The sequence below is a fragment of the Mesoplodon mirus genome (assembly GCF_964341445.2).
Source record: "Mesoplodon mirus genome assembly, chromosome: 1".
Taxonomy (NCBI): Eukaryota; Metazoa; Chordata; class Mammalia; order Artiodactyla; family Ziphiidae; genus Mesoplodon; species Mesoplodon mirus.
This window is the reverse complement of record NC_138976.1, coordinates 32,925,923-32,998,011: the sequence shown is the minus strand read 5'-3', so window position 1 is coordinate 32,998,011 and position 72,089 is coordinate 32,925,923. Positions and strand designations below refer to the sequence as shown.

Genomic DNA, 72,089 nt, shown 5'->3' with positions numbered 1-72,089 from the left:
TCCCTAATCCATGGTTCTAGAACCCCGAGTTCCTCCACAGTGAACTTGGCCACCATGGGGGTTTTCAGGACCTTGGTCTGCCAGCATTGCATGGGCCACTGCAATGCTTTACTCCCGGGGGTGAGGGAGCCCATCATCCCTCTTCCCTCCTGCAGCAGCTGTACACACCGAGCAGAGAGGCCAGGTCTTTGCCCTCAAAGACTCATTTGCCAAGGCAGCCTCTTCACGGGTGACATGGGGATGTGGCAGGAGGTGAACTACTGCCGACACCTCCCATTCCATCACTCCCCCTAACCTCACCCGCAAAGCTGTTCAGCCCTCATCCCTGATGGCCATCAGGAGGGGGAAGGGGTGACCCCTGGCCCATCCCAGCCCCAGCCTCTCTGGAGGGCCCCAGGTGGCTGCTTCTGGCTGACAGCACAGTTGGGGGGCCTGGGGTGGGGGGTGTAGGGGGGAAGAGGAGGGGTCTCCTGCAAGCTGGGCCAGAACCCACCAATCAGACCCTGTTTCTGCAGCTGAGTCTCTCGTGGAGCTCATTTGCATCATTTAGTTCAATATTTACCGAGCCAACCTCATTTTCTGGGCCGTCTCCGTGGCCGACAGCTGGGAAGGCTGCAATTACGGCATTACACGCACGCAGGGAAGCCACCGCGAGCGCACACGGAGACGCAGCTTCCAAACAAACGCAGCCCTGGGGAGCCCCCGCCTCGTCTACCCCAGATCTCTGCAGCTGGAATTCTGCCTGGGCCACATCTGCAAGCCGGCTACACCCGGACACAGCCGACAACCACAGCGACAATGGCAACAGAAACGATAACGGTGACTTTTTATTAAACTAATCCTAATAACTGACCGTGGCTGGGGCTTAGGTGCAGGCCCTGGGCTAAATTCCCTCCTTGGAACTTCTCACTGAATCCTCACAGCAGACCTGGGAGGCAGTTAATCAGTGAGGACTGTTTCAGGCCATCGTTCAGAGAGAATGAGACTTTGTTAGCCCAGGAGGAGCCCCGGCTTCAGGCACAGCTGGGCTCAACATGAGAAAGACATCATCAAGACTCAGTTTTTCTCCAAGTAACTGCTGACCTCACTCAAGTAGGCTCCCGGCTGCGGCAACTCCAGCCCTACCCTTACCCAGGTCTAGGGGGTTCGAAGTCTGAGCCCATCCGCCAGGGTCCTGAGACTCACTTGGACTGGACAGGCAGGGAAATTTACTTTTCAAGGGAAGCCCTCCGTGGAGCAAGGGGAGGAAGGGGAAGACAGGGAAGGATCTGGGGCAGACAGGCAAAGGACTGGCACACTGGCCCACAGCTCACTGAACCTTCCCTGGAATGCGGGTTCCTTCAGGGCAGGGACCCATCATGTTTACTCCCCAGTGCCTAGAAGCGTCTAGACGTGAGAGGCTTTCAGTAAATATCAACTGATTGAGGCTGATTCCTGCTTCTTGAGGGACTGGAACATATCTGAGGGTTAGTTTCGACAGCCACTGTGTGGATAAAAATAGCCATTCAAGTTGGATTGTGATTATTAAGTGAGAAAATGTAAGTAAACATGCCTAAAAATACAGACAACACATAGGGGCTCCACAGAGGATTGCAGACTTCACAAACTCATCCGTTTTCCAGTTGTACCTGGCCATGGTAATCTGACCCAGGTGGACAACGATTTCCTATAGACTACTTGTGTCTCCTGATACAATAAAGTAGCTTTAAAAAATAATAGCACTAGGGTTGGGGGGGGGAGAGAGAAACAGGTGAGGGAGATTAAGAGGCACAAACTTTCAGTTACAAAATAAATGAGTCACAAGGATGAAATGTAGGGAATATAGTCAATAATTCATTATGTAATATCTTTGTATGGTGACAGATGGTAACTAGACTTATGGTGATCATTTTGAAATGTACAGACATATCGAATCACTATGTTGTGTACCAGGAACTAACATACTGTTGTAGGTCAATGATACTTCAAAAACAACAAAGAAACTCATATAAAAAGAGATCAGGGTTTCCCTGGTGGCCCAGTGGTTGAGAGTCTGCCTGCCGATGCAGGGGACACGGGTTTGTGCCCTGGTCCGGGAAGATCCCACATGCCGCGGAGCGGCTGGGCCCGTGAGCCATGGCCGCTGGGCCTGCACGTCCGGGGCCTGTGCTCTGCAACGGGAGAGGCCACAACAGTGAGAGGCCCACGTACCACAAAAAAAAAAAAAAAAAAAAAAAAAGAGATCAGATTTGTGGTTACCACAGGCTGGGGTGGGTGGGAGGATTGGATGAAGGCAGTGAAAATGTACAAACTTCCAGTTATAAGATAAATAAGTACTAGAGATGTAGTGTATAGCATGATAAATACAATGAACACTGCTGTATGTTATACATGAAAGTTGCTAAGACAGTAAATCCTAAGAGTTCTCACCACAAAGAAAAACATTTTTTCTGTCTTTAATTTTATATCTGTATGCGATGACGATCACTAAACTTACTGTGATAATCATTTCATACGCGTGTAAGTCAAATCACCATGCTGTACACCTTAAACTTGTAAGTGCTATATGTCATTTATGTCAATAAAACTGAAAGAAAAAATAATAGCACTAATCATTTTTTGGCATGCTTTGCCATTTACAACGCACCTTTACAATAATGATCTCATTTGATTCTCTCTAAACATCCATGTGAATTAGACGATAACAACTAATGTTTGTTGCCAGTTTATCCATGCCAGGCATGGTTCTAGATGCTGTGCATTTATTAATTCCCTTCATCTTCATAAAAGCCCTATAAAGTGGATGTTATCTCCCCATGTCACAGGTGAGGAAAGTGAGGGCGAGAGACGTTAAGTAACATGACAGTGGTCACACAGCCAATAAGCAGCAGAGACCCAAATCACCTGTCTTCAGCCCACCATCTTTAACCACTAAGCAAGATGCTGTTTTAGTGAGTTCCATGAGAAAACTGGACCTGGAATAATGCAAAGTCCTCACAAGTAGTAAGCAGCAAAGCTGGGAAGAGAGTGCAATAATCTGTATTTTCCCCACTTCCCAGCCAGTAAAGCTCAGTCTCTTTCATTCCATAGTATAAAGGCAGTGTGCTCAGAGCGCCAGTTTTCAGTAGGGAGCTGCCAGGGGCTCCGGACCCAGAGCGGACACACAGCAGGCACCTAGGAGGTCTGTGAGGTAGCTGAGTGCTGTGGGGATGAGAACAGGGATCCCCTACTTAACTCCTCTTTGCTTCACTCCAGACCTCAGAGCCAGTGAGCCAGGGGGGTGGGCGGGTGAGAGAGGCAGAGGTGAGCTGGCTGGGAGCTCCGGGAGGGCAGTGCCAAGCCCCCAGCAGCTCTGGGCGCCCTGGTACAGCCCCCACCTCCACACACACCGGAGAGCACCAGGAAACGTCGGAAGGGCCAAAGCAAAACAAGCACATCACCGAGCTGGGCCCGGCGGGAGTTTTCTCCACATGCCAGCAGAGAAGAGACACTCACAAAGAAAGCAGTGAGCTAGTCAGCATGCCACATTCTGGGGCTGCCCCCACCACACACACACACCTGGGGCAGCGAGCGACACCTGAACGGTTTACGGCCACAAAACTTCTGTGGGAACAGCAGGCAGTAGGGCAGACAGGTCAAAAGTTTACACCTAAGAGTTCAAATCTCAGGGATGCGAAATGCAAGGTGGTATCTTAGATTTGATCTTGGAACAGTAAAAGGATATTAGTGGAAATGCACATCAAGCCAGTGATTTTGTCAACAGTAAAGTGCTAATTTCTCCGCTGTGACAAACGTACCATGGTTGTGTAAGATGATAACATCAGGGAACACTGCGAGAAGGTATACAGGAGCTCTCTGCATTATCGTTTTCTGAAAATTTTAAATTACTCCAAAAAAGTTTTATTAAACGTTTAAAAAAATTCTCCGGAGGGACTCTCAACTCCATTGCATGCTATGCAACCTTGACTAAATCATTTACGCTTTTCGTGCCTCAGTTTCTTCATCTGAGCACAGAAACATGAGGATAATGATGGTCCCTGCCTTAGAGTATAAAGGGCACTTAGCCTCATCCGGCTCCGTAAATACTCAATAAACATGGGCTATTATTACATCCACACAGTCTGCCTTCACACACAAACTATCAATACGTTCCCGGGTTGTGGAAGACATGGGGACCGCTCCCAGATGCCCCTTCGTGGAAGGACTTGCTGCCGAGCTGCAGAGAGCAGCCCTTCCTGGGGCAGCCACACCTGTTGACGGACTGATGGGGGAGGGGAGGGCGGCACAAAGGCCCAGCCACTTCAGCCAGATGTGTGACAGCTCTGCCCAGCAAGGCTGGCTCCAGGTCTCCCCACGGACTGGCCGAGGCTTTGTCAGGCCTGCATCGCAGTTGCCTCCCTCCTCGGTCCAGTTAGGTGCTGGTCCCCAACAAACCTCTTGCCCCCTGAACTCCACTGCAGTTTTTGCTTCCCGAGAAACTTACCTGCGGCAGCTGGTTCTGGGAGTGGTCCAAGAAAGCAGGTGGTTAGACGGTGCTTGGGACTGCATCACTCCCCTCTCAGCTGACAAGGAGGACCCCATCCCTGGTGCCAGGTGAAGCACAGGCAGGCCCGAGCACAAGGTTGACGAATGGATGGTGTACCTGTGGGTGTAGTGTGCAGGCAGGCCATGAGTGTACTGGACATCTGAGAGTCACGGTGGGGTGGGGAGTCATAGTAACCCTAAAGATACCAGTATTAAATGGCCATGGCTAAGTACTATTGATACTCCCACTGAAAGATAATGCACAGCTGAGGCCTAGTGGCAGCCAGTGGAAAGCCAGGGATGGAAGCCACAAGGCCTCTTTAATTGAATACTAGGAAACCTTCATCTTCTATCCAGGGCAAGCCCACAAGCCCAAGACGTAATAGTCTGAGTGGCTGAACTTCAAAGACAGTTAACAGCCTACCAGGGCAAGCCCAGTGAGGGCAAGGTAAAGTCCTGGGATCCCGACCAATGGGACAGGGACATCTGGGGAGAGGCCACTGAATGTGTCAGTTCCCCAGACTCCACTGAACCCTCCGAGCCGGAAGCCTGGTGCAGTCCGCCCCTCCCCCCCAAGACGGTACAGAGGCCCCTTCCTACAAGGCAACATACGTTCCTCAGAACCCACCTCTGCCCGTCTGGAATCTCCTTTAAGAAATCCTTACCTAAGGCTTCCCTGGTGGCGCAGTGGTTGAGAGTCCACCTGCCGATGCAGGGGACACAGGTTCGTGCCCCGGTCCGGGAAGAGCCCACATGCCGCGGAGCGGCTGCGCCCGTGAGCCGTGGCCGCTGAGCCTGCGCGTCCGGAGCCTGTGCTCCGCAACGGGAGAGGCCACAGCAGTGAGAGGCCCGCGTATCGGAAAAAATAAAAAATAAAAAAAATCCTTACCTTCCCTGAGGTTAAAATGACGCTCATATTCCTTTTATTAGTGTTTGTTTTCTCCCCAGCATCCAAAATCTTTTTCATAACAAGGCAGGATGTGGGGTTAGTTTCTGTAGCCTTGGCTGGCACGTTGGCCTCCAGGCGGGCCTTCTTGAACTCCTGGCTGTGCGGGTTCCCGGGCCTTGCTCAAAGGCCTGTGCACCTCTCGTCCCCTGCGAGGACCAGAGAGCGGGACGGGCCGCACCCCGGGGGAGCGCGGCGCCAGCGGGGGGCGGTAAGGACGGCGCTCCTGCCCATTCTCATCCCGGGGGTGCGGCTCCGGCGCGGCTGCCCCCGCGCGGCGCAGACCTTTAGCGTGGGCGCCTCCGGACACGCCCAGCCTCCTTTATAGCTCCGCAACCACAGCTGTTTGTATTTCCGGCCCGCGAAGTTCATCTTCCAGATCATCCAGGGCAGGGACAGAGGCGGCGAGGCGGTGCGACTCACGCACAACCTCTTTAGCACAAACTGGTTGAAGGTGGAGTTGTTTCCTCCGGGCCAGAAACCGTGCAGCTCTACGAACAGCCTCTGTAGATGTCCTGGCTCCTGGGCTCCGTGCACCGAAAGTTTTGGTCCTCCTTGTGGTGGATATCGACTCCCGTGATGGCGCCTTCTGCTCAGACAAGTCCCTAAAATGTCCTTTTATTTGTTTTCATTTTTCCCTTTCACATTTAGGTCTTAATCAACCAAAGATAACTGAAGACCCGCATACATATGACTTTATTTTTGTCCAGATAGAAGCCAGTCTCCCCAGCAGCATTTACTAAATATTCCATCCTTTGTCCACTGATACTTGGTGTTAACTTCCCTCGCATATGAGGCTCTCCTATATTCCTAGATCTGCTTCAGGATTTCCGGCTTTCTTCCGTTTGCTTTGTCCTGTGCTGCTTCTTGGGATATGGCTTTGTAATGCATCTTAATCACTGGTAAGTGAGGTAGGTGTAAACAAGAATTATTATCATTACAGATGAGGGCACTCAGGCTCGGAATACTGGAGTGAGTTGGCCAAGATCACAGGGCTAATAAGTGGCCACATCAGGATTCAAACCCACGTCTGCATTATTTCAAAGACTGGGATCTTTCCACTCCACAAGGCTGTCCTCAGAGTTGTCTCTTTCCTAGGGAGCAGAAGGGGTTGGTTGCGATGGTAGTTTGAGTGCATTGGCGTCATGCTCCCTGCCTCAAAGGAGGTCATGTTCCGTCCCAGAAGCAACTGACATTTCCTTTGGCTCCTGGAACCAGAGAGAAGCCACATTATCTGCCACTGTTGTCTTCCCTTGGGAGCACCCAGCAGGGCCAAGAGGACCAGTCCCGAGCTCAGGACCCAGAGAAACAGCCTCCACTTTAGTGGGCAGTGGGCTTCCTGCTTCCTGGACTGTGGCTGTAAGGAAGGGCTGAGAAGCCATAGAATTGTCTTCATTTCTTTGAAAATAAATCTGACCACATCTGTCTCCTCTGCTAAAAACAAAATAAACAAATGACACTACCCCCCGGCCCCCAGCAAGAAAAAACAAAACCTACAGTGGTTCCCCAAGGAAGCAATAGGGTACAGACTTGTTTTTTTCTTTTTGTGTTTCTTTTTAGCCAATGACCCTATTTTTTCCTATAACAACAATCTACAGAAGCCTCAAATGTAAAACATTAAAGTGTAGCTTTAGAGGCAGGTGGTCTGTTCAGCCTCCTCTTGTGCCTGGCATACAGTAGGTGCTCAGTAAATACTGATGGCTGCAGGGGCCTCTGGCTGAAGAATCCACATGGTTAAGAGAGGGCCATCGCTCCAGCTGGAGAGTGGCACATGGACGGGTCAGGACCAGACAGCAGGGAGCAGGGAGCTTCTGGTGGTGTCAGCCTGGGATGTCTCCCTCACAGCCCCTTGGAGAAGTCTCTGTGTGGATAGGTTTTGAAGGAGAATAGGCTGATTCTCCTAAAGGGAGGGTCTTCTCCACCCCAACCCTGCTTCATGTACAGTAATATAAATCTGAAGGAGAAAAAAACCCCATTTGACTCCAAATCCTAAGACCTTTCCCTGCACTGCTCCCTCCGGGTGTGCCATAGGAGGGCAAAGGTACAAGAGCATGTCAGATGAAGAAAATCCCACCGTCTCCCCAGCTCCCATGCTCGTACAGACAGAAAATCGCATAAAGGGGGACATGGGGGTGGCTTGGAGACAGGTCCCCATCCTCCCTGGGCTGTGTTCTAGTTATGTCACCCTCTCTGAGCCTCAGCTTCTCATCTGCATGGCAGGGTTAAATGAGTCAATGTAGCTTAGTGCCCACAGTCCTGTAGGTTTAGTTCCCTTCCTTCCTTTCCCCTGCACAGAGCACCGCAGCATTCCTCTGGGCAACAGAGGGCCAGTGTGGGCTGGCTTTTCTAGACCAGCATTTTCCCCCTTCTCCTCTGAGCCAGACTCCCCACAGGTGCCTTCAACTCTTCCACGATGCAGAGATGCTGGTTCCCCCTCACGGGCCCATCTCTTCCCCATCCTGTGCTCCCACCTAAAACACTGCTGGCTCTCCCTCACCACAAGGGGGCGTATCAGGGCATGGTGGAGAGCATTTTCCATTATTTCCATTCCCCTTCCCAACCTGTTCCGTCAGGCCCTGGCATTTCCCCATCACTCAGTTGGGCTTTGCATTTTACTTTCCCTCTCCAGTGCCAGACCAGCCTCCCTTCCACCCCAAACCTGTAGCCAGGGCTTCAAAGCACAATTCCTTCCAGTTCCCTTGTTAGCTGTGAGTGCCGAGCTCCTACTGCTGCTGATTGATATGGCAAGTTTTGTTTTTGGCTTTGACATGTCCATAAAACAAATGTGCACATACACAATTATGGTCAGATATGCAGTCAGTGCACCACATGTTCAGAGAGCAGAACAAGTGAGCAGTCCTCTGCTGGCTCCTGGGCAGGAAAGCCTTCCCAGTGCATGTAACACTGAAGTGGGTTTTAAAGGTGGAGTAGGAGTTCAGATGAGAAGAGAGGAATATGGGAGAATTTCTAGGCAGAGTGACCGGCACGTGTAAGTGTGTACAGCTGTGGAAAGGCCTGGGTCATGGAGTCGTGTGGTATGGGGTGGAGAGGGAGGGAGATGGGCTGAAGGCATACATTGAAGCAAGCCTGTAAAGGGCGCTGAAAGCCAAAGAGAGAAGGAGTTCGGAGTTCATTACCCTGAAAGCAGGAATGGAGGGCATTATGGCAGAGGGGCACCAAACGTGCTCCAGGTGTCAAGTTCCCAACCATATCTGCAGCAGACAGGAGGAAACCTTTCACCAGCAACCCAGTGACCATCCCAAGTAGTGTTTTTGGGGTCACTTAACAAGTCTAAGGTGGAAAAACCATCAGTTCTCAAACTTTCCAGTTTTAGGACCTCGTCTCCCTCTTAAAAATTGAGAAACCCAAGAGGTTTTGTTCATGTGGGTTGCATCTATCAATATTTACTTGATTAGAAATTGAGGAATTTAAAAAGTTAATTCATTTGAAATAAACCTAGTGTATGTTGAAGTGTTTTTTAATCTTTATGAAAAATAATTATTGTTAAAGGAATTAATGACAGGAATGGTGTTGTATTTGATTTTTGCAAATCTCTGTTATCTGGCTTCATAGAAGACAGCTGGATTTCCACATCTGCTCCTTCATTCCATCTGTTGTGATATCACATGCCATGCAGCCTCTGGGAAACTCCACTATACACCTATGAGAGACTGGGAGTGCAAACAGCAAGCAGAGTCAGTGTTATTATGAAAATAGTTCTTATCTCCTAGACCCTTCCTGCAAGTGGTCTTCAAGTCACATTTTAAGAACTGCTAGGCAAATCATCAGAGGAGCAAACAGCTGTCAGAACAGCAAGGAGGGACTTTTAAAAAAAATCACAGGAAGGAAAAAGACTTAATTCAGGGGATATGAAGAGGCAGGGATGAAAGCAAGGCAATGTCACCTAGGGCGACACAGGTTTGTCTCCTGGCTCTGCCACTAAGTAACTGTGTAGCTTTGGCATGACTGACCTCAGTTAACCCATCTGTAAAATGGCAATAATGCTAGTATAAGTAAAGCATGCAGCACAGGGTGAGACATTTGGACTTCTAAAGGTTAGCTCCCTCCTCTTGGGCCAAAAGAGGACTTTGTGAAAACAGCTTTGGTTCAGTAGCTAAGAGATACATGTAAGTGTGGGATAGGCTGTTTTTGCTTCTGTAACATGGGTCAGATGTGAACCCCAAATGCACGGGCACCTTGAAAACTTTGGTACTATTAGCACAGCTGCTCAATCCAAGGCCACAGTGTAATGTGGCTGTCAAACCAGCAAGCTCAAGTTCAGGTTGCATTAATGGAAACACCATGCACACAAGGGAGGTGAGAGCTCCTCTAGTATTGGGTTGGCCAAAAAGTTCTTTTGGTTAGTGAATATGTTGTTCAGCAAAGTTCTTCGTGAAAATGAAAAATGTCTTTTATTTTTACTTAAAACTGAATGAACTCTTTGGCCAGCCCAATACTTTGCACAGCTCAGACCCTCCCTCAAGTATTGTGTGCATCAGGATGGGCAAAGCACTCTGTGTAGCTCATTCCAATTGAGGGATTTTTTTTCAGCAGGGAGAAGACTTGGCCAGAGGAGGGGAGGCGGTCAGGGAGACACAATCACTCTTCTAAAAGACCTGAGAGGTTGGCACACTGGCTCAGGGTGACCCCCAGAAATGAATTAGGCCCTGAGGATGGCCTATCTGGACAGGCAGAGGGGAGAGGGGAGCTTGACAATCCCTAGAGTGTAGGAAGTCTGAGCTGGCAGTAGTGAGGGCCACATCACTAGACGTTTTCAAGTGGAGGCTGGAGATGAGGCATGAAAGAGGCCCTGTGCTTGGTCACTGGGTGGCACCCATAGGCCCTTCCCAGTCTGAGTTCCTGTGCCTCTGGCACCTCGGAGACTGTCAGAGGAAATCCAAAGGGAACACTGAGAGTCCCTAGGGGTGGGTGAAAGGGGCAGTGGGCATTCCGCCAGGCACTTTTGCTGGGTTCTCTGCCAAATTTGACCCAGAGATGAAATGTAGCTGCTAACTCCTTGGCCTAGAAATGGACAGGAGAAAATTCAGCATTGCTCAGAAAGTTCGTAGACATTAAAGCTTTCTGTGCCTGAAATGCCAATGTTTGCACCGTGCTGCCCTGCTGAGAGGAAAGCCCCCCAGCCCCTTGGGAATGTGAGGTGCCAACAGTGAAGGAGGGAGGACCAAGGCACCCAGAGATCAAAGAGGCGCACTCAGCACCATTGAAAATAACTCAGTCACTCTCTCAGTCCTTTAGGGGCCAAGGCTCATCATTGCAGAAAGGCAGAGAACTTCTCCCAGCCTTCAGGACAGGCAGTCTGCAGCCACATTAAAGTCTTGGCCTTGGGAAAGGCGTTCACCAATCCACTCTCTAATTTGACCCCTACTAGCAAGCTGTGAGGCTGGCTCTGCTTTACAGATGAGGAAATCAGGACACATGGCCGAAGTCACACAGCTGGCATGGGGTGTGAAGACAGAAATCCAGGCCTGAGTCCAAACCCTGACCCCCAAGACTCTCTGACCTGGCCCCAGCGTGGGATTCTTGGGACTGCAGCTGTTGCTCCGCTCTCCATTTAAGTCTCAGATGTAGGCCCATTTGGAATTTGTCAACAGAATCCCACTGTCCCTACAACCAGCCAGCTCACTGTATTATGTGTCAGGTCTTCAGAATCTGGTGCCAAGGTCCCTGGGCTGAGGAAAGAAAAACAGAGCAGGCTTTGGAACTCTGTTCATTGTCCCTCAGCTTCTTAGTCGGCTTTTAGAACTGAAGGGATGGCAGACAGGGTAAGGAGAGCCTGGAGCCCTAGTAAAGATGACAAAGGTTGTCCCAACTATTTGTTCGTTGCCTGTTTATCCATCCAAAACTAACCAGGCATCTCCGCCCTTCACTTGTTCTGGGGTACAGAGATTAAAGGCACAGGCATTGCCTTTATTCTTTTTTTGGTTTGTTTTTTGTTTTTTTTTTTGCAGTACGCGGGCCTCTCACTGCTGTGGCCTCTCCCATTGCGGAGCACAGGCTCCGGATGCGCAGGCTCAGCAGCCATGGCTCACGGGCCCAGCCGCCCCGTGGCATGTGGGATCTTCCCGGACCGGGACATGAACCCGTGTCCCCTGAACCGGCAGGCAGACTCTCAACCACTGCGCCACCAGGGAAGCCCAGGAATTGCCTTTAAAGAGCTTGTCAGGTGTCCTCTCATCCACTGTACAGTTTAATGGGAGACACAAATAGACCCTCTCAATTCAGGGTTTTCGCTTTTATGGTAGATATGTACATACAAGTGGCTGAGGGAATAGAGAAGAGAGGTCTCTGGCCCAAATTGGAGGGCAAAGGGGGTCGTGGGCAAGCTTCCTGAAAGAGGTGTCTTGTATGGTTTTGAACAGAGGAATCAGCAAGATAAAAGCAGTAGGAACAATTCCAAACCAAGTGCCAGCCTGGCTTTAGGCAACTGCTCATTAGTTGCTGAATGCATGAATCAGGGTAGTAGCATGTGCCAAGACAGAGACACCAGAGAGCACAATCCTTGGGGGGGAACCATGACTAGTCTGGCATGTGGGCTGCACTCCTGTCCGTTAGTCTGCTCCTCCTGCAGTCTCCCTGACCACCACTAGCACCTGAAACACACTCAGGCAGCTGAGTGCCTACGAAGATTGGTTACACACAGGGGAGACGACAAAGAAGTAAACACATTGAGCATAATGGGAGCTAAGTCTCTCACTGTCCAAGAGAGGAGTTATAAATAATGAAAGGGAGAAGCTAGAATGAACCCTGTGGTGCTGGACTAGAATTAAAGGTACCAGTGTGACTGGTCAGAATGGCCATCATCAAGTCTACAAATAATAAATGCTGGAGGGGGTGTGGAAAAAAGGGAACCTTCCTACACTGCTGGTGGGAAAGTAAATTGGTGCAGCCACTATGGAAAACTGTATGGAGGTTCCTTAAAAAACTAAAAACAGAGTTGCCGTATGATCCAGCAATCCCACTTCTGGGCATATAACTGGAGAAAACTCTAATTCAAAAAGATACATTGGGGCTTCCCTGGTGGCGCAGTGGTTGAGAGCCTGCCTGCCAATGCAGGGGACACGGGTTTGAGCCCTGGTCTGGGAGGATCCCACATGCCACGGAGCAACTGGGCCTGTGAGCCACAACTACTGAGCCTGCGCGTCTGGAGCCTGTGCTCCGCAACAAGAGAGGCTGCAACAGTGAGAGGCCCGCGCACCGCGATGAAGAGTGGCCCCCGCTCACCGCAACTAGAGAAAGCCCTTGCACAGAAACAAAGACCCAACACAGCCAAAAATAAATAAATAAATAAGTAAAATTTTTAAAAGATACATGCACCCCAATGTTCATAGCAGCACTATCTACAATAGCAAAACATGGAAGCAACCTAAATGTCCATCAACAGAAGAATGGATAAAGATGTGGTACCATGTATACAATGGAATATTACTCAGCCATAAAAAATGAAATAATGCCATTTGCAGCAACATGGATGGACTTAGAGATGCTATTATATACAGTAGTTTGGAAAGAAATAGAATGGAAAAAAATACAAAAATATATATATATAAAATATATTACATATATATAAAACTGAGTCACTTTGCTGTACACCAGAAACACAACATTGTAAATCAACTATACTTCAATAAAATAAATAAAGGGAGATGACAACTTGTTAGGAAAAAAAGGTGCCAGTGTGAACTGAGGTGTTCAATCCCCATATGTAGATACAGGAATACAGATGTAACGTTTGTGTATTTATTTTCTATGCATCTACTGAAATCTTGGGAGCACTGAGACTCCAGTAGCAATGAGCACACCTAGAACAAAGTTTTGGTTTCTAAATACAATCTACTTGAAGGGGAACAGAGCTCGTTGGAGAAATGGTGAATTCCAGGGCTGGTGCATAGAAAGTACAAGAGCCTGAAATATATTATTGTGCCAGAAAATAAGGAAGTAATCAAAAGAGATAAAGACATGCCAAACACATAAGTTAGCTTTAAGAACTAGAACAATGGGACAATTTGAGTGTCAATATAATGAGTTATAAAAATGCATGACTTGAGTCTAGTCATGAGGAAACACCAAACATAAATTGAGGGATGTGGTATAAAACAAGTGCCCTGTAATCTTAAAAAAAAAAAAGAGTTAAGCTCATAAAGATCAAGGAAGGACTGAGAAACAGTACAGATTGAAGGAGACCAACATTTAATGCAGTGTATTATTCTGGATTGAAGTCTTCTGCTATGGAGGACATTACTAGGACAACTGCAAAACTTAAATGGGTTTGGGGAAGTAGGGGGTGGGGGTAATTGGGAGCTTTTTGTGCTGTTCCCACAACTTTTCTGGAAGTCTGAAATTGTGTAAGGATGAAAAAATTAAGGCTTTTTGCAAAATGCAAACATGGTATAAAAATTATAACATCAAAATTTAAGATACAAAAATATTTTACAATTAAAGTAACAATTTGTGAAAAGATTTCCCTCTCCTTCATAATTTCCTTAGAAGTGGAGATAATATAAAAATTAGCTTAAATGATGTCAAACAAGCAGAAGCAGGCCTGTCAAAAAAGAAATCTGAAAATGAAACAAAAAAAAACCCACAAAATGCCCCCACCGAAAAATAGACTAAAATGCTAAAAAGTTGCAAAAAAAAAAAAAAAATCAACTCCAGGGTTCATAAAATCACCCAAAAATCAAAAATCAAAAATTCTAACCTCAAGCTGTTCTCAGGCATAGCTCTACCAGTCCCATTCATTCTCATCTAATTTTTAACCGATTTTGAGATAATTTATCACATTCTTCTAATCTGCTATTGTTGGCAAATAAAACCCAGCTGGCTTCTATGATTTACAATTTAGGACTTTGTTATAGAGATGGAAGCTGTTAATAACAAAACTGAGGATCCATATCAAATATCCTTTGAGCCTTAAGGTGGCAATTCAACAAGCAGTAACCAATCCTGGCAGACACATATGCTTGAAGTGTGGAAGGCCATGGACAGGAAGCCCATCTACAGCTAGTACAAGTGAAGGATAGAGGTGCCCAACATTTTCATCACAGAAAACCTAATAGTTAAAACATTGGAGAAAAAGGGTGAGGCTGCTCGGGGCGAGGGTTGGAGGCCAGCTTCCCCAGGCACCCTGAAGACCACCTCACGGTCTGGAGAGGAATACTATCTACAAACAACTATAACTCATTCTGAGCCAGGTGAGAAGGGAGGATCAGTAAGAATGGAAAATACGTTTTGAGTGAGACATGAGGCAGAAGTCTGGGATGAAGATTTTCGAATCTGTGCTCCTAGAAGACAAGTTATGCTGCTGCACCTGTTGAAGGATCCATTACTATTCAAACGGTCTCTGAGATAGTATATCAAGCTCAAAGGCAGAGACTGTTGCCATTCACTTTGGAATCCACAGCACCACACGTGACGCAAATCTGTCATCGCTGACGTTTCTTTGGTCCTCGCCTCCTCTCCACAGTGCAAACCCTGCTTGTGGGGCCACTTTCCATGTCAACTATACCATGACAGGGAAGGCCTTTTATAACCGATTTGTCACTAGCAGTGTCCCTGTGGTTCCCCAACCTTTAGTGCACAGCGCTGTATCTCTTGCCTACCAAGTCCAAGTCTTCTCCTGCCTCCTTGTCACTGCTCCTCCCATCCCCAAACTATCCACACACAGTTCTGGAAACTAGTCTTGTCACCCAACAGTTCCAACTGCTATATCCCTCCCTCCAAGGTTCCATCTACTCTCTTCCAGCTGTGGTTAAGATCCTTGTTCGAATTGCCACAACTCTGATCCCGGAGCGCAGGGATTCCCACATGCATTCGTTTGACTTTTCTGTTCTGGCTGATTCATAGTGATATGCCAGGTGCTTCTGACAGCACTTAGTGCTGAATTTAGTTATCTTACTAAAGAGAAAGACATAGCATAGGAACAGCAAAGAATAATTTTAGACACCGCATACATGCCAAACGAGCACACCAGGCACACGATGCGCTCCTCCCTTTGATAATGAATATATGGGGGTGATACCACCCCTCTGGAAAGAACCCACGAAGGTCACAAGCAAAGCAAACTGAAGCTAAGACCTCAAGAGGCCAAGAATGTCAAATAGAGGGGGGGAAAGCATCATAATTTAACACATGATGGACCTGGTTGCAATTTTTTTTTTTTTTGCGGTACGCGGGCCTCTCACTGCTGTGGCCTCTCCCGTTGCGGAGCACAGGCTCTGGACGCACAGCCTCAGCGGCCATGGCTCACGGGCCCAGCCGCTCCGTGGCATGTGGGATCCTCCCAGACCGGGGCACGAACCTGTGTCCCCCGCATCGGCAAGCGGACTCTCAACCACTGCGCCACCAGGGAAGCCCCTTGGTTGCAATTTAAAACAGGGGTGGCAAACTTTTTCTGTAAAGGGCCAGATAATAATTATTTAGGTTTTGCTGGTCATAGTCTTTGTTGCAACTATTCAACAGCAAACCTCTTTAGCACAAAGGTAGCTGCTTATAGACAATATGTAAATAAATGAGCATGCCTGCGTTTCAATAAAACTATTGATAGACACTGGAATTTGAATCAATTTTCACGTCATAAAATCCTTTTTGTAAAAACAACAAAAACAAAAAACATTAAAAAATGTAAAGGCCATTCTTAGCTCGTGGCTCATACAACAGACAGTGAGCCAGATTTGGCTCATGGGGCTGCAGTTTGCCAGCCCCTGGCTTAGAACAAAGTGGAACAAAATGGACACTGGGACGTCAATTGGAAGGACACATTGTACCTGAGATGCACAGCTAGGGAACTCACCAGAACACAGGCGTGGTCAGGAAAGACTCCCCGAAACTGCTTACTTTTGGTTGAGTATTTTGTAGCTATCTTAGGCTGGCTGATAGAAGAAAAGAAGGATGGAAAAGGGGGAACTCACTGAAATCTCTAAAAGCTCTCATGAACTTTGACTACATTCTATCAAGTATCCCATCTCTGTGTTGATATTTCAGCTGAGAACACAAACAGGAGACCCAATAAAATCGACCTAGTGCCTGGCCTCCTACACACTATGTTCACCAATTACTGAAGAAAACAGAAGGATCAGTGATAGAGGCACCGTCAACTTCCAATCTCAGATTCCATATGGTAAAATCATTTAAAAAATGAGAAATGCCATGTTGGATATATTGAAAATATTTTATAATTAATTCTCTAGAATCCTAGCCACCTAGTACAGGAAAAAATTGTATGGTGGAACACTTCAGTATTTTTTTTTTTAATAAATTTATTTATTTATTTATTTTTGGCTGTGTTGGGTCTTCGTTTCTGTGCGAGGGCTTTCTCTAGTTGTGGCAAGCGGGGGCCATTCTTCATCACGGTGCGCGGGCCTCTCACTGTTGCGGCCTCTCTTGTTGAGGAGCACAGGCTCCAGACGCGCAGGCTCAGTAGTTGTGGCTCACGGGCCTAGTTGCTCCGCGGCATGTGGGATCTTCCCAGACCAGGGCTCGAACCCGTGTCCCCTGCATTAGCAGGCAGATTCTCAACCACTGCGCCACCAGGGAAGCCCCACTTCGGTATTTTTAAACAATGTAAAGACATATTTGACTAGGGGATGGCAATAAGAATTGAACAAATATAAACCTAAGCTTCCTCATTTTCCACAGAGCAACACAACAATAAATATATTTCAGGAAACAGATGACAGAATACCTCAAATGCAAAATTCCAAAGTCATGTAGTCACTTAGATTAACCAAAACTGTTTGTAAATTAAAAGGTCACAAAAAGCCTATTTCTTTCATAGCGTCATGGGTGATTCTTTAAGCAGATAAACAAAGTACTGTAAAGAATGGTCAAAACTTGGCTTGAACTGTCTTCTGGTAATTATTAATCCCACTATTTGTAGTTTTGTTGTCCAAGGACAAAAGCTCCATGTGATCGATCACCTTCTGCTGTCACTTTCCAGAGAAAAGAGAGGCTGCTGCTGGTTGTTTTTTCCCTTTTCCAGCTTTCACTATGCTCTAGGCAATTAGTGGCAGATAAAATATCGTTAAAATATCCCATTTTCTCACCAGAACTGCCACCCCTCTTCCAACTCATTGTTCTGCCTTGAAAGATGAACATATTTAGAAATCCTCATTTTATTCTGAGACATTTCTGCATAATCCATTATAAAACATACAGGTAATACAAAGTCCAAAGGTCCTGTTGTGTTTATGGAATAAACACGTGAAGATTAAACTACATGATAACACCATGGGGAGAAATCATGGTTTCATTTATTTTCATGAGATAGTTCATGAGTGCATGACGTAAAAGCTTAAAAGTCGTCACCAAACTGTGCTAAGTATTATTAAGAGATTATGCAGGAAGAAATCTGTGCAAATTCATCTTCTTCACTCAGTATCAGATAGTAGGAAAAAAAAAAACATTTCTTAGTTTTTTTTTATATTCAGGAAAACAGATTTGAAAAACTGAGTAAGTAGACACCTGCTCCCTCTTTATGATCAAATAACAATGACAATGAAGGAGATTCCAAAGAAAAAAGCTGAGATGAAAAAAATCCAGATAAAAGCCAACACTGCTATTAAGATTTTTCTTTTAATATGCCATGAGATATCTTGATTGTATATTTTCCAAAGTACTTTTCCAGCCGCATCTCCCAACCCTTCCAAAAGATTTCTCCAGTCTGTCCAATGCAATAAAGGAGGCTAGATTATAGTTCTGTCCACCTTCTCTTTTCGAAAGCAAATAATCCTAAATGACTTTAATGGTCATACATTCTTATCTAATAAGGAAAAACATTTACAAAGATCAGAAACCCAGTTTTGAGACATTTGCATTAATTTTGAACTGAATCAGCATTTTGTGGGTTTTAAAAAAGGCAGCAGTTGGAATTCACGACTTGCTGACAAACACATTTCTGCTGAGGGAAGGGGAAGACGGGGATAGTGAATGCTGCATTTCTCCATTGGCCCCAAAGTGCTAATTCCACAACGGGATACATCAAAAGCAAACATGCAACTGTGGTTTTAAAACTTTTTACTGCAATATAACAATGAAGTAAACAGTAATTAGACACCTACCAATTTTCCCCCCAAAACAAACCAAAAAAATGTAAACAGGAAAATAACTCTGCCTATACTTGTACAGCTTCTCAAATCATGTTAGAAGGGTCTCACATTCAATGATCAAGAAATTTAAAATAGTAGTAATTATTTTCATTTTAAGAAAAGATTCCCCCCTCAACCCCAAGTATTTATCATGAAAGAATGGGATTTCTTACACATTAATTTTATACTTATTTGAAGCAGCAACAATAACCATCAATAATTTGGCATTTCTGTTTACAGTTGCTCCAAATTTTTTTTTTTTTAAATTTCACAAAGCCATTATCCAGTGTTGCCATAAAATAGGGACTGTAGATTCTAGGTAGCAAAGATTCTTTCTGAAACCACTGTTAAGTCAAAGAAATATAAAGCAGGGCATTACACTAAATTTCTGGATCTAGTACACTAAAAAGAGTGAAACCTAGGAAAAGTTACCTACTGTTTTATAGAGGAAATAAAGACCTGCAAAAGCTGACTTTTGGTTGTATAATATTTTACACGCTGTGTGGATCTGCGGCATCTGCTAATTGAAGCAGACATGCACGGTATTTATCCCTGCCCTGTATCCTAGACCCCCCTCCCCACCCCCAAGAATCTACTACCTTATACCAAGTATTGTGGATATGAGCCCAAGTCATCCTAGACAATCCAGTGAACAAAGTTAGTGTAATGCACTGGTGTGAAGTGTGAGATAAAAAAAAGTCCCTTTCAATCTTCATCAAAGTTTTGCTGTAGAAGAAAATTGGCAGCCAAGTTCTCATTCTTCTCACAAGCAAAATATGCTTGTATCACAAGTCCTTCAGGAAATCCTAATGCCTTTAACTGGAAGAAAAGAAAGAAAACATATTATGGAGTCTAGCATAGCGCTACTGACAGATCATCGCTTGAAAACATACTATAAAGGACACAAAAAAGCTTGAGAATTTTACATGAATTCACCCCTATCTGAATATGGAGTCACTGCCCAATTCAAGGGGCTAGATAGAACCCAGGCCCTTTCCTGTAACCACCTACAAATTCTTTGTTCCCAGTTAAAGCTATTAGGCTAACAGATACTTTGATAACACTCGTTGGCATTAACACTAGAAATTAGTTTCTGTGGTGGTTTAAAAATAAATGACTTTACAGAAATATGTAAATCAAATGGCTTTCAGTACATAAGTGGTGAAGCTATGGATGAGAGCAACCAGAGGATGCTAATTATTTGTAAAGAGAGCCACATCTTTCATTAGGGTCATATATTACTCTTAACCTCCTTGCCTTATGCAACACTTCATACTACAAAAATGGGTGGTCAATTATTAGTAATATTACATGATATATTTTTGAAATCAAGACATATGGTGTTCGATTTTTATTTGCTTAATTTTTTTTTTTTTTTTTTGCGGTACGCGGGCCTCTTACTGCTGTGGCCTCTCTCGTTGCGGAGTACAGGCTCCAGACGCGCAGGCTCAGCGGCCATGGCTCACGGGCCCAGCTGCTCCGCGGCACGTGGGATCTTCCTGGACCGGGGCACGAACCCGTGTCCCCTGCATCGGCAGGCGGACTCTCAACCACTGCGCCACCAGGGAAGCCCTATTTGCTTAATTTTTATAGCATTTTAAATGGTGATACGACCCATTTAATTTTTGTCTTCCTAGTCTATTAAAAATCACTTGTAACTCAGTAATTGCTGCTTTTAAAAGCCTTTAAACACTCAGGTCAACTGTCTAATTCCCTAGGTACCACACATTTGTCAGCCAAATGTTATTTATGAACCCCCTTCCTCAACTGTCTCAATCGTCTTGCATTAGGCTATATCAAGAAATGACTTTTAAAAACTGGGCAGAAGTCCCAATTCAGCATGATTATATTCATCCATGAAAGGAGAAGAAACTCAAAAATGATTTTGTTACCTAGGCCTTTTCCAGATTAAAGCTGGGCTAGCTGAAGTAAAAGGTAGATAGGGCACGATCCAACTATATTGCTTCTACAAGACACACTTTAGATTCAAAGACACAAATATGCTGAAAGTAAAAGGATGGAAAAAGATATATACCATGCAAATAGTTACAAAAAGAGAGCTGAAGTGGCTATATTAATATCAGACAAAACAGACTTTAAGATTAAAATTGTTACTAAAACAAAGGACATCTTATGATGATAAAACAATCAGAAAGACTTCATTATAAACAAAGAGAACAGAGCCCCCAAATACATGAAACAAAAACTGACAGACTTGAAGGGAGAAATAACCAATTCAACAATAGTTGGAGACTTTAACATCCCCACGTTCTATGATGCATACGAGAAGGCAGAAGACTGACAAGGATATAGAAGACTTGAAAAATACTATAAACCAACCAGACCTAACAGGCATTTAGAGAACACTTAACAACAGCAAATTATACATCCTTCTCAAGTATACACAGAACATTCTCCATAAAGACCATGTTAAACCATAAAACAAGTCCCAATAAATATAAAAGGATTAAAATTATACAAACTATGTTATCTGACCACAATGGAATGAACTTAGAAATCAATAACAGGGCTTCCCTGGTGGCGCAGTGGTTGAGAGTCCGCCTGCTGATGCAGGGGAAACGGGTTCGTGCCCCGGTCTGGGAGGATCCCACATGCTGCGGAGCGGCTGGGCCCGTGAGCCATGGCCGCTGGGCCTGTGCGTCCAGAGCCTGTGCTCCACAACGGGAGAGGCCACGACAGTGAGAGGCCCGCGTACCGCAAAAAAAAAAAAATCATTAACAGAAGGAAATTTGGAAAATTCATAAATGTGGAAACTGATACAATCCTAAATAACCTACAGATGAAAGAGAAAAATGACAGAAGAAAACAGAAAATAGTCTGAGATGAATGAAAATAAACCCACAACACACTAAAACTTATGGGATGCTGCTGCAGCAGTGCTTGGAGGAGACCTCCTGGCTGTAAATATCTACAGGCATACCTCAGAGATACTGCAGGTTCGGTTACAGACCACTGCTATAAAGCGAATATCGCAATGAAGCGGGTCACACGAATTTTTGGTTTCCCAATGCATATGAAAGTTACGTTTACACTATACTGTAGTCTATTAAGTGTGCAGCAGCATCATGTCTAAAAAAAACAATGTACATACTTTAATTAAAAAATGCTTCACTGCCGAAAGATGCTAACCATCATCTGACAGCACAGGGTTGCCACAAACCTTCAATTTATAAAAAATGCAATTAACTGCAAAATGCAACAAAGTAAAGTACAATAAAAAGAAGTATGCCTATGTATTAAGACAGATATAAAATCAATAATCTAAGCTTCAACCTTAAGAAACTAGGAAAAAGAGGAAACTAAATCCAAGGCAAGCAGAAGGAGATAAAATAGAGACTAGAAAAAACCAGAGAATCAACAAAACCAAAAATTCTCACTTTTTTTCTTTAAATCAACAACATTGACAAACCTTTACCTAAACTGACAGGGAAAAAAAAAGAAATCTGAGGATTCAAATGACTAAAATCAAAAATAAATGTTGTAACATTACCACTTTTTATAGAAATAAAAACTACTATCAGGGAATACTGAGAACAACTAAGTTGTTGTATGCCAACAAACGAGATAACACATATGAAATAGACAAATTCCTAGAAAGATAAAAGCCACCCCAATTGACTCAAGAAAAAAAGGAAAAATCTGAATAGTCCTATGACAAGCAAAGAGATTGAATTAGTAGTCACAAAACTTCCCCAGAAGCCAGGCCCAGATAACTTTACTGGTGAATTCTACCAGCCGTTTAAAGAAAAATTAACACCAATTCTTCATAAACTCTTCCAGACAACAGAAGAGGAGGGAACTCATTCTGTAAGGCCAATATTACTCTGATACCAAAACCAGATGAAGACATCACAAGAAAACTACAGACCAATATTCCTTATGAATATAGGTGCAGAAATCCTCAACAAAATACTAGCAGGCCAATTCCAGCAATACCCCAGGAATGCAAGGTTAGGTCAACATACAAAAAATCAATCAGTGTAATAAGGCATATTAACAGAAAAAGGGACACAACCACACGACCATCTCAATCAACACACAATTTGACAAAATCCCACACCCTTTGTGATAAAAACATCCAACACACTAGGAATAGAACTTCTTCAACCTGATAAAAGGAATCTAATGAAACGCACAGCTAACATCAAACTTAATGGTGAAAGACTAAATGTTTTATTTTCCTCTAAGATCTGGAACAAGATAAAGATGTTGGCTCTCGCCACTGCTATTCAACTATACAGAGGCGGCTCCAGATAGGACAATTAAGCAAATACACACACACACACACACACACACACACACATATAAATAATATGTAAATATAAATAATAAATAAAGGACATGAAGATTGAAAAAGAAGTAAAACTATGTCTACCTGCAAATGATATCTTACATATAGAAATCCTTAGGAACACACACACAAATTATCAGAATAAATGAGTTCAGAAAGGTTGCAAGATACACAAAATTAAATTGTATTTCTATATAACTAGCAATGAACAATCCAAAAATGAAATTAAGAAAAACAATTCTCTTTATAACAGCGTCATAAAGAATAAAAATACTTAGAAATAAATTTAGCAAAAGAAGTACAAACTGAAGACTAAAGAAATTTCTGAGAGAAAGTATGGAAATTCAATATGGAAAGACATCCCATTCTGTGTTCATGGCTTGGTAAAGACTTAATATTGCCAACATGGCAATACTCCCCAAATTGATCTACAGAAAAAAAACACAGTATCTATCAAAATTCTAGCCAGTTTTCTTTTTGCAGAAATTGGACAAGCTAATCCTAAAATTGATATGAAATTGCAAGGGAACCACAGAGCTGAAACAATCTTGGGAAAGAAGAACAAATATGGAGCTCTCACACTTCCAAATTTCAAAACTTACAAAGCCAGAGTAATCAAGACAATGAAGGATTGGCATAAGGATAAACATATAGATCGGAACAGAACTGAAAGCCCAGAAATAAACCCTCACATTTATGGTCAACATATTTTCAAACAAGGATGTCAAGACAATTTAATGAGGAAAGAACAGTATTTTCAATAAATGGTGCTGGGGCAACTGGATATACACAGGCAAAAGAAATGAAGCTAGGCTCCTACACCTCACACCATAAACAAAAAGTTAACTCGAAATGGATTATAGACATTTTACATTACGTAAATGTAGTAAGAGCTATAAAACTCTTTGGAGAAAATACAGGCTTAAATCTTCTGACCCTGGGTTAGGCAATGTTCTCTTCTATGACACCAAAAGCACAAGCAACAACAACAAAACTTTCTCCAACACAGAAATCAAGATTCGATAACTGTAACCTCAAAACAAAGTTGCTCTAGAACAAGTGAGGCAACTGTCTCTTGTCACTACTATTTATCTGAGGGGGAAAAATAACACTGCAATATATAAAGTATCTTTTAAGAAATACGTAGTTACAAACCTGAACACCTGATATGTTCGTCATAAACAAAGACTAATTATAGTTCCAATCATTTTCTAAGTATTAAGTTAAAATGCACTTCCTCTGATTTCCATCTCAAAACACTTTGTAAGATAAGACAGGGCAAGTACTATGATTTCCTATTTACATATGTTAACGATGGGGCCCAGAGAAAAATGAGTGACTAGTCACACTACCATAAAAACTAGGTTACTGCAGTACCACAACCTGTATGGGCAGACATGACAAGGATGAAAAGAGAATCAGGATACCAGGTTCTGATGTTTACTATACATGTATTTTATGAAAATATTCATATACATATCTATTTACATTTTAGAGGCAACAGTGAAATAAAATTTGAAATATAAATTAAAAATGGATAATCTTGAATTGGGCATATACTTTAAGATCATTTTTTCTTACTGAATTCTAAAAGATCAATGAAAATTTTAGTTTCTTGATATATTGATAACTATTTCATGCTAGACCGGTATCCAGTGCTACTCCCTTGGCTTCACAAAGAACACAATGGAGAGCAGGGCTGAGAAGGGACTGTCTCCACTGCAGTCCCTAGGTTAATAATGCTCTATTTGGCTCTGTCCTGTAAGAGCCATCTACCGTGATGGAAATACTCTATATTTGGGCTATCCAGTGCAGAAGCCACTAACCCCATGTGACTACTGAGCATCTGCAATGTGGCTAGTGTGACCAGGAACTGAATTTCTAAGTTTTACTGAAACTCACCCTTTCTATAGCTTCTTTTTCCTGAGGCGTTACTTGAATGTAGTTCATATGACCACTTCCAGCTTCTGCAATTCCTCCACTGCCACCTCCACTGCCTCCTCCTTGACCACCAGCTTCTTGAACTGGTTCATTTAACATCTGAATAAAATGCTCCTGATGTTGGCTAATTTGCTGCAGTGATTTGAAGGACAGAGAAAAACAAGACATTGATATAAAGTATCTTCAGGAAAATAAGAATTCTAATACAAATAAGAGAGAAAGCTATAACTTTGCAACTGCATTATTTTAGAATGATTCTGGATTATCCAGTCTTTGGAAGGATAGGATTTCTTGTACATTAAAGAAACTTCGTATTTCTGAGGTAAACAGTGAAGAATTAAAAGAATCCAAATTCTCTTTCATAAACACTCCCACTCCCCCCGTCATTGTTAAAAAACTACTTGATGTATAAGAAAAAATAGAAGTTATATGTATGTGTATATATATATTTTATCCTCCACACTAGTACGCAGTAGAATGCTGTAACAGGGATCCGTGATCCCCGGGCCATGGACCGGTTCTGGTCTGTGGCCTGTTGGGAACTGGGCTGCACAGCAGGAGGTGAGCGGGCGGGTGGGCGGGCAAGAGAGCCAAGCTTTAACTGTATTTTACAGCCGCTCCCCATTGCCCCCATTACCGCCTGAGCTCCGCCTGTCAGATCAGCAGAGGCATTAGATTCTCATAAGAGCGCAAACCCTACTGTGAACTGCTCATGCGAGGGATCCAGGCTGCATGCTCCTATGAGCATCTAATGCCTGATAACCTGAGGTGGAGCTGAGGTGGTGATGAGCAGCTGCAAATACAGATTATCATTAGCAGAGAGGTTTGAATGCACACAGCCCATAATAAGTCCACTGCTTGTAGACTCGTATCAAAACCCTATCAGTGAGTGGCAAGTGAAAACAAGCTCAGGGCTCCCACTGATTCTGCATTATGATAAGTTGTATAATTCTTTCATTATATATTACAATGTAATAATAAGAGAAATAAAGTGCACAATAAATGTAATGTGCTTGAATCATCCCGAAACCATCATCCCCCCACCCCGGTCCATGGAAAAATTGTCTTCCACGAAACCGGTCCCTGGTGTCAAAAAGGTTGGGGACCGCTGCTACACAAAACCCAAATATTTCATGACCTAAGCACTACAATAAGCCCACGGGTATGTTTTCTATGAGGTAGTGCGCCACCAGTAATAAGCTTGGGAAAGAGGGTCCTAGACAGTTAAACATTTCTTTTTGCTAGAGTTTCTCAGATTCTTTAATAAAGTGTTTCCCAAACAAATATCTAACCCAATCCCCACCCCCCAATTCTCGTTTTATCAGTACATCTATCTATAGCATATTCTACTGAGTGCAGCTTAGAAGAACAGTTTATAGAGTTGGTGAAGGAGAAGGGGTGCTCATGGACTTCTACAAAATGTGACACACTCTAAACCCATGTTTGGAAATTAACTGATTAAACAGTCACCTGCAGTAACTGAGGATTTTCTCGACCTATCTGTTGTAGCAATGCTGGAAGCAGGGAAGGATTCTGTTGAATAATTTGTCTCATCTGTTGAAACTGAGGCTGATTCCGTAAAAATTCAAGAGGGTGTCCTAGAATACACACGAACATTTTTGAACAAAAATAGCAATTACATATACAAACATAATCTAGAAAGAAAACTGTCAAGAAAAAATATGATTTGAATTCTCAGATGTATATAAAATGAAGTAAATAATGAAAACATCCTCAAACTGCACCAGCTCGCAAGTCTCATACTGCAGAAATTATTCCTATTAGCTAAGGTAGAGAGTACAGAACACTAAAAGAACGAAGTGTTCCTACAACTGCCCTGGGCGCTCAATATTATCAAGTAACACTAAGAACTCGTGCCCTTCGTGCACTCTATCAAAATAAAAAGTATTAAAAGTTGTTCCTGACGCTCAAAAGTTCCTAAGAAAAACATACACCAGGATTAAGAAACGCAAAAAACTTACCTACTTTAATTGCATACAAAAGAATTATGCTTTTGAGGTTACTAAGAGTGATGAGAATTTTTTAGATGTACACTGTCATCTAAATTATTCAAGACAATCGTTCAAATTAAAAATGGCCACAGCATATGGTTATTTATTCTTCTTTGTGTAACACCAGTTTTACAGAAGAAAACGAGACTCAGAAACTAAGTTACCCAGTAACTGCCACTGAATGGGACAGCACCCCAAATGTGAACCAAAGCTGTGGCCTCTTCTTCTATTTCCATGCTGAATCTCAGGAAATGAGAGCCTATCCTCCGGGAGACTGCACACGAAGTGCTTAGGGATTTCTGTCAACCAGAGATGACTGCCATAATTAGAGCTAGAAAATACATAAAAGAATGGTCTCTTCAAAAGTAACAGTTCGAATTACTTTATCAATTTTACAGAAGAAATAATGAAAGAGGACATTAAATAATTCCTGGGACTACCACGGGCTCCAGGCTTTGCTTTCTAGTCAAACTTTTGCCAATGGAAGAGTGGGTGCTGTAAAGACACCTGAATTCAAGCTCTGCTTTCACCTCTAGATTCAAGATATTAAACCTCCCAGGTTTTATTTCCTTGGTTCTATAATAACCATTATGATCCTACTGGCTTTGAAGACATTTACTGGGAGAGAAAGAGACAAGGTGAGCAAACCGTTCCAAACGGCTTCAGAATATAACACTAAATGCAAACTGGGAAGCATCTCTTCCTTAGAATAAGCTAAACAGAATATGCCCTTTACCAAAACTGCAGTAATGATGTTTCATGTAAGTGAGAATATCTTTTAAATCCACTTAGTATAATTTCTTTCGGGCCCTTCTCTAACACTGAATAGAGAATTTGTTTTAAGAGTTACTGAGATGCTCTGGGAATGAACCTCATCTCAAAAGTATCTCAGATTAAATTATTTTATACTAAAGATTCAGGACCATTTCCTCCCCATTGAAAGATTCCACTTTACCTCCAGAACTTGTTGTCGTAGTTGTTGCTGTCGTCGTTGCTGCAGCTGCAGCCACTGAAGACTGAGGAGCCCCAGTACTTGCTGCTGGAGGGGGGTCAACCACAGCCTGACTTTCTCTATCTCCGGGAATTCCCTATAACACAATTTCCAAGCTTTAAAATAGCTCAGCATTCAAAGTTAGTTACACAGAGTAAGAGACTTATGAATCTATTTAATATCCTTGTCTAATTTCTAAAAGCATCAAACAGATGTCTGCTTCAATTAAATGTAAAGGATCAAGACATATCTGAAATCTTCACATATTCAAATTAGATTAGAAATGGGCTCAATGTGGTATAGATAAACCCATACTACTATAATATACAGTAGCATTGTCCAACAGAACTTTCCATGATGGAACAGCTCTATATCTATGCTGTCCAATAAAATACCCATTAGCCCCAAGTAGCTACTGAGAACTTGAAATGTGGCTAATGGTACTAGGACACTTAAAATTTTAACTTACTTTTAATTTTCTTTAATTTAAATAGCTACTTGTACTTAATAGTACTCAACAGCTACCCTATTAGACAGTGTAGATCTAGGATATAAAGTAAATAATTTTGCAATTAAAAAAATAAATCATGAAATGTTTATCCAGCAACACGTTAACATCTAACACCAAAGTATCAGGCAAGACCCTAAACTTGCACAGAAGTAATGGTGTCTAACATTATAAGGCTAATTACTTAAATTTTCAAAATATCAACACAAATCTTATTAAAATTAGACATATCTGGCTTTTATGTTATATGTCACTCTAATTGATTTTTGAACCTCACAGAAACTTTCACCAGCTCGGTGACAGAAAGGATTGTATTTTTAACCCTAGCCTTAAGATCATCCAAAGAGATTTTGATGCACAAATGGCAGCTGTGAAGTGATCGCTGGAAAGAGAGTCTAATGGAGACAGAGCAGGTGATGACAGCGGCCAAGCGAGGAGGATGTCCTCTACTGCTCCACGGCTCTGAGAGAGCGTCATCCAGAAATGTATCACGTACAAAAACTTAAAACTGATTATTCAGAAAGTACAAAAAGTGAAGGGAGTTCCCTAGCGGTTCAGTGGTTAGGACTCCAGACTTTCACTGCCAAAGGCACTGGTTCAATCCCTGGTCAGGGAACTAAGATCCCACAAGCTGCATGGTGCAGCCAAAAAATAAAAATAAAAAAAGTAAATAGGTATAAAAGAATCTTAAATAATTAAGTATTTAGGTAATGCTTTTTCTAAGTTTGTGGCATTTATCTTCTGAAGTTATTATAACTTAAAACTGCACTAAGATTTTTGGAACACCCCTATTTTGATAAATGATTTATAAGACTTCTCATATACAACTTATTAAAGTCTTTATGAAATCTTCATAGATTTTGGAAGGAGAATAAAGGAGAAAATATTGCATTTGAATATGCGATGGTAATAGTAATTGCATCCATTTCCCAGTAAGTCAGAATCCAAAATCGTAAACATATGAAGAATGAACGGTAATAAACAGCAGGATAATGGCTGCCTATATTAGAAGTTTATTGTAGGCATTGCAAACAAATGTTTTTCACAATCCACCAATTCAAACCCTTAGATGAGGAGCTATCAAGTGCTAACAAACTGTATAGAGATTGAGGATCCAAAAGCCTCCACCAAATTCTCAAACAAGTTTGTTATACTAAAAAGTTCATCACCATTGCTACAGATCTACCTCAAATTCTCACACATAGTATTTAGCCCTTTATTAGATCATTATTTCTCCTTTCCCATACACTCACCCTCACTTATACAGAAGTGTCAAAAACTAGTAACAGTTAAAGGTAGCCCCTTTTTTCCAGTCTATGAAACAAACAGTAAATATATAAAACTTTAAACTGTTTCATGAACTTATCTCTCATCTATTCACTTGTATTTGATGCCAAATAGCAGCAACTGTGAAAAGAGTGATTCATTTCTTTATAGCTCAAAATTTCAAATCTATTAGATCAAAATATTTGATATCATTAAATTTATGCAGAATTCCAAATCAGGTATAAATTAAAGCCATTCAATGAAAGGAAAGGCAATATTTTAATGTAATATGTGTTTTGGGGGGGAGGGGAGGAATGAGCGGCAACCACAAACAGATCCACAGTAACTATCAATCCAGTATGATTGATTCCTCAATTTCAAACAAAATGATAATTAAATGAACTGCCAGCATTTTAAAGACTCTCAAGAGGACAATGGGAAAAAGAATTCAAATGATAAAATGATATGCTAAGAAAAGGTTTTGTGAAGCTCATGCAAATAAGTAGGCAAATGACTGGTGGTGGTGAAGCACAGTTATCTGCTCATGACAGGGACTCGCCTGAAACTACGCTCTCAAAAGGAGTTTCTAACAGACGTACAACTGGAAACAAAGGAATGGATTAAACTTGTGGATGGTATTCCCCAAAGAGTTAGGATCTGAGATATTTAAGGCAATTAAGACTTTTGATAATATTCCAACACACCAAAGAATTATAGAATAAAACGTTAAGACTAAAACGTTAATCCAATGTTATTGCAAACTTCTACACTTTGCTTTTGACCCACGTCACATTTGTAAAACAGACATTCATTGTCATAAAATATCACGAGTTTCAGTCCATGCCCACAACAATCTATTTCTCAAAAACCTTCATTAGTAGAAAACAAAACCCAATAATTTATTCAAGATTCCCTCGACTGCTGACTATAAATAAGCTAACAATTCAAATGCCAACAGAACCAGTCATAATATCATACATTAAATTAAATGCATGATGCTGTCAGGTAATAGGGAACGGACAGGAAGACAGTGAATTAGAGTCTACAACCTAAAACTTTTCCTAAACGCTTGTGAAAATCTGGGATCCGAGTTGTCCAGATAAACCTGATTATCTGAACTTTTAAGTGAAATCTCCCAGTTTTTAAAAGCTGGCAACTAATTAGGAAATTTACACATAGTACAAAATTTGGCTTGGGCTTCCAACTTGAAACTTTTGCTCTAAATAGCACATCCAGGATTATGCTTGGCAGGCAAAAAGCTACTAAAATGTTGGATTCAATTAGATTTAAAATCTGCCCCACCCCTACACCTCTAACACACAGCTGTCATCCTTTGAGGGTACTACTCCAAGTGGATAGCAAATTTTATAACCCATTTAGCCATGTTGTTTTCTAATTGAAAATCCTATCAAAATCTTTTAGAAGAGGTTACATTTTATTAACACAAAATGTTAACATACTAAGAAAAATAAAAGCATTATGTAAATTATCTAGCATACATTATTATTATCTTCTGAATTGTTACTGTCCCTTTAAAATCTCTGTTTCTTTGAGATTTTGTTCTTAAACAACTAGAACAAAGAAAGCAAAATGTTTCTCACCATTAAAAGATACTCCACTGCTCTGTCAGGGTTGTTGAAACTGGCTCTCAGGGCTGCAATTACTTGCTCTCGTTCGTAGCCCATTGACATGATCTCAGTTACCATATTCTCATAAGACTGACCTGTCACTAAAAAAAGGTGTGTGGGGGTGGACGAAGGGGAAAGAAAAAGAAAATTTAATAAATAAACAATCTCCATGTAATCTGAGTGCATATATGTATACACTGCTTCAGGCACTACAGTGCCAGGAATACACAGATGAGTAACAGTTATCAACTACAACATATATGTGGTAGGTAGAATAATCCACCCCCTCCCATCCCTGGAAACTATAAGTAAGTCAGGTTACAAGGCAAAAGGGAATTAAGGTTGCTAATCAGCTGACTTTAAGATAGGGAAATCATCCTGGATTACCTGGGTGGGTCCAAAGTAATCATAAGGGTCCTTAAAAGTAGCAGGGAAGCAGATGAGAGGGTCAGAGAAACAGACGTAAGGAAGAGAGGACAAAGCAGGGTCAGAGATGCTATGCTGCCACCTTTGATGACAGAGGAAAGGGATATGAGCCAAGGTATGTGGTCAGCCTCTAGAAGTTGGAAAGGACACAGAACAAATTCTCCCCTAGAGTCTCCAGAAAGGAATGCAGCCTGATTTTAGCCCAGTGAGCTCCATATCAGACTTCTAACCTACAGTACTATAATAAGATAATAAATCTGTTGTTTTATACCACTAAGTTGTGGTACAGAGCAGCAATGGAAAATACAGTATGTTTAATACACATAATAAAAATATCAAGTGCAAGTGTAGCACAAACATAGAAAAGAATTAGCAAGTCAGGGCAGGCAAACTGGAAGAAGAGACAGATGAACTGATTTTTGAGAGCAAGTAGCAGGGACGCGTCACGAAACCAACTGTGCTGTAATAAGTTGTTTTCCTTGGACACCTGTCGTTATCAAAGCAGAGGGGAAAAGGAGGTTGGAAGCTAGAAAATTAGAATGTCCCATACTGTATAAAACTGGTACAATTACCCCTGTAAGGCATTTCCCACAGGATCTCTCCAACTCTGACTCACTCTTCATGGAAATGTCAGACAACACTCTGATTTAAAGAAAGCCAACTCTCTCCCACTAAACTTAAAGCTACCACACTTCTTGTCCATCTCCCACCCTTTCCTGCCCACCTAATTATCTTGATCAGCAGTTAACTATGTCCTAGAATGTCATCCTAAAAACAAAAACACGCCTCCCTTGACTGCATCCCAATTCTCTTTCAGGAATTGGTCCATCCGTCTGCTCTCCTCCCTTCACAGTCATAGCTGTCTGTACATGCTGTGTCCACTTCTCACATTGTGCTCACTCAACTAATACCAGCATGTGACTCTGGATCTCAAAGATTCCCCCTCAAGCATGCCCCACCATTTATCATCTGCCTTCTCCACTTCAATTAGCAGCACCTCTATCCATCCAAGTGCTTGAACCAGAAACCTTGTTGATCTAAATTCCCTTTCCCCTCCTTCCACACCTAATCCACTAGCATACCTGGTAGGTCCTATCTCTAAAATATATCACAAACCTATCAAGCTTCCTCTTTCTCCCTGCCTTCACTCAAGACCAGTCCACAACAATCTCTGGTCTAGATTATGCCCTGCTTCCTCTCCTGCCCCCAAGTCTACAATCCATTCTTCAGCCAGTTGCAAAAGTGAGCTTTTAAGAAAGAAAACCTAATCTCATTTTGGGCTCCCAACCTCAACAACCCTGCATGTGCCACTCCAACCAATCCATTTCTACTTGCTTCACAAGTCACAGCTTCTGCCCCAGGACTTTCACACACACCAGGCTTCTTTGATGGTCTGTTCCTTTACATGCTCCAGTTCTCAATTTAAATACTACAGTCTCAGGGCTTCCCTGATGGCGCAGTGGTTGAGAATCTGCCTGCTAATGCAGGGGACACGGGTTCGAGCCCTGGTCTGGTAGGATCCCATATGTCTGTGAGCCACAACTACTGAGCTGCGCATCTGGAGCCTGTGCTCCGCAACAAGAGAGGCCGCGATAGTGAGTGGCCCGCGCACCGCGATGAAGAGTGGCCCCCACTTGCCACAACTAGAGAAAGCCCTCGCACAGAAATGAAGACCCAACACAGCAAAAATAAATAAATTAATTAATAAATACTATAGTCTCAGAGAGGTACTGCCTGACTAGCCTAAATATAAGTGCCTTTTATTCTTCTTTATGGAAGCCATTAATTTTTAAAATATCATTTATCATGATTTGCAATTTATTTTATGTTTCACTCTATTTTCTTTCCCCCATCTGAACACAGGTTCAACCTTGCAAGGGACCGTGCCATTTTTGCTTTACTGTTTGCCTGATATACAGGTGACAAAATCAGTTGAATGATTTTTTTCTGCAGAATTTTTTATTTCATATAGTATATTACACTAAAACTCTGGTCTATCTACCCCCCCAACCCAGTTTCATTGAGAAATAACTGACATACATCATTGTATAAGTGAAAGACATAGAGCATGATGGCCTGGCTTACGTATATTGTGAAATGATTACAACAGGTTCAGCTAACATCCATCTTCTCATATGGATACAACAAAAAGAAAAAAATTTTTTCTCCTTGTGACGAGAACTCAGGATTTACTCTCAACAACTTTCCTATATGCCATACAGCAATGCTAGCTATCTAGTCATCATGTTGCACATCCCTAGTATTTATCTTAAAACTGGAAGTTTGTACCTTTTGACCATCTTCTTCCAACTTCCTATCCCCCATCCTCTGCCTCTGGAAACCACTTTGAGTTTGATAATTTGTTTTGTTGATTTGAAGAGTCTACATATAAGTGAGATCCTATAGGAGCTGTCTTTCTCTGACTTATTTCACTTAGCATAATACCTTCAAGGTCCATCTATGTTGTTGCAAATGGCAGAAACTCCTCACTTTTTATGGTTGAGTAATACCCCATTATGTGTACACACACACGTACACGTACATGTACACACACACACACACACACCCCGCTTCTTCATCCATTCATCCATCGATGGACATTTAGGTTTGTTCCATGTCTTGGCTATTGTAAATAATGCTGTTATGAACATGGGATGCAGATGTTTTTTCAAGTTAGTGCTTTCATTTCCTTTAGATAGATTCCCAGAACTGGAACTGCTAGATCATATGGTAGTTCCATTTTTAATTTTTGAGGAACCACCATACTGTTTTCCATAGTAGCTGCACCAATTTACAATCCCACCAACAGTTTACAAGGGTTCCCTTTTCCCACATCCTCACCAGCATTTGCTATACCTCATCTTTTTGATGATGGCCATTTTAACAGGCCCAAAGTGGCATCTCATTGTGGTTTTAATTTGCATTTTCCTAACAACTAGTGATGTTAAGCATCTTTTTATATACTTGTTGTTTTTTTGTATATCTTCTTTGGAGAAATGTTTATTCAAGTACTTTGCCCATTTTAAATTGTTTTTTTTTTTTTTTTTTGCTATTGGGTTGTATGAGTTCTTTATATATCATGGATATTAACCTCTTATTATATACATGGTTTGCAAATATTTTTTCCCATTCCATAATTTGCCTTTCTACTTTGTTGATGGCAAAATTTTCAATAAAGTTATCTAATAACTATGAAAGCATAGCTTAAAAAACTAAGTATCACTCACCAAATTCAGCATTTGATACCTTGTTTAGAGTAATGACCTTTCCCTACCTATTCCATAAAGTACTTAAGCTATTTTTATCTTTTAAATTACCCACTGATATAATTCTAGCACAAATCACTCAAGTGCCAATATACTTTCAGTAATCTAGTTCCCAGAAACAGAAAATATTATCAATAATAAACAAAATTAAGAGTTGTGGAGTATCGTAACTGTACTCTTTTAACATAGTGTTTCCCATTCAATTCTTACAATCCTTTTAAGGATTATGAGGCTGAGGCTTAGAAAGATTAACAATTTGATCAACGGCTGTTAATTCATGGTGCAGAGACACAAACACAAGCTGTCTAGACTCAAGAGCTCCCATGCCTCTCCTTGATGCTATGCCTCCTAAAATCATGCTTCTTAGTCAAGTTACAAAACCTCAAAAGAAATGCCTACACTCAAGTTTGATACTCTTTAGATCCTGAAAGTGTGAGGGAAATGACTCCTAGAAAACTTAGGGGGCAATGAACAACATGAGACAGAGCTAATGAGACTGAAGAAGCAGTGATGAAGAAGATGTCATTAAGAATGAGTTCTGGGGGACTTCCCTGGTGGTCCAGTGGTTAAGAATCCGCCTTCCAACACAGGGGATGTGGGTTCGATCCCTGGTCGGGGAACTAAGATCCCACAGGCCGCAGGGCAACTAAGCCCGCGTGACGCAACTGAGCTCACGCACCACAACTAGAGAGAAGCCCACGCGCTGCAACAAAAAGCCTGCACGCCGCAAAGAAAGATTCCGCATGCCGCAACTAAGACCCAACACAGCCAAAAATAAATAAATATTAAAAAAAAAAGTCTTGTACTTATCTTCTAGGTTAGGAGGTGCTGTGAAAGGAAAAATGACCTCATTTAGATTTGCCTTTTAGAAACTCCACTGTGGCAGGGAATAGACCAGTTAAAAGAGGGTAACAGAAGAGCATCAGTAAGGTAAGGACATGAACCAAGGCAATTAAGTGGCAGTAGAAACAAATATTCCAGAGACTTTAGGAAGGAGGATCAATAGGACTCCTGGCCTCACTGGGCCGAGAGGCAGAGGGTCAAGGTTGATGCCAATACTTTGGTAGAGAGTGGAAGATGATGCGAGCAAGAAGGGAACAAAGGAGAAGAATCAGATGGGGGAATTAAAAATTAATAAATTTGGAACCTCAGGAGTTTGTGGAGGTTATAGGTTTTCCAGCTGGCAGCTTAAAGAATGAGTCTGGGAAGTCAGAGGGAGATATGTACTAGAGTTTTAATTTTGAGAATCCTTGTAGTACAGTTAACCCTTGAACAATATAGGTTTGAACTGTGTAGATCCACTAATAATCAGGTAAGTCTATTCCTAGTACACTACTACATGATCCATAGTTGGTTGAATCTGCAGATGCAGAACTGTGGATACAGAGGCCTGACTGTAAAGTTATAGATGGATTTTTGACTACATGGGGTTGGTGCCCCTATCCCCTGTGTTGTTCAAGTGTCAACTGTATATGGGTGGTATTTGCCATTCCTATAGTCTGAACTTTGAACTATGACCTAGAGCAGAACCAAAGAAAACTCATACATTTAAAAGCCAGGTGAGATAGAAAGAATTAACCAGAAAGCCTGAATAGGAAGAGTCAGAGGTACAGTTCAAGAAAAGTGTGGTGTCACAGAAGTCAAAGAAGAAACATTTAAAGAAGCAAGGTATCAACATAAAGACTGGATAAATTAAAGATGAAAGAGTAAAGGGATCCCGAGACCATACAGTTGAGAACTGCTGTTCTAAGAGATGCAAGGTGTAAAAGGTAAGACACCACCACCAGAGACCAGAGCAGGAGCAACTAGAGCTGTGGACTCCTGGGCTTCCACCCAGCAGCATCAGTGCATTCCAGCTGAAGCAGCAACGGCAACAGCCACAGCCTCCGACAGCAGCAGGGGCACGTGGACAGAGCCCTTTACTCATCTCTGGGTAATCTTGAGCTGTTCCAGCACCTCTGTAACAATTTCCTAAGATTAAGCCTTTTCGTGTTTGAAATAGAGTGATTTCTGTTTTCCTGATTGTTGGACACTAACTCATATGAAGCAGAGTAATCCCAGAAAACAGTCTCTCAAAGATAGGAATGTGGGTTTGGTACATCCAGGTGATCTTAAGTTGATAAAACAACTATTTTGCCCCTATGTGCTATGGGAAATCAGCCAGTCATTTTCCATGGCAATGAGGGCACCATGGAGTTCAAGTTCAATTAGGTCAGAGGGCCAATCCCATATCTTGTGAGATACTACTGCTGTTGGAACCTTGCTGCTGTAGCAGCTAAACAAGGAATCCAGAAGCCCATACTCTACTGAAGCTGCCATTCCCACCTGTTCCCAGTCTTCTACCTCCCTACCATTTCCAGTAGTACAGAAGAGTACCAAAGGGCAGGAATGGGGTTGCCATCCAACAGACCAATAATGAGTACTTATAGCAGGCACTGTACCAGGTATAGCTACAATGGGAAAATGGGCAAAAAACCCCAAATTGATTTTGACAGATTAGGTGTGAAGGGAAGGATGGAAAGACATTATTCAACAGGTAAAACTGAAAGTCGGGATAAAAAGGCACTTTCACTGCAAGTACAATACAAGCAACAACATGCAGATGGGGACCTATAAGGCTACAAGGTGGAATAAAGGCTGGAGGTGAATAAAGATGAAATGTGAGACAGATTTAGTAACATCTTATACTCATTTCAAAGATACTTTGTAATAAACCTGCACACAGATCAAACTTTGTTAAAACCTCATTTAAAACCCACATTTGGAAAATGGAAAATTATCTGCTTTAAGGAAAGAAGTATGCTTAACTCTAACAATACAATTTAAAGGATTCAATATATAAAACATTAACTTACAAAAGTCTTTAGTAACATCAACTGAATTATCTAAATCATTTAGCCGCTTGATTGTAAGCAACCATGGAAATGAACATTTTCATGATCTAGAAAAATGAAACTTAAACCTCCTCCCTCTTACAAGGTAGTTTACAATGTAGATACTTACCAAGTGCACTTGTTGCATCTTCAAAAAGGTTTGACCGAGAAGAATCACCTGATGTACTGTAAAATGTTTTTAGAAAATCATGTATCAGAAAGTATGTAAAATTTACCTTAAAGTTTAGTAGCTATCCAATTTGTAGAGACTCTCTGATTTTAACTGAATGTAGAAGTCTGGCTACAGTGTTCAAAAAGGCTTCCAGATTAAACCCCAAAGCTTTATCCATAACATTTACGGCATGGGAAGAATTTTCAATTTTAATACTCATTCTGTTCTGCAAATCCATCATTTAAAATGTCCAAAGATATAAAAGAACATCCTTACAGAGAGCTTACCATTTAAGGAATACAAAAAAGATAACATACAACTAATTCCCTGAAAGAATTTACAAGAAAAATTAAATAAACTATAAGTCAAGTCACAGTAAAAGAAATATCAGAAGCTGTATATGATGAACAGCACATGCAGAAACTGCATTAGGCTGGAAAGGCCTGGGAAGTCTTTACATAGCAGAATTTCATTTAGGTCTTATAGTTAAGACTAAGTTTTGTTAGGCAATTGCAGAAGATGAGTCTAGAAAACAAAGAAGACACAAACACAATAATGAAAGACTATAAAGAGAAGACCGAAGAAAAATAAACTGAGGTTTACAAAAGTGGTAAAGGCAGCAGTTAGCAGTTTGGAGTAAAACATACACACAACACAATACACACATACACCTCTGTCCCAATTTTAGAAACAAAACACAGTAGACTTCAGTTCCTAGAAAACCCTACAAGCATAGTAAGAGTAACGGAAATACCTAAGTTTGAATTCATAAATTACTTTGTAAGCCTCAGTCAGTTCTTCACCAATACAATGAGGTCAACGATGGTACCCAGGTATCCCCAAGTGCTGTCGGTAGGGTTACTGCTGGTAAAGTGCTCAGCAAAGTGCCTGGTATCGTAACGCTCAACATGATTGTTATGATTAAGACAATCCTTTGGTATAATTTTTAACATGTCTTCATCAACTAGATAGTAAAATTAACATGTAGAAGGCAAACTTTCAAAAAGAACTATATACTACAGTTCTATACTATATATATAGGACAACAAATTCTCCTGCCTTAGACCTGACCTGGGTCTTGTTGTGTGTTTGAACAATTACTGCATGTCAGCAGAACTACAACTGCCTCAATTTTCCCCAGAGGTGCATAGTATTCCATTTAATTGACCAAATTAAACTATAAAGACATTTTTTGTTTGGTTTCCAACCTTTAAATTCTTTCTGTAGTCAAATGTATTAATCATTCCTTTTATGACTTTTTTGGGTTAAGATTATTTTCCCATGCTCTCCTCTAGTTTATGGTTTCACTTTTACATTAAATCTCTATCCATCTAAAATTTATTTTTATGAGTGTAAGACGTGATCCATCTTTTTTTACCTCCAGATGGCTAGACATTTATCCTAATAGCATTTTCCCCACAGTGGTCTGAAATTAAATTTTTATCTTATATTAAGTCCCTGTATGTATTTTGGGCTGTTTCTAGACTACTATTTCACCAAGCAGTCCTTCTAGTTAAGAGCCATACTAAATTGTAATCATTACCATGCATAATACATTTTACTATCTGGTAGAATTAGACCCCTTTGTTACTGTTCTTTTATAGAACAATTTGTGCTATTTTTGCACTTTGTTTTAAAATTTCTTTTTAAACATTACAGATAAGACTGAGATACCGTTTAACCACCATTCAATTTGATTCTGCCTCAACACTCCTCCCCTCCCCAATTGCAGAGGAAACAGCTTTATCAGTTAGTGTGTTGTCCCTCTGCTACTGTTTTTCTACACATTAATATGCCACCCACAGAAAATATGCAATGTTATGTGGCTTTTGTTTGGTTTGTGGTTACTGCCTACACTGTTCTGCAATCTGCTATTTTCATTTGATAACAAAGCCTTGAAACCACATTTGTTTAATATGCATATATACTGCATACTTTAACTGGCCTGTAGTACTGGATATCAGAGCTCCTCAAACTTTAGGAAGCCTAAGAATTCACCAGGAGAGCTTGTTAAAATACAGATTTCTAGGACCCATGCCCAGAAATTCTTATTTAGAGGTCTAGGGTGGAGCCTAATAATTAATTTCAAACAAACTCCCAGTGGTGCTGATGTTGCCTATTCACTACCACACTTGAATAGCACAGTTCTCTAATACAAATAACATGTCAAGTCATGCCCTTATTAATGGATATTTAGGTTGGTTCCAATTTGTCCTCAATTACAAGCAATACAGTCCTTGTGCACAAGTGCAGTTTTTCTAATGTAGATATCAACAAGTGGAATTTGCACTGCAATATGTGGTTTTTAAAGAACAAAACTGACCTAAAGAAACAAATCCCTAATAATGAAATGTCAGGCCAGGGTGATAAACTTTCTGACACTCCTCAAATTCATACCAGCGTATCTCCTGATAATTATCTCACTGAGTTCTGTGCTTTGTAAGACACTAATGTTTTATAGCACAAATGAAGAAACTAAGGCACATTTAAGCAGCTGGTTTTCTGAGCTTCCCTCATCCTTCCCTTTCTGTGCTATCCTTCTCTGAGGTGTATAATTTGGGGAAATAAGAGTATAGGGTTGGGCTTCCCTGGTGGCACAGTGGATAAGAATCCACCTGCCAATGCAGGGGACATGGGTTCGAGCCCTGGCCTGGGAAGATCCCACATGCTGCTGGGCAACTAAGCCCGTGTGCCACAACTACTGAGCCTGCACTCTAAAGCCTGTGAGCCACAACTACTGAGCCCACGTGCCACAACTATTGAAGCCTGCGTGCCTAGAGCCCATGCTCTGCAACAACAGAAGCCACCACAAACGAAGAACCAAAAGCAGCCATAAACAAACAAACAAACAAACAAACAAATAAATTTATATTAAAAAAAAGAAAAGAGTAAAAAGTTGGTGTACAAAGCCCAAGGAAGTAGGCAACTCTGGAGTCTGCTTTTCTGACCATCAACTCCTTTATGTAATCTCTATGGGTCTGAAAAGATAATCCTGACTCTTGAGAACAGATGAATAAAACTGTACCCCCAAGAAGAAATAAAAAGAATAGAGATAATAAAAAAACTTGAATTGATGATATTAGCACATTAAAATGGATTGATCAATTTGGAAATTCTTACACTATGGAGCTTTTTAAAAGGAGCTTAAAGCAGTTAAGAAAATAAGATATACTGTACCAACTCAAGACATATTTAATTAAGTTTACAATGATTAAATGATTTGGAAAACCAATTTGTGAAATTTATAAGTTCCCTCCCATACACAGAAAAGATGTAACAGCCTTCTGATGCAATAACATAGGCCAACTCTGGGTTGCCTCCCACTAGTTAAGGGTGATTGTATGCAATTCTAGCTGTACATGGGAGAAGTACCAAATTAGGCAACAGCGTTTCAGAATGCCTAAAGCAAAGTACAGCAGGCTGACATAGGGAAGATATTTTACTATCTGAACCTGTGTTCTCTTGGGGAATTAAATCCTTGAAAAGAGGCCCTAAGCAGCAACAAACCAGGTGACTCAAACCCCTCCCAACATGGTTGACTGAGTCAAAGAAACGGCACTCAAAGACAGAACACTAAAATGAAAGATGATGAGAAAGAATTCATGATTAAATTCTTTCTCATCATTGTATTTATCACAGACATCCTTCTATGTCAGTGTTTCCAAATGCTGCATAGTTTTCCATTGTGTCTGGTCCTGATTCCAGGACTCTACTGCCACTGAGGTCCTGAGTTGCACCAAAGTCACAAAATACAAACCGCTTGCTTCAGTGCCAATACATACTGGACACAAAGCAACTCAGGCTCTCAGATAAAGAAGAGATTCCCGTGTATGACTTCCAGCCAAGAGAACTGAAGCATTGTTTTGGTTATTTTATTTATCATTGGGGGAAAAAAGCTTTGTCACAAACTACTCAATAATCCTAACTGCCAACTTCCCACAGTAACTTTTTTTTGCTCCCAAAATATCCCAGCACTTTTTCTTCTGTTCTAAAGATCTACATAGGCAAAAACTTAAATTTCTATACAACTTCACAAAGATGTAGATACTTACTCAGCACATACTGTGCGCCATGTGCTATTCCATATCTTTTACACTTATTTCACTGAATCCTTATAACAACTCGATGAGATAGGTCCTGCTGTCATCCACATTTTACAGATGAGGAAAAATCCAAAGACCTTAATTTCTTTTCTAAGGTTAAGACCTAACAAATGTTAGACCCAAACACAATACTATGTAGCAACTGGAAAAATCTACTGACATGGAAGGATGTTTATGATAGATGTGACAATAGTCAAAGAATATAGGTCAAATATAATAATGATCGGGGGACAAATGTCAAGTTATTTATAATGTGTCAAGCTATAATATACTGTCAGATTATTTTATAATTCTTCTTCTTTTTGGTTATTTGTATTTCCTAACTTTTCTACACAAAATGAGTAATGACTTTGACCCCTTTCCCTTCACCCTGGGAGGAAAAAAAAACAATGCAGAGTATACAAATTCAGATTACAGAACAGACACAAGCCTACTGCTTTAGTCAGGGTTCAAAGTTTAGAAAAAGTTTAACATAGTAGATAGATAGTTTGATCAAAACAATAGTCAAAAGAAATACATTCATGAAGTCACTGTTATGAACATATTCCTATACAATTTCCTAGAATCCAGTTCTTACCTGTCAGTTGATGTTGGGCTAGCAGCCACTGGTGTTTCTGCTGGCTTTTCTGCAGGTTTCTCTTGTTTCGTTGCACTAGCAGGTGCAGGTTCAGAAGACGCTGTCGTTGATGCTGGAGTGACAGATGCAGGTGTGGGAGTGGGAGCCGAAGTGGGGGCAGGGGTTGGTGCCTGAGCCACAGCTGGTGCCGTGGAGGAACTAACCGTGGTAGTGGTGGCAGAATTTGATTGCTGAGTTGTAGCTGGTGCTGGCGTTGTCACTGCTTTGGGCTAAACACGTTACAAATCAAAGTAATGCATTACGATAAAACACTGCATTATTACCTCATCTCTGGATGCTACAAACTAACATAACACTAATACAAGATTGTAACTTGAAAATAATTTTGTAAGGTGACATAATGAGTGATCAACAGCAGCAATCTGAATCACTATTTATGTTATTCTTTCAAAGCTGATGAGAGCATATATATTAACTATCAACTTCCTTTAGCTTTAGCCAACGGTTTCAGTCTTCGGATCATTATGAAAAAAGAACCAAAAGAAGCAAATATTTTAAAACGTACAGAATGTGTATCCAGAAAAATAACCACATAATTCCCCCCCAAAACTTCACAATTAAAGTTTCTTGGTTACAACTTCAAAGTATTTATCGTCATTTCAAAGCAACAAAAATAACTTTCTTGAAATGAAAGTATAAACAGAAGTATGATTAATGAACATGCCAGAAAGTCTGCTGTATTGTAGAGGAGGGAAGAAAATCCCAATATTGACTACAAGCCAATAGGTGTAAGTACAAAGAGATTAACATAACTTTTGAGATGTATATACAGTTAAACCGACAAATAAAGGCCAAATAAAGTTATAACCGCATGCTCAGCACTTTCTGAACTAGAATCAGAGGCATAAACATTCCCACCAAGCAAAAAGCAATTTACATATGGGTAAAAATCATATTATATGAGTTTTATTCTTCTCCTACAGCCTATCAATGCTCACTACCTGCTTAGCTCATAACTTACCTAAGGTGAAAAGGTAACTGATTTGATGAAAGATGAGATTAAAATTCAACATAATCTGCCCCAAGTATAAATCAACAAACTGTAAATGCAATGAGTGGATTTGTGCCCTGTTCTATTTGAGCCAGTATAGAGTGTACTGGAAAAAAGTGCCTTGTGCAAGGTAGGGGGATGGGACTTACCTATCCTGCTTAACTCTTAGTTATGTTCTAAATAGTCAACGTTACTATAATACTAAAGGAAATAAGACCATAACAAATACATACCCAAATGTGTGGCTACCACATTTTCCACTATGTACTATGTATGATAAAACTAGACTAGGGAATACTATTCAGCCTTAAAAAGGACAAATTCTGGCACGTGCTACAACGTGGATGAACCTTGAAGACATTATACTAAGGGTAATAAACAAGTCACAAAAGGACAAATACTGTATGATTCCACTTATACGAGGTATGAAGAGTCGTCAAATTCATAGAAAGGACAACAGTGGTGTCAGGGGCTGGGGGGCAGGGGAAATGGGTAGTTACTGTTTAACAGGTACAGAGTTTCAGTTTAGGAAAATGAAAAAAGGTTTAGAAACAGATGGTGGTGATGGCTACACAACAATGTGAATGTATTTAATGCCAATGAACCAAACACTTAAAAATGGTTAAATCTGTAAATTTTGTGCTGTGTACCACAATTTTTGAAAAAACGAGTTGAGGCAAAGTTTCCTCATATGATTCTGTTCCTGTGTATTTAAGGTTTAACATTTAATAAGTGCTTAAATATAGCAAAATCAATATGGTTCTTAATAGATTAAAAAAAAATTAAGTCCAGTACATGTAAATTGTTTAGCTGCTTTTCGTTTCTCACTACAAAAGTATTCCATAATTAAAATTTACTTGTTCACTAAGGGCAAGATGGGAATAAAGACGCAGACCTACTAGAGAATGGACTTGAGGATACGGGGAGGGGGAAGGGTAAGCTGGGACAAAGTGAGAGAGTGGCATGGACATATATACACTACCAAATGTAAAACAGATAGCTAGTGGGAAGCAGCCGTATAGCACAGGGAGATCAGCTCAGGGAGATCAGCTAGGTGCTTTGTGACCACCTAGAGGGGTGGGATAGGGAGGGTGGGAGGGAGGGAGATGCAAGAGGGAAGAGATATGGGGATATTTGTATATGTATAACTGATTCACTTTGTTATAAAGCAGAAACTAACACACCATTGTAAAGCAATTATACTCCAATAAAGACGTTAAAAAAATTTACTTGTTCAACTTTGTTTTCTACTGCATATATCAATTACTTTGAGACTTAAAAAAAACCTCACATTTATTCTATTTTCAGTCTTTGACAAACTGGTTTCCAATTACCTAGTTAAATTTATTTTGGGTGCTACAAGTAACACTACTCTTCTGAGATTATTAGGAGTTTAGAATTTAGGATCATAATTCAGTCCTAAAAGTATCATGAGCACCACCACTCCTCTATTTGTCTTAACTCTCTACTGCATGCTTATGTATCTTTAAACAAGTATATAAATAAAACAAAAATCCTGAAAGAATCCATATTCATTCTCTGCTTTAGAGAAAAACTTCTGACTTTTATTTCAGTCCAATAAATCGCAAAAAAGTTCCTGTTAAAAACCTTCTCACAATAATCATTCCATCATTCTCTTAGCTGTCTTTTCCCTTTTTTAGTTTCTAAAAATCTATCCCATTGGCTAAGAAGTATCACTGAAGTTGTTAATCTATATGTCTTTCAGCCCTGAAGTATTTGTTAGGTCTAGTACATCATTTAGCAAATCCTTTTAAGGCACTCTTATTAAAAACCACAAAATAAGAAACATTTATTCAATTTCTAAGAATCACATTCTCTAATAATTACAACTAGTGATTTTACTAATCCAACAATACCTAATAATTTTAACATGACACTTCACACATCAGTTGTTTTGACATATTTAAAATTATGCTCAAACTACAAATATATAAAACTATTAACTTTATAGTTGACTCAAAGTAAACTGTTAAAACCTTTAATAACAATTAAGTGCATGCCACTATGGATGGGTATAAACTGTTTTCACTTGAAAGTGTAAAGCAAGACTTGGGATCATCTTTTCTTTTTTTTTTTAAACTCACATGCATAAAGATATATACAACGAGGTTGAAACTTACTTTTGTCACCATAACTACCACGAAGTTTTTCTCATCAATTTTATATTCTTTTAGAGCAGTATCATCATTGAGGATTTTGCCTAGCACATTAAGAAAAAAACATATTACTGAAGGCACCGTAACCTTGTCTTACACTAACTGAGGTTGAAACAATCACCAACATCAATTCTATCAATTAAAACTTTCCCCAAAGAAAAAGATTAACCACTCAGCCAAGATAAACATAAGTGGATACATGATTAGTTAAGAAGGCATAAATAAGCATTTGACTAAAAGATAGCAAACTCATGTACTGTACGTGGGTATCTCAATCCCAAGCATTTCTTAAAAATTATTACTTATAATAAAAAAGACTTGCTGGGTAAGGAAATATTAACTAGGTCCTGAGAAAGAGGAGATCATGAAGACAAATAAAATTCAATTTTGAGATGCTCAAGGATTCCCCACCCCTTCCCCGGAATAACCTATAATCCCTCTTGATGGAAGGAAAAATGAACGAACTGCCTGCTCCCACAAATACTGGATACCTGCAACACAGAAATGTTCCACTGCTATAAAAATAAGATACTCATGGTGACCTGGTACACAGAAATGGTAAGATAATATAGAACTGAGTAAGGCACACAGACTATGTAAGATTTTAGTCATGCAGAAGGACAAATGTGAGGTCAGGATTCCTTCAGGCTTCCTTTTCCTTGAAATTTGTTTTCCATTTTTAAAAAGTTATTGGGGCTTCCCTGGTGGCGCAGTGGTTGAGAGTCCGCCTGCTGATGCAGGGGACGTGGGTTCGTACCCCAGTCCGGGAAGATCCCACGTGCCGCGGAGTGGCTGGGCCCATGAGCCATGGCCGCTGAGCCTGCGTGTCTGAAGCCTGTGCTCCGCAATGGGAGAGGCCACAGCAGTGAGAGGCCCGCGTACCGCAAAAAAAAAAAAAAAAAAAAGTTATTGAATCAAAAGCTGCAAGCATTAAGACAAAAGGGAATAGTGTCTCTACTCTGCATAGGATTGAAAAAACAGGCCAAGACTAGAAAGCAGAAATTCTAGTTTTATGTCTGCCACCAACTACATGCACCTCTTCAGGCTTCTGATTCCTCATCACAGGGCTGGTGTTTCCTCTAAACCACCTCAGTTAAGAAAATACTTGAAAATCTCTATATAGGAAGAGACAAGAATCCATGGGCAACTCAAGATCCACCTTACCGACATCTACAATGACAGTGCTCAGTATTTCTTCTCAAGAACAAAGAAAAGAATTTTCTCCACAAAATTCACATATCAAGTCTATTTTTAACACACATTTTCCTGGTTACTAGTGAGGTTAGTTAATTTACAATTTCCTATTCATATCCTTTGTTGCTTTTTAATTGGGTCATCCTCTCCTTACTGATTTGTAAGAGCTCTTTATATAATTTGAATATTAATCTTTCTTCTCCTGTCGCTTATTTATAGTGTCTTTTGACATGTAAGGTCTTCTGTATTCTTCAATTTTGGTATTTTATTTAAAAAACAGCTAAACTGAAATTTAATTTCACAGGAATGATTCCAAGTACATTAATACACATAATCAGTATAAATGGTTTCATTTCAACAGATTAAAAAAGATGCTCAGCTTGATGGGAAAACTGAAGAAACATGTGGACCCCTATCTTGCACCACTCACAAAAATTAACTTGAAATGGATCAAAGACTTAAACATAAGGCCTGATACCATAAAACTCCTGGAAGAAAATGGAGGGAAGAAAGTCAGAGATTTTGGTCTTGGCAATAATTTTTTGGGCATGACACCAAAAGCACAAAAAATAAAAAAAAAAGGACAAATGGGACTACACCAAACTCAAAAGCACAAAAAATAAAAAAAAAAGGACAAATGGGACTACACCAAACTCAAAAGCTCTGCACAACAAAAGAAACAAATAACAAAATGAAAAGAATTCTACAGAATGGAACAAACTACAGAATGAGAGAAAAATTTTGAAAACCATATATCAGATATGAGGTTAATATCCAAAATACATAAAGAACTCAGTCAACTCAATAACAAAAAACCAAACAATCTGATTAAAAATTAGCAGAGTAAACCAACATTTCTCCAAAGAGGACATCGAAATAGTCAACAGACAGATGAAAAGATGCCCAACATCACTAAGCATCAGGGAAATGCAAATCAAAACGAGGTATTACCTCACACCTGTTAGAATAGCTATCATCAAGAAGACAAGAAACAAGAGGGGCTGGTGAGGTTGTGGTGAAAAAAGAATCCTTACACAGTGTTAGTGGGAATGTAAATTGGTCCAACCACTATGGAGAACAATATGGAAGTTCCTTAAAAAATTAAAAATAGATCTACCATATGATCCAGCAATTCCACTTTTGGGTATATACCCAAAGAAAATGAAAGCAGGATTCTGACAAGACATATGCACTCCCATCTCTACAGCAGCACTATTCACAATAGCTAAGATATGGAAACAATCCAAAATGCCCATCAATGATGAATGAATAAAAAAGACGTGACCCATATACACAACATTATTCACCCATGAGAAAGAAGATATCCTGCCGTCTGCAACAACATGATGAACCTTGAGAACATTATGCTAAGTATGATATCACTTATATGTGGAATCTAAAAACCTAAACTTATAAAAAAGAGTATTTTACCTTGGTGGTTACCAAGGGTATGGGGCGTGGGGGAGGGAAGAGTGATGGTGTTTAAGAGTACGAACTTCTAATGAGTAGTAAATAAGCCACAGAGATCTAATGCACAGTATAATGAACACAGACAATAAAACTGTACTGTTAATCATGTAATCTGATAAATATCGTTACACTGGCAATCATATTACAATATATAAGTGTATCAGAGTAACACCCTATACACCTTATACAATGTCACACAAACTAATTCAGTAAGAATTTTTTTAATTCAAAAAACAAAACAAATACAGCCAGTTACATAATACTTACAAAAGATAAAACTAATAAGCAAAACTATCTAACATCACTGGATGGAGAAATACATAAAGCAAATGTGAAAAAACAGAGGACTGAATATTAATAACATTCAAATGACTATTCATTCTCTGCTTTTATCTATACAATGTTTCTGACAATCAATTTGTATACACTACAGTTTGCAAGATGGCAATTTCTAAAACTAAAAGAATGTCACAGTACACAAGAAAATGGCATATTAATTTCAGCATTTAATGCATACCTGCATAAATTAATTTTTGACCTGCTACAGGAAAGGCATCTTTACCCTTTTCAGATTCAATCTTCTCTTTCAGTGCTCTTACCTATAGGAAAAAATTTTTTAATTTTTGAAAAAGTCTAAACAAATGAAAATCCAGAATATGAACAAATGATGCAAGATAAAAATTTTATACATACTATTAATGACTCCAAAAACTTCAAAGATCATGTCTTTATAATATTACGTCAAAAAGACCTATTATTAACAACCCATACTACTAGGTATAAGTATAAACTGTTTTACCATCTGTTCCACGTACACAGTTTTTTAAAAAAAGACTTTACCAGTTGACTTTATAAGTCTATTCAAAACAAAGGTTTCAAAAGCAGAAAGTTTTGATTCTCACTATAAAGTTTATGGGCTTATTTCTCACAGAGTAAGAAAGTAAAGAAAAGCTCTCTAATCTAAAAGGTCTAAGAAATAAAGTGGTCTTGTGCACAATAATAAAAAAAAGGTTAAATGTGAATGTTAAAAGGCAAATTATTCACTTTAAAAGTGGCTAATGTTTCATTATAATCACCTGAGGGAGCTTTATAAAGCCCAATTAAAATATAATTTCTGAGGGTGGGTCTGGACATGAATATTTTTGAAAAGCTTTACAGTTGGTTTACAGTCCGGCCGACGTTGAGAACCACTGTATTACTTCAACGGTCTTGAACAAGTAGCTCAGTTTTTCTCAACATCAGTCTCATCTATAAAGAGGGACTGGAACACATGATCTTTATGGTCTTCCATCCCTAAAATTACATGACCACAGGTTCATTATGAAGTACTGATACTTAGAAAAAGAGTGTAATCAATTTCTGAAGTAGGGTGGCATAGGAGTAAAAAAAAAAAAACAAAACAAAAAGGCAAGGAGACATAATGGAACTAAATTTCACTACTTTAAATGACCAAGAATCAAGGGGGAAAATTCCACTTCCTTCAGTTCCCAGAATTCTTCTAAAAATTGCCTGGGGCTTCCCTGGTGGCGCAGTGGTTGAGAGACCGCCTGCCGATGCAAAGGACACGGGTTCGTGCCCCGGTCTGGGAAGATCCCGCATGCCGCGGAGCGGCTGGGCCCGTGAGCCATGGCCGCTGAGCCTGCGCGTCCAGAGCCTGTGCTCCGCAACGGGAGAGGCCACGACAGTGAGAGGCCCGCGTATCGCAAAAAAAAAATTGTCTGAATTGATAGCTCTGAGCTTTAAGTGGAAAACTGTCACGATAGGGATACAAAAGGGAGGGTTCCTCCCCAAATCACATTGCTACTATAAGTAGTAGCTGAAATCCAAAACCAGCTCTTCTGGCTCCAAGCTTTAGAGCAGAGTATTTTGCAAATGCCACATAAATCACCCTTGCTATACTGATCTCCCTGAAGTGGGCCAGTAGCATCACTGCTATCCTGAAATTCCCAAAGTGGAAATCCATCACAAGAATCTCAACCTGCTATGTGTATGATTAAGAGTGGGAAAGGAGGACAAACAACAACAAAAAATCCCTCTAGTCACTTTACGACTAAATAACATTGCTTCAAAGAAATCAAAACTGTGATTAAAGAATACTAAGAACATAACAATGAGAACTCTACATAACAATACCTAGATGATGTGGTTAAAAAAGTAATCATAGACTAACACTAAACATGTTTATTATTTAACAAGAAGGAAAATTAATAAACTAAGCACGCCACTGAAATAGAAACAACAAGACACATAAACAAAAGGGAAAATGCAAATAAAATAAATTAAGAGAAATGGTAGAAAATGGTTCTTGTGCCAACAGAAAAATGGACAAATGACAGGGGCAGGCAATTCACAATTATACACCCAATAAAAAGAAAAGCTTAACATCATTAGTAACCAAAAGCACAAATTTTAATGTCAGACATCATTAATCCAATAGACGGTCATATTGGAAAAGACTGTCTTGAACAATTTTTGGTGTTAAGTGTGAAGAGACACACTCTCAGAATGAGGGTATCAAATGATATAATGTTTTGTGGGCAATACGCCAGGACACCTTGACATTTTGGGGGCAGAGGGTGTGGGGGTGTGTGTGTGGATTCAACGCAGCAAAACCACCTTGGGTCATGTGTCAAAGAAAATACGTGAACTTTTGTAGTATTTGAAGTATATCTCAATAAAGATTAAAAAAATACCTTGTAGTAAACAATCCTGTTTACAAATGAATCAAAAAAAAAAAAAAAAAGAAAGAAAAGAAGTGAACTAGACCTTGGAACCAGGCTCCCTGACCTGTCCAAACCTCTGGCATTGTTCCTTAAACTCAACCCAATGATCTTTACTGCCAATCCACTTAAGTCATCTACTCACAGTCATTCAGGACACAGGCTGAATCTCATCATCCCCAAAATGCTCTTTGAAATGGTAAGTGCCAACCTCCTATTCCCACCAGCTCTCTCAGTAACTCTTCACTACACCTGGTCTTGCATCTCATTACAACTTTGGTTCCTTGAGCCTCTACTTTCATTCATTCTGATCTTTACTGCAAGCTCTATTCAGCTTAGACAATAATGCCACTGCTTCTATCACTTTCTTCCTAACATCACAGACCTGTTTGCCTTTCTGTTGCTGCTACCAGGCAAAACTCCACATCTGGACCAACACAGTTGAATTTATTTGTCAGTACTCAAAATAAAATTTACTTCAACCACTGTGGTGTCATACTCTTCTACCTCACTTAGCTAACACATCTCACCTTTAATGTCTAACCAGCTGCCTATCCACATTTATATCCAGTCTTCTAAATGTTACTGGAGAAAAAGAACGACACCCCCAATCCTTCTGTTCCCCTGGTTAGCCCTCTCCTCCCTCCTCCAAGAGGTTGTTTGAAACCTGTACTCTCCTCTAAATCTGATTCCCAACACTCCCCCCCAACCCCCTGCAGATGACCATTTTCTACTTCAAGGTACAGAAGACACCACAGGAACTCACACCCTCAACTTTCTGCTACCAAACTGACACATGTTTTTTTGCATCCAGATCCACCTAATCTCAATCTTCTTCCCTACTAAATGAAAGCTATCCCTCTCTTCAAATCTAATTCCTGTTCTCCAGTACCTTGCTAGATTCATTATGTTTCCTACTCCCCCACCCCGCCAACTTTTATTTTCAACCTCTCCCTCAAAGCCAGTTCATTTCCATTCACACTTAAACAGACCCAATTCTCTATCATCTTAAAAACACACAAAACCCCCCACAATCCGTCTCCTGTCAGCTACCCTCTCCTCCCCTTAGTCTCAAGTAATTTTCAAAAAATTAACTATACATTGTCTTTACTTACTCATAACCCCACACTTATTACTCCAGGGTGCAACACAATGCTGATAAACTGAAGCACAGACTTTGTTCTCATTTTGCAGCTTATTTTCTGCAGTAGTGCTACTCCCACAATTCCATTAAGACTGCCCTCACCAGTACCACTAAATTCAGCAACATCATCATCAGACACTTCTTAGTCCTTCTCTGTAGTATTACTGGACCTCTCTGCCACATTTGACAGTACTGACCCATCTCTCCTTTTTGCACTGTCTTCCTTTGGCTTCCATAAGACCACACTCTTCTGGTTTTCCTCCTCTCTCTTTGTTCACTCCTTTTTGAAATCCTCTTCCTTGGCCAGACCTTTAAGTGTTACTTAGGGTTATGCCCAAGACTGCCTTTTCTTCTACATAGGCTTCTAGGATAATCCATTTCATCTACTCCTAGTTTTAAGAACCATTCATATGTCATGTGTATCTCTAGCCCAGCTCTCTCCTGACTCTCTACTTGACACCTTCACTGGATGTCCCATAGGCATTTCAACCATAATGTAATTGCTGAAAGACGGTTTCTAGACTACTTTGTCTAAGTCTTCCCTAACTCAGTCAAATTGAGCACACTTTAAAACAGCTATAAAGAAAGGCCTTCTTTCTGGATGTTGCAAAGAAGGAAAAGGTAGCAACTCTGCACATGGTTTCTCTTGGAAAGGTTACGTCCAGCAGCTGATGTAGTTATGACTCCTCTGTGCTGAGCCCCGTGCCAATACTTCCAATAAGTCATCTCAACAGGATGGATCTAAAACTAAGCACTATGATCCCAGTAAATAACCAGGCTTCTCTAAGGCTAACAAACAAGAAGCAGGAACTAAACTTTCATTTTGCTGCTTATTTCCCCCTAGATAAAGAATGGGAGTTTATCATTGATTCAACTAGAGACAATGCATGGTTAACACTCAAGAAGTCAAATTTTTTCTAGCCACATACTTCTCTCTTATGAAATTGTGCATTTTAAAAGAAAAATATACTCAACATCTAATACTAAACATAGTTGACATGGCTTTTATTTTTTCCCCAAAAGGGAGATAATCACTATGAAAAAGTGCCAGCACAAAAGCAGAGCAGTTATCCTTTTTCATCCCATTCCCTTGTGAGGTATTTGTCTCTTCCTTCTCCTGTATTCCTCACATTAAATTATTTATCCAGTGGTTCCAACTTACCATCTAACTACTTCCCAATGTGAACACTATATTGCATCCCATGGGACTACCCTAGCTCAGGCCAACCACCATTAAAAGTAGTTCTTTCCACTCAACGAATTTAAATTCTATGTTTCAGATATAAAAATAATGTCTTATAAATCGTATCTCCATAGTACCATGATGTTTTGCATGTCAGTCTTCTTACACATAACTTTTGCGTAAGATTTCTAGAACTACTGCTTGTTGATTAGGCTGGCAATTGAATATTCATAAAATAACCCAGCTTCCTCAATGCTACAGCATATTTTCCTCATTACTGTTATGATAGCTCATGGGCGCTACGTACTTACCATGTGTCAGGCAGTGTACAAAGAGCTCCACAATATTTATCTCATTTATTCTGTGCTAGATCTCTATTTGAATCCTGGCTAGTAACTCAGATGGACATTAGTATTTGAGAACAACAAATACTGTTGAGATTTGTGAACACTGATGCATGCATTTCTGAGACAATCTGCCATCCTTTGATCCAATAATTCCACCTCTAAGAATCAATGCTAAAGAGATGTTCACACAAATACTTCAACGATATATGAACAAAACATGTGCAGTACACTACTGGTTGTAATACTGCAAACAACCCTAAACATCCATCAATGGTGAAATGGTAAAATACATCACTGCTCATACATCCATTTGAATACTTATGGAATACAATAAGAACGATGACTATATATGAAAGATATTCACGGAACGCATGCATATATAAATGACTGGGTGAAATATTATCTTTAAGGGACAAAAGCTAGTTGCTAAGCAACTGATTTTTAAAAACATAGTGTTGTTGTGTTTATGTATTACATGTACATATATATGTATTTTTTTTTAAAAAAGACCAGAACCATATACAGGATCCAATAGTGGTTACTTAGACCAGGAGCCTAAAGCCTTTCGTTCTTTTACTTTATACACTTTACTTACCATAACAAGCCTGGGTTATTTTTAGTCATTTAAGAGGAAATTTAAATAGTTTAAAAGAAAAAAAAAAAATCTCATCGCACCCCACCCCCCGCCACCATTACTAATATTACACAAGTACATGCTGCAATTTAAGAGATTTCACTAAAAAAGAAAATTCTGGACAGTAGTTCTAACACTACATAGCCTAGCAAATTAAAAAATTAGTAAGAGCAAATAAGGTTTGGCAATTAAACCATTAGCAAAAGGAAAAAGAGACCTAAAGCCAAATATGTTTACAAAAGGATTTCATAGATTTACGCTATGGGCAGAGCTTTTTCCTCTTTGGTTCCCTGGGTGGTATCCTTCCATTTGAGAAACTGGTGCAGGCACCAAGGAGTATTTCCTGAATCTCTTCCACAAGGTCGGTTTCTGCTAATTCTAAAAACAGAATTATGAAGATGTCGGTTGACATCAGTGCAACAGGAAAAATCTCCCCCACTGGACCCAAGGAATGAAAAAAATGTGGCACAAGAGTTTTTTGTTTTTAACTGAAAGAATAACTAAGACTACAGTATTAATAATATGTGGATAAACAGTAAACAAAGGCAACCAATTCTCAAATTAGGGTTATGATCCAGAAGGTTACTTTTTAAAATATAATTTTATATACAGAATTAATTTTCCCTCACAGAAACTATGGTATTCAGGCTCCTAAACCTACCTATTTACGCCAATTTAATCTCTTCTATTATAAAATATATTCCTAACAGTATGGTTTCAAACAATCAAAACAGACACAGACTTTGAAAATGGAAAAGTAGAAACTCCCAAGTTACTTGTAAATTTTCAAGTTTCTATATAGGCAGAGAATGGATCTAACATACTACAAAGAAGCCACCTACCTCATTCAACCAGAAGTGTGTGGCGGAGAGGGCAGAGGGAGAGACAAATAACAATTTTTATCTACCTGTTGAAGTATCTAGGACCTATTCGTACATATTAGTCATTTGTAGCTGGTCTACTTCCTCTGCTGGAATAGGTACATGTAATGTTAAAGGGTTTATAAAGTTCATTCTATTATAAAATTAGCTCTTTGAGACATTACACAAGGAATGTATTTATCCAAACTTATAGGCAACAGACGTGGTGTCCTTCAGCAGGATTCACTGTTCTACAGCAGGCTTAAATTTAGCACATTTCTTTCCAAAGGTAACAGAAATTTTATACATTATCTACCAAATAATCTCAATTTCCAAGCTAAAAAAAGCACAACACTGCTCTCAACACTGAAATTGCTGATTACATCAAGCTAAGAAAATGAGGATATCTCACTTACACAAACCTTGTTCAAAAAGGACAGTGAAAACACTGATCAAACAGGACTTGTTAAAAAAGAAATTGCATAAATTTCTTTCTGATTTCACAATTCACCAAAAATTTTTCAGATCCATAATCTCATCTGATTTTCAGATCAACTCTACTGAGGAAGGTAGGTAAATTATTATTACTCCCATTGTACTCACAGGAAAAGAGATTTAAGTACTATGCTCAAGGGCACAGGGCAACTATAAAGTGGGAGAAAACTCTCCTCTAGCTTAGGAATAGCATGATGTATTTGAAAGAGCAAGATGTTAAAAAAAAAAAAAAGCAAACAGACTCAAGACCTACTCTTAAGTTCTGATGTAAGGAAGAGGGAGAAATGGGGGAGTAGACAAATATGGAGACAAGGGAGGGTTTTATTAAGACAAGGAAAATGTTTAGATACTCTAGAAATGGAAAAATTGGGCTTCCCTGGTGGCACAGTGGTTGGGAATCTGCCTGCCAATGCAGGGGGACACAGGTTCGAGCCCTGGTCCGGGAGGATCCCACGTGCCGCGGAGCAACTAAGCCCGTGCGCCATAATAGGAGAAGCCACTGCAGTGAGAAGCCCGAGCACCACAGACAAGAGAGGCCCCCTGCTTGCCGCAGCTAGGGAAAGCCCGCGCAGAGCGGCGAAGACCCAATGCAGAAATAAATAAAATAAATAAATAAATAAATAAATTTAGAAATGGAAAAACCAATGATGTAGAAAAGGAGAACTGATGGAGTGATGTCCTTCATAAACGACAAGAGTTTAGGATGCTGTGGAAAAGTGGGGGGGATTGGCCTTAGATAGCACCATCCACAATACATAGCTATCTCCACAATAAAAGGAGGCTAGCAGGTAGGGAGCTCTAGTAGGATCTTGTAAAAGTTCTGTCCCGACTGTTTCTATATTTTCAATAAAACCTAAAATCTAGGGTCACTGATGGAGAATAAAGAGAGAAGATGATATGAAATCTGCCTATGACAGTGGAAAAGTGAATAGTGAAATGTATGACTGTCACTACAAGGGCCTGATTACGATTATTGTTCAGGAATTTAAGTGAGACAAGTCAAGGTGTCTATGTGTTCGCCTTCTAGCTGCACAGGTGCAAGCACAAACACAGACTTGAATTTAATCATATTTGGAGTATTTCAAACAAGAATAATGGAGTGAGAGTGGGACCATGTTGTTAAGCACTGTCACTAAGCACTCTCTGTGTATCATCTCAAACTCACATAACCTTCAAAACAATCCTGTGATGTTAGTACTTCCATGGCTGTATTCTCTTTTTACAGATGAGGAAACAGGCGCAAAATCGGGTAACTTGCCAAATGTCACATCACACAGCAAGTACTAAGGCCAGGATTTAAACTTAGGCAGCCTGGCTCAAGAGACATGCTATACCTGACCCTTGCAAGGGAGTGATTATAGTCACTGACTCTATTTTAGCTGGGCAAAAGTGGAAGCAATAACACGAGGGGAGGGCCAGTGAAAAGGAGTATGGATCGAATAGACCCTAAGTCTCATTAGCATTGGCATCAGAGGGAAGTTAAAGTGGGATACTAAAAACAGATTACTGTGGATGGGGGGAAGAGCTACAGTTATGGTTGTGATAAGAGCTAGTTACCAGTCATGAGTCTGAATAACTGAGGTAGAGTAGAAGGAAAGATCACTGGATGAGCGATTAAGGAACAGAAGGTCAGAGTATGGGCAAGAACATCATTCACAGACAGTGAAACTACCAAGGCCATTGCTGTATGACCCCAGGCAAGTTACTAATCATGCTGGTCCCCATTTCTGCTTTTTAAAACATATACTATTACATATTTTCCCACAATTCTGGGTGTGTGTGTGTGTGTGTGTGTGTGTGTGTGTGTGTGTGTGTGTGTGTGTTTTAAACGATGCCTACCATAGGCTGTGACGCTCAGAATTATTGTGATCATTTTCACATGTTTCCCATTCATTCCTCAATCCACTAAATTCTGGCCCTAACACTCCATGGAGACTACTCATTAGGGTAACTAATGACCTCCAAGTTGCCAAAACCAAAAGTCACGTTTCCTGTTTTTATCTTACTTTTGATTTCTCAAGCAGTAGATACATTTGACCTTTTCCTCGTCTTTGAAACTTTTTTCTTCTCTTGGATTCTTCCTACCTCAAAGGTTGCTCCTTAACTGACCTCTTCAGTACTCAATCTCCACATGTTATAGCATCCCAGGCTTCAGCCCTAAGCCCCATCCCACTACATTCTCACCAGGGTTCCTCAATTCCAGTAGCAGAGAAGTTAATTACACATAAGGGATAATCTAGGCACTTGGACTCAATTTTGCAAAGAATGGGCACTGAAAAAGACTGTGGCAAGATGATCTCATCCAGTCCAATGGACCGAGGTCAAACATACATGCTGCTTATTGTCATGTCTCTAACTCCAGCCCAAATTCCCCTTTGGGACGGAAATTCATAGCAAATCTCCTTGTCATTTCCACCTGAATGTTTAATAGGCATCTTAAACTTAAGTCTTGAGTTTCCACCCCAACCCCTAAACCTGCCCCTCTCCCATCCCTCCACATCTCAGGAAAGAACACAAGTATTCACACAAGTTATACAACCAAAACCTATGTTTAATCTTTGATTTCTCAATTTTCCCCACTCCAATGCATCAAAAAATTCTCTCAACTCTATCCTCCCAACCATATCTCAAATCCCTCCACCTCTCTTTGTATCTCCACTCCTACTTCCCTGGTCAAAGCCTTGACCCCTTAAGACTGTTGTGCAAGCCTTCTAAATGGTCTTCTTACTATCTATTCTCCATACAGCAGTCAAAGTAACCTTTTCAAATCATAAAAGAAATAATTTTTCTCCTCTGCTTAAAAGCCCCCAAAGGCCTCCTATTTTACATTGAAAACCTTCAGTTTATTACAAAGCCCTACAGGCCCTGGCCCCTTGCCTAACTCTAATCCCTTACCTCTCTTCTCCTTCAACTACTAGATCAACAATACAGGCCTTTTTTGATTCCCAAAACACACTCTTAAAGGTCTTTCCCTACAGAAAACACTCTCCCCAACTCTGAGTGCTTACTATTCAGATCTCAGTTTAAATGTCACCTTATTTAGAAAGGCCTTCTGGGACCAATTTAAAAGTAGCCACCCAGTCATGCACTATCAAATTACCTCACCCTATTTCAATTCTCTACATAACTCTTACCACTATCTGTTTTTTAAAATTTGCTTTTCGACTAATTTATTCCACTATAATGTACACACCATAACAGCAAGACCTGATATTTTTAGTAAGTATTCAACAAACATTAAATAAATCAACATGCAAACATTGAGGGATCACTGACTTGGCAATTCACCAAAAAATGTATTTAATTCATTCAAAAGATCTATATTAAATGCCTACTGTGTGCCAAGTATAGAAAGAGCAAAGGTCTGATACAAACCATACTAGGTTTCCCAGGTACTACAGTATTTTGTTTTACCAATATGCCAAGAAACGTTAGTTTTACCTCTGTGATATAGTGTTTTAATATGTTTACTACTTAATGTTTTAATAATCTAGGGAACTTCCATAATAAGGTACTATCTTCAGCACAACTGTTAAAATACAATAAGCCCCAATGGGAACAATTTGCTAATAAATGATGGCTAGTAAATCCCATGTACAAGACTAGTACTCAAGTAGTATTTTACAGCATAATCACCATTATACCACAAAGTGAGGTTAATTCTTTGCAGATTACTGCATAGCATATTAGATATACTGTCTACAGAAATTAAAACTACTGTATCTTCACAATTCTCTTATCAAAAACTTCCAATGTATACACATAACTTTGATGTCACTTATATAATACAATCACATTTCAGTTTATGCATTTAAAGTCTCACCTGAAACTTACTGTTGGTTTTTTCCCCAGTTATTCTATGAGGAGATGAATTATTACTGTAATAGTAAAATCACTGTTTTGTAATGGTTAACACTAAAGGCAGTGCATGGTAATGGTCAAGTAAATGGTACAAAATGGCAAATGAATGTTAAAGTTTCACTTGTTAAAAATAAGGCAGGGGAGGACTTTCAACATTCAAACACTAAAGCAAATACAAACACCTTAAAAAAAAATCCTCTTGCTTTTTCTACTTTGTGCATCTACTCTATAGCCACTGACAGAGCTAAGACTATGTCAGTATGGCTCCCAAGAAGACCCAGACCATGTCCCCCATGTCCCTGTACTCCTCCAGTTCTGCCCGTCAAAGCTCACTGAACATTTACTTGTTGAGCAAATGATTCACTCCCATGATTCCTCTTATCTCTCAGTCCTTTCACTCATTTTCGCTCCTGCTCATCTCAAGCTCACAAGAGTTTCTATACCAGCCACCTCAAGTTACTTAAGTTCCTTAAGGTTTCTTAGTTCCTTCTAGGTAAAAATAAAACCTCTGAGCGGCCAAAATAGAGGTCTTAGAGACCAAAATCTGTTCATTTTATGTGAATCTCCCTAGAGGTCTCAATAAAATCCTATTTTTTCCCCTTTATTTTAGATCTATTTCTAATATCCTTGGTTATCTAGTTTTCACAAATTACAAACAGGACACTTACAGTCTCCCTCTATTTATGTAATTTTCATTGCTTCTTTTCTTACTAGAATTTTCTCAAATACTGTATCAAAAATAAATATTTAATTAAAAATCACTATAAAGATGGAATTAAAATAGTTCTAACATTTTTCCCATTTTTAAAATTTAAGTCCATTAAAGTAAAAACCCACAAGTCATTTTAATGTAAATGTTTCAGTATATCCAGATTAAGTGTTTTCATTTCTTGTCCCAGCCTAACAATGTTAGCTTTTATATTTACATAAACAGCAACAAAATTATATTTGGACAAATAGCAACAAAAAGCTGAAGAAGCAACTCTCTGTAACAACTGAGCTTTCTGAAAATATACCTCTAGAAGTACGTTTCATATAACTTAAACCCCCTTGGAAATAAACTGGAAAACAGCAAGTATGGTTAAGAATCTATACAAATACAATATTGGCTCTAAGATAACGAATGTGTAAAATGCCTAAAGAGCTCTACAAATTTTATAGAACATAAATAATTCAGTGGAGCTGTAGAAAGTCACTGCATAACTTCAATAAATCCAAGATATTTACCAAAAAAAAATCCTTTAGGTTTCAATAATCTTGGAATTAATTGTGAATATAAGCTGGTAAAGTTCCTGCAGCACCAACACATGTCACTACAAAAATCCAAAGTCAATAACATTTTATGAAAAGTTTTGTCTGAAAACATTAAGCAGCTGCATATTAACTTTCATCCTTTAACTTCTAAGTATACACCGAGCAGTAAAGGAATACTCAGGAAGAATATGATTTCTGTTAGTAATAGCAATCCACAGGGTGTTGTCAATTACTTCTGAGAACACTGAATTTCTCATCTAAAATTGCTATCTCCCGCACCTTTAAGAATTTACCACACAGCATATTTACACATATAATTAAATATCTTGAACTAAAATCATTTAGTACCACAATTCCAAAAAGGTTGGGAACTACTTTTTTAAAATAATTAAAGGTGTAGAAAACTTTAGATTAAATGATATAGGTAAAACATAACACTATACCCTCACTCAAAGGTACAGAGTGACTAATAATCGATTACATTTACTGACCACCAATTAAATAATATTTAATCTTCACATCTTTGCAAAACAGGCACATAGCAAATAAGTTAGAGCCACACATGGGAGCTCAGGATTATTTAATTAACTAACACTAAGGCTCCAGATCTCCACCAAAATTGAATCACCTATTTTAAAAAATATAGATGGGCTGAAAGTTGCTGCTTTAAATACAGCCTCATGACAATCTCAATGGTGTACAGCATCACAATTCCAGAACACAAGAAGTTTACACTGAATGGCATTTTTAGATCTTGGCAAAAAGTTGTACTGATTTCAACACAGTGCCTTTTTGCAGTCACAAATACACAGGATGACATGAGAATTTGACACGTGAACTTCTGAGGCGTTCAAGAGTTTACAGAAGAGATTCAAAGTTTTTATTTTCTTTTTTTCTCCCCTGAAAGGCTATTATTTGGGGGTTGGGTGCAGAGTTCCGACTCCTACAACTTCAAGACTTCTAACACAGGGAACTCATTAATCTGGAGTTAAGTTTGAGCCTGGATTTGAAGGGCTCTAATCCAACAAACTTCACCACCAAAGAGGGCTCAAAGGGCAATCTACACATGGGTGTGGGTTGGGTGGTGGGAGAACTGCAGCGAAACGATTCAAGATATAGGCAAATAAAAGGGTCACCAATTCTGCGGCGAAGGGGGCAAAGAATGCATTTTCACCACCCCTCACCACTCGCCTCTCACTGTGCAGCAAACGGAATCTGATACTTTTTATTTAAGGCTCATTATCTCCAGTTAGCGCTTCCTAGACCTCAGCGCCCAACCAGGTCCACTCAGGGACAGTGGTGACGCCGACATCTCCCTCCCCAACCCGTGCACCCACCATCGGGGAGCCCGGCTAGACCGCAGAGGCAGCCCTGACCTCCCATCCCCCTCTGGCCCCTCCGCCGAGAGCGCCCAGGCCGAGGCCTCCCGTGCCCCGCGGGCGTGTACTCCACGCCATCTGCCACCAGGGCTTCGGTGTCCGACCACTGCTTCCCCTTACTCCTGCCACAAAGCCCACAGCCAACTCTGAAGGTCCGGTGGGCCGCATGCCGCCGGGCCCCCGGGCCCTGCCCGCGCTCGGAGCCCGCAGGCCTCATCCAGCGCCTGGGGCCCAAGACCCCGCTCGCCGGGCCCTCTAGGGTGTACCGGAGGTCTCCCAGTTCGGGCGCGCCGCCGGGACCCTCTAGAAGCTGAGGCCGGGGCCCCGCACACGGCCCCGCCGCACCGCCCCAAGCCCAGGCCCGGCGAGCGCCTCGCGCGCCTCCCCTGCCCGGTGCCGGGCTCCGCGCTCCCGCCGCACTCACCGTCTCGTCTGGGTCGATGTCGATCTTGAAGGTCTGCTGCTGTAGGGTCTTCAGGGTGACCAGCATGGTGCCGCCGCGCAGCTCCGCTGCCGGGCCTGCTCCGGGTGCTGGCCGCTGGGCGGGGTCTGTGGCCTGGCGGGGCCCCGGGGTCGCCCGCGCTCCTCGCGCACTCGGGAGGAAAGCGGTGGGGGTGGGGGCTTGTCACATTCGCCCTGAAGAGCGGCCTCTCCCCCAGCCCTGGCCCCGGGCCGCGCCGCTGCCTCCGCGACTGCGGCCTTTCTCGCGAGCACGGGCCACCGTGCTTCCTCACGCGCCCGGCGCCAGCCACTGAGTCTGCAGGAAGCGCCAGGGGCTCTGCAAGAGCAGCAGAGAATCCGCTACCTCACCACAGGATGGTGGCCGCCATCATCGTGACTCGCCGAGACGCGCCCCCTCCCCCACCCGAAAAACCTGGGGGATGGGGTCGGGCTGGCTGAACGCGCAGGCGTAGGGTGCGGCGAGGCTGTACGCAGGCGCAGCCAAGAACTCCGCCCCGGAATTGGGGCGGGGCGGCGCGGATTACAGTTTTGGAAGGTCGGCGGCCTGGATTGCGCGTGCGCAGGCGCAGTCAGTGGGCGGTCTCGGGGTTCTCGGGGCTTCCATGGTGCGTCTGCGGCCAGGGCGTTCTCCAGCCCGCCGCTGCTCGGCCTACGTCCAGACTCCGCCCACGTCCAGGCTCCGCCCGGTTGTCTGAGTTGCGCAATCCGTAGCCGGGGAAGCGCTACGTGGAGACCGGACTGAGTGGATGCGGAGCCCTGGAGCTGGGAAACTAGAGGGCGGTAGGTCGGGGCGGGGTTTAAGTGAAAGGATCGTGACAGCCACAGTAGTGGGCGGGCGCTTGCAGGGCGCTTGCTGTGTGGCTGAGTCCTTGTGCTGGCGACTGATTCTTTTATTCTGAGAGCACTGACTCCAGCGCTAGACTGCTTTGATGGACCTTGAGCCTGAATACAAGGTCAAGTTATATCACTCCCCCGGGCAGAACTGTCCAGTGGTTCCTTATCTCACCCAGAGTAAAAGTCAAAGTTCTTAGAACTGGATACACAGCCCCTTCCTTTCATATCGTACTCTCACAGCTGGCCCTAGGCGTTGTTGGTGGATGTTAGACAAACGCTCTCACCTGAGAGCCTACCTTCGCCCTTGCTGTTTCCGCTCCGAGTCTTCTTTCCCTAGCTACCTGGGTGACTCGCTCTCTCACCTCCTTCAAATCTTTGCTCAGATGTCGCCTTCTCAGAGAGGTCTACCCTTGATACCCGACTTAAAACAGCAACTTTCCTAGCTCCATTACCCTGGTGTTTTTCCTATAGCATTTATCATCTTCTAATTGCCATATAATGTACATATTTATTAGGTTTATCATCTTTCTCCTTTCAGTAAATCACAGACAAGCTGCACAAAGGCAAGGACTTTGTTGTATCTCCTGATGTAACCCCAGCACGAAGAAACATGTAATGCAGGCACGGTAAATATTTGTGAATGCATAAATATGCTTTCGGTTTCTCATCAGTAAGATGGGGATAATAATATCATTCAACTTCATTGATTATTGGAGGTGGGTGTTGAATAATGTATGTAAAATCTTAGTACCAGGAACATAGTAAGCAGTCCCTAAGTAGATAGTATGACCATTTACAGATAAGAAAACTGAAGTATAGAGACGATGAGTAATGTACCTGGAGTCACCCACCTGGTAAGTGGCAGGTCCAGAATTTGAACCCAAGCAGAGTGACTCCAGAGCCTGTGTTCCTAGGTGCCTGGCTATGCTGCCTCTTAATAGGGTTTGACTTAAAGTAATTCAAGTATAAAGTTACAGTTAGGTCACTAGCTGTGTGACTAATTGCAAATTACCTCTCTGGACCAGCATTCTCACTGATAAAATGTCACTGTTTGGTTTTCTGTGGATATAATGCTTCCATGGAACTTTGCTGATCAGCCTCCCTCTCCACTAACCTGGTGTTGCCCCATTCACAGCACATATCTCCCTGTATTGTTATTCAGTATCTAACCTTCCACCCTCTGTTTTCCTGTATATCTACTGCTAGTCACCAGGTGATCTCATCCTGCCCCTTGTTTTGAAATACCTCCAGCCTGGACCTCTCCCCTTAGCTATAGATAGAGTTAGCCAATTGCCTACACAATATCTTCACTTGAAATATAGTAAGCCTCTGAAACTTACCATGGCCAAACAGAACCATTGAGTCCCTCTGGACCTCCCCTCCCTCTGAAACCTGCTCCTCTCCCAGTTTTCCCCCATCTTAGCTCATGGCATCACCATCTACCCAGGTGGTCAGACCAAAAATCTAGTCATCATCCCTGATAAATCTCTTCCCTCTCTTCCTCCCACCCCCGCCAACCACCACACCTAATGCATTATCAAGTCCTATCAACTTTATTCTCCAAGTTATATCCCCAATTCAGCCATTTCTCCCAATTCTACTTCTACAACCCTAAGCTAGTGCATCTATATCTTTCCCCTGCCTCCCAACTGGTCTCTCCACTTCTACTCTTTTGTCAACCTCCCCAGCAGAGTGGTCTTTTTCAAATATAAATCATGTCACATCTATTCTTAATACCTAATTATACTTAAGAATAAAATTCAAACTCTTTACCTGGCCTTGGGGAGCTCACATGATCTGATACTTGCCAAGCCCTCTGGCCTCATCTCTTTCCTTCTCTCTCCCTCTCATTCACCGTCATCCCTCGAACAGGCCAAGGTGGTTCTCATCTCTGGGCCTTCGCAGCTGAGGTTACTTCAGCTTGAAACTCTCTTCCCAGATCCTTAATTGACTATCTCCTTTTCATCATTCAGGGTCTAAGTCATAATTTACTTCCTCACAGAGGACTTCTTCAACAACTTTAATAATATATAATAAACATACATTAACCCTTTAGGCAAGGCACCATTTGAGGCACTTTCCATGGATAATCTCATCTGAGCCCCTCAAAACTCCATGTGATAGTACAACAGTACCCTGGTTTAAAGTTTTTCATGGCTCTACCTGAAATTATTACTTTTTATTTGCTTGGCTAAATAGTACAGGTTGGACAGCCTGTATGCCTCCTCATCTGATGTAGGTGCATTTGCCAAGAGTCCCACTGTTCACGTGACAGATGATAGGACCCCCTCCAACCCCCCAATGCAAAGGCCACCAAGATGAGGGTGCTTATGAGCAAGGCCTTGTAGGATAGGTCTTGGGCTTCTTCAAGAGCTATTGGGCCAAGATAAAAAGACGGGAGGGAGTCATTGATTCCAAATACTTGGTAACAAGCCAGGGAATTTTGCTTGCATTTTTGGAAATCAGTCAAGTGATTTCAGGGAGGAAGATGAGCAAGCAGAGATGCAGCAGCTGCCGACTTAGAAAATACCAGGGTAAAAATGCCACACTCCAATCCATTCATTCATCACATAGTTTTTGAGACTCTCTCCATGCCAGGAACTGTTCTACGTGCTGAGGATACAACAAGAAACAAAGTCCCTGCCCTCATGGAGTCTGTATTCTAGTGGGATAATAGATAAACAGATAATAAACTAAAAATCAAAGTTATCAATATTTATAGTATATGGGGTACTGATAAGTGCTTTTTAAAAAAAAAAAAACATGAAGAAGATCAGTAGTACAGAGCTGAAATAGTATTGCTACAGTGATTGTGCCAGATATTTTTCATTCCCCTCCCCCATCTTCTTACCCCATTTTCACCCAGCAATTGGCCCCAAGAGGGCTGCCCTGTATGGGCTAACACAGTTGGCTTCCTGGGGAGTCCCAGCAGGAGATAGGACTAAGGGAGGAGAGTGAAGTTAGGCCATGTATTCCTCTTTGTGGTTGGCAGTGCTCTTGATGCAAGGTCATTGCTTCTGTATCCTGACCTTCCAGGTGACTCTCTCCTTCCAGGTTCTGGTACCTGCTCCCCACCTTGCCCCTTCAGGCCTAGAGGGCCCCTACTTCTCACTCCAGGGTGCTGTACTGTCCCTATATGCTTCCCTACATGATTGTGAAGAGTCCTTTTAATTGAATCTCCATGAACTGAGTGGCTTAAAACAATCAGAACTTATTGTCTCACAGTTCTGGGGGATAGAAGTCCAAAATTAAGGTGTTGGTAGGGCAGTGCTCTCTCTGACACCTGTCACAGTGAGTTCTTTGTTGCCTCTTCCTAGCTTCTGGTGGTTTGCTGGCAATCATTGGCATCCCTTGGCTTGCTGCACCACCTCAGTCTCTGCCTCCATCGTCATGTGACGTTCAACTCTTGTATGTCTGTCCTTGTGTGTCTCTTCTTATAAGGACACCAGTAGAATAGGAAAAACTATTGTTTCTCCTCTACTCACCACTCAATTACTACTCTTAATATTTACTTCCGATCACCAAATGTGTGAGCTTTTTTCCCACACCAAGTAATTCCCCAGTTCTCTGCAGACACCAGCTGGGTGTCCTGCCGTTCAGTTCAGTTCTGACACTACCTGGAGTTAGCACCTGATCACACAAGTTAAGGGCTCAGTCCCACTGCCCCCACTTCAGATGCCAACTGCAAGTCCCAACTTGTCACCTGTACTTCAGACTGAGCAGCTATAAACTGGGATTTCCACGACCCCCTCCTTGGGTTTGATCATTTGCTAGAACAGTTCACAGAACTCAGGGAAACATGTTTACTAGCTTATTATATGATAAACGATATGATAAAGGATACTGATGACCAACCAGATGAAAAGATATATAGGGCGAGATCTGGAAGGGTCCCAAGTGCAGGAGCTTGTGTCCCTGTGGAGTTGGGGTGCCCCACCCTGCTGGCACGTGGATACATTCACCAACCCAGAAGCTTTCCAAAATCTGTACTTTGGGGATTTTTATGGAGGCTTCATCATGCAGGGGTGATCAATTATTTACCTCAATTTCCAGCCTCTCTCTCTTCTCTGAAGAATGGGGGGTTGGGCTGAAAGTTACAGCCTTCTAATCATGGCTTAGTCTCTCTGGTGACCAGCCCCCATCCAGGAGCCCACCAAGAGTCCCCTCATTACAACAAAAGACATTCCTATTGCTCAGGAAATTCCCGGGGGTTAGGAGCTCTGTGCCAGATACTGCTATCACTCAGGAAATTATAAGAGTTTTGGAGGGCCCTGTGTCAGGAACCAAGGTCAAAGACCAAATATTAGCAAGAACCAGGGGCAGAGACCAATAGGTATATTTCTTATTATTTCATACCAGTCATATTGGATTAAGGACCCACCCTACTCCAGTATGACTTAATTTAACTAATTAAGGTAAATCTTTTGGAGGGGCACAGTTCAATCTGTAACAATACCTCATTTGACTGTGGTATATTTTTCTGCTGAGACTCTGCCTGATATATGGGTTAATCAAGGAAAGTCTTCCTGATAGTTGATATTAGAGTAGAGAGAAGTAAGGAAGGCAGACATACAGCTGCTGAGTAGAATTAGAGGGGACTAAGTAGAGGAAACAACAATAATAGCCATAAATGTTCACACTCACATAGCATTTGTTACATGAAGATGCAAGGCCGTGAGGTAGAAGCATCCTTGACATATTGGAGAAATACCCAGGATGTCGGGTGAAAGAGCTGGGACAGCTGTGGGGAGAGAGTAGCTGGTGGCATTAGAGATGTAAAGGAAGTGGGGCAGTGAGCACAAAGCCACTGTAAAGGCTTTGGCTTTTATTCGGAGTAACTTGGAAAGTCACTGGAAATTTTAAGGTGGAGGAGTGACAGGATCTGACTTAGGCTTTAAAAGGATTACTCTGATTGCTGCCTGGAGAACTTCTTGGTGTGGGCTTGGGGGACAGCAAGGATGTACGCAAAGAGACCAGTTAGCAGGTTATTGCAATAATCCATAAGAGACTGGTGACTTGTGTTAATGTGGAAACTTTACAAGTGGTAAGAAGTGGCTGGATTCTCAATTTATTGAAAATAGAGTTTACAGGTTTTGCTGATGGGGTTGTTGCAGGGTGTGAGAGAAAGAGGCTCACTACACATGAGTTTCACATTAGGAAACTTCCTTGGAATTCTCTGGTCCTCCTGACTCAAGAGTGTCTGTCCTGACCGATGGTGTTCTGTATGGCACCGCCCTGTCCAGCAGATATTCTCTGAGCATCTACTCTGTGCCAGGCATTGTGTTGGATATACAGTAATGGACAAAGACTGATTAGGGATCCTATTCAAAAAAATAGCAGCGTTTGACTTAAGCCCTTCCAAAGGCAAGGCGCATGGCTCCCATCTCCATTGGTTATAAAAGCTATTGGTGATTTATGATGTAAGCTTTATGTTAATAGAAACTCTTTCCAAGTTCTAGATGTTTATAGAGTGGTGCAAATATTTCCTTATTGTAATTAAAGTTTTCAACTCTTTATTAAAACGTTTTCTTTTTGCAATTAAATATACTTTTTAAAACAATTTCAGCCCATAACAATTGAGCTTTGAAAATTTCTTCTGTCTTCTAACTCTGCCTTCCTCATTTTCCACCCTGCCTCCCCCACCCCAAGTTTCTCAGCCCTGTGAGTCTCATTCATTGTTCAGTCACTAGGTCAGTTCAGACACTGAAATGGGGTTAGGAGTACAAGAAGTTTTTTTTGGTGGATATCAACTGTGAAGAATACAAGGGAGGAAGTAGAATGCTTCAGAGCACAATGCTGATACGTTTGCTGTGAAAGGAAAGAGAGAAGGAAACATTGGGTAGAGAAAGACTCAGATTGTGATGCACATCTGACAAAGTATTAGCCAACCCAACGGGAGTAAATGGTGTGAAGATTACCTGTTAGAGCAGTCACTCTTTGGATGGAATTGCCAGACTCTGGTATCCCTGTCATGTCATGATACTCATGGTATCCCATGTCATGTCATAGAGGCTGCCCGGGAAGAGCTGTCAGCTAACTGTACTCCTCATAGCTAAGTTCTCACAGGTAATTTTTTTCTTGAAGGGCTATCCAGGCAGTGCACTTTTTTGGCTGAAATAGACATCTGCTTGCACCATGTAAACCCGCTTCTCCATACACACTCAGGAAACAGCTGCTCCAGGGGCCCACTGAGCCTCTCTTACTAAAGGGAAACCTAAATGAAGTAGGACAGTGGGACAAACCCCACACTGCATCCTGGCAGCTGGTCTTGGGGGCACTACTGGTAGTCATCATTCCCCTCCTCCACTATCTATCCTAAATTCCCCTTGTTCTCGTCAGTTACCTCTGCTGGTCTTGGTGCATTGCCTAGTGGTGTGACCCAAACCTTTATTCCTGAAGAGGATGAGCCTTTGGTGTTTCTGCTCTTCTCAGGCCTGGGTTGCTGCACTTGTCCATTGATAGTGACAACTGGACAAGAGAGTAGCAAGAGGCATCCAAGTCAATTCCACGTATATTCCTTCTTGTTCTGAGTATAAGGTAGTCCTACCTTCTCTCGCTGATAAGGATCAATTGCCCCTCCCAAGTTGATGACTCTTCTTGCTTTTTGGTCTCTTAATATAAGCAACATAGCTTGTAGTTCAGTGGGACCATTGCTGTGTCCCCTGGCAAAGTACTCCCCCTTTGAGGACCAAGACTTATAACGCCACAGGTCCCAGAGTTGTGGGGACAGAAAAATCCTCAGTAGGTCACACTGGGAGTGGTAAATGAGACCATTCTGCTTCCCTGCCTTGATTCCTGGACTCAATTGGTCTTCCTGCTGAGGACACAGTGCCCTAGACTCTAGGGCCTAAAGGGTACTTTTGTTCAGTTTGTAGATTGCACCCTGGAGAATGAGACCCTGTTCTTACACAGTATTGCCCCTGAGATGGTGCTTCATCTGCACCATCAGCAGATTGTTCTGTCACTCTCTCAGGCTGGTGCTTCTGGGGAGGCTGGTATGTGATAAGACCAACATGTCCCATGACCATGGGACCACTCCCAAACCTCCTTCACTGTAAAGTGGGTCTCCTTGTTGGATGCTGTGATAGGTAGGGTTCTGGTCTATGGATCAGGCGCTCTGTAAACTCCTGTAGAGTGGTATAGGCTGAAGCTCTGCTGGCAGGAAATGTAAACCTGTACTCAGAATAAATGTCTATTCCTGCGAGAACAAATTGCTTGGCCTTCCAGCATGCATAGGGCCCAATGAAGTCAACTTGTCACCAAGGGACCAGTTGGTCCCTCAGAGAATAGTACCACATTGGGAATTCGGCAGGTTGGACATTCAGAGGTGATGGTGGCTAGATTAGCCTTACCAAGAGTTCATGCCAAGAGGCCATGCCTAGTTTCCATCTCTGCCACCATGGTCACTCTACTCATCATGTTTCTACTCTTGCTTCCTATAGTCTATTCTAGATACAATAGCCATATTCTTTTAAAACATGGATCTGTTCACTCATGCTTAAAACCCTACCCTGGCTACCCACTTCAATCAGTAAAATCCCAAGTCTTTACATTGCCCCCTCCCCCATCCTCTTCTTTACTTTTCTGACGTCATCAGCTACACAGGTTCAATCTGTTCCAGCCGCACTGGCCTCCTTGCTGTCCCCTGAGTTGAACAGGTCCACTCCTCCCTGATCTTTTCTTCTCTCGTCCTGAAATACTCTTCTACAGATATGGGCCCTCTCCTTCACCTCCTCCAACCCTTGCTCAAATTTCACCTTCTCAATGAAACCTGCTCTAACCCCTTAATCACCCTATGTAATGTGACAAAATGCCCATTTCCCAGTCCAGCACTCCCTATGCCCCTTACCCTGTTTCCTCCTCTTTTAACACAGTGCATTATTTATTTATTATGTTTCTTCTTTAGTGTCTGTCTCCCCTGCTAGAACACAGGGATCTTTGTCTATTTTACATTCTTTAAGCACCAGGAAGAGTGCCTGAAACAGAAAGAACTAAGCAATGAAAGGAAAATTTAGCCACCCATCAAAAAAAAGCAAAGTAATACAAGGTGATATTGTTACATGTTAAAATGAACATTTAAGGCTTAATAACCTCCAATAATATCAAAAAGTATATAGGAAAAATGTTTTTCATAGTTTGCTGGTGATTTTACTATTGTTACAACCTTTTGGAAAGCCACTTAGCATATAGGTGGTTCTTAACTTCTGTAATTTCAACTCTTGTACACACTACATGAATACCTCTGAAACTACTTTTCTCAGCTTAGCTATCTAACTATGATTTGAAAAGTTGATATAATGGTGCAGTCAGCTAGCCACTGGGGCAAAGGCTTAGCATTCACATGTTTTATGTTTAAACAGTATCATTTTTTTTTTTTTTTTTTTTTTTTTGTGCTACGTG

The 72,089-nt window shown here is 41.3% G+C and overlaps 1 protein-coding gene across 1 annotated transcript; it reads right to left on the bottom strand.

Moving 5' to 3' along the window:
* Nucleotides 1–18,018: 18,018 nt before the first annotated feature.
* RAD23B (RAD23 homolog B, nucleotide excision repair protein) lies at nucleotides 18,019–63,262 on the bottom strand. The gene is made up of 10 exons (XM_082613841.1): nucleotides 62,818–63,262; nucleotides 49,034–49,115; nucleotides 45,817–45,896; nucleotides 42,625–42,893; nucleotides 37,903–37,958; nucleotides 31,181–31,308; nucleotides 27,770–27,902; nucleotides 26,273–26,400; nucleotides 24,764–24,934; nucleotides 18,019–19,368 (listed from the first exon to the last, which is right to left on the bottom strand). Exons 1-10 carry the CDS (start codon nucleotides 62,881–62,883, stop codon nucleotides 19,255–19,257), a joined length of 1,227 nt encoding a protein of 408 aa, XP_082469967.1. The 5' UTR covers nucleotides 62,884–63,262; the 3' UTR covers nucleotides 18,019–19,254.
* Nucleotides 63,263–72,089: the final 8,827 nt, after the last annotated feature.

What these genes read in the sequence shown, in the direction of transcription:
- RAD23B (XM_082613841.1), bottom strand. Translation starts at nt 62,883, where the DNA reads ATGCTGGTCACCCTGAAGACCCTACAGCAGCAGACCTTCAAGATCGAC. An exon ending in ACATCGACCCAGACGAGACG is followed by an intron (nt 49,116 to 62,817) that starts GTGAGTGCGGCG and finishes TTTTTCCTATAG; the next exon opens with GTAAGAGCACTGAAAGAGAA. An exon ending in CAGTGGAGTATCTTTTAATG is followed by an intron (nt 27,903 to 31,180) that starts GTGAGAAACATT and finishes ATTGTGTTATAG; the next exon opens with GGAATTCCCGGAGATAGAGA.